Raw genomic sequence first — 71518 nt, 5'->3', positions numbered from 1 at the left:
TGCATTTCTCTAATGATTAGTGATGTTGAGCATCCTTTCATGTGTGTGTTGGCAATCTGTATATCTTCTTTGGAGAAATGTCTATTTAGGTCTTCTGCTCATTTTTGGATTGGGTTTTTTGTTTTTTTAATATTGAGCTGCCTGACCTGCTTGTAAATTTTGGAGATTAATCCTTTGTCAGTTGATCCATTTGCAAATATTTTCTCCCATTCTGAGGGTTGTCTTTTCGTCTTGTTTATGTTTTCCTTTGCTGTGCAAAAGCTTTTAAGTTTCATTAGGTCCCATTTGTTTATTTTTGCTTTTATTTCCATTTCTCTAGGAGGTGGATCACAAAGGATCTTGCTGTGATTTATGTCATAGAGTGTTCTGCCTATGTTCTCCTCTAAGAGTTTTATAGTGTCTCGCCTTACATTTAGGTCTTTAATCCATTTTGAGTTTATTTTTGTGTATGGTGTTAGGGAGTGTTCTAATTTCATTCTTTTACACATAGCTCTCCAGTTCTCCCAGCACCGCTTATTGAAGAAGCTGTCTTTTCTCCATTGTATATTCTTGTCTCCTTCGTCAAAGATAAGGTGACCATAGGTGCATGGGTTTATCTCTGGGTTTTCTATCCTGTTCCATTGATCTATATTTCTGTTTTTGTACCAGTACCATACTGTCTTGATTACTGCAGCTTTGTTGTATAGTCTGAAGTCATGGAGCCTGATTCCTCCAGCTCCGTTTTTCTTTCTCAAGATTGCTTTGGCTATTCGGGGTCTTTTGTGTTTCCATACAAATTGTGAAATTTTTTGTTCTAGTTCTGTGAAAAATGCCAGTGGTAGTTTGATAGGGATTGCCTTGAATCTGTAGATTGCTTTGGGTAGTATAGTCATTTTCACAATGTTGATTCTTCCAATTCAAGAACATGGTATATCTCTCCATCTGTTTGTATCATCTTTAATTTCTTTCATCAGTGTCTTATAGTTTTCTGCATACAGGTCTTTTGTCTCCTTAGGTAGGTTTATTCCTAGGCATTTTATTCTTTTTGTTGCAGTGGTAAATGGGAGTGTTTCCTTAATTTCTCTTTCAGATTTTTCATCATCAGTGCATAGGAATGCAAGAGATTTCTGTGCATTAATTTTGTATCCTGCAACTTTACCAAATTCATTGATTAGCTCTAGTAGTTTTCTGGTAGCATCTTTAGGATTATTTATGTATGGTATCATGTCATCTGCAAACAGTGACAGCTTTACTTCTTTTCCGATATTGATTCCTTTTCTTTTTCTTCTCCTACTGCTGTGATTAAAACTTCCAAAACGTGTTGAATAATAGTGGTGAGAGTGGGCAACCTTGTCTTATTCCTGATCTTAGAGGAACTGGTTTCAGTTTTTCACCATTGAGAATGATGTTTGCTGTGGGTTTGTCATATATGGCCTTTATTATGTTGAGGTAAGTTCCTTCTATGCCTACTTTCTGGAGGGTTTTTATCATAAATGCGTGTTGAATTTTGTCAAAAGCTTTTTCTGCATCTATTGAGATGATCATATGGTTTTCCTCCTTCAGTTTGTTAATATGGTTTATCACGTTGATTGATTTGCATACATTGAAGAATCCTTGCATTCCTGGGATAAATCCCACTTGATCATGGTGTATAATCCTTTTAATGTGCTGCTGGTTTCTATTTGCTAGTATTTTGTTGAGGATTTTTGCATCTATGTTCATCAGTGATATTGGCCTGTAGTTTTCTTTCTTTGTGACATCTTTGTCTGGTTTTGGTATCAGGGTGATAGCAGCCTCGTAGAATGAGTTTGGGAGTGTTCCTACCTCTGCTATATTTTGGAAGCGTTTGAGAAGGATATGTGTTAGCTCTTCTCTAAATGTTTGATAGAATTCACCTGTGAAGCCATCTGGTCCTGGGCTTTTGTCTGCTGGAATATTCTTAATCACAGTCTCAATTTCAGTGCTTGTGAATGGTCTGTTTATATTTTCTATTTCTTCCTGGTTCAATCTTGGAAGGTTGTGCTTTTCTAAGAATTTGTCCATTTCTTCCAGGTTGTCCATTTCATTGGCATATAGTTGCTTGTAGTAATCTCTCATGATCCTTTGTATTTCTGCAGTGTCAGTTGTTACCTCTTTTTCATTTCCAATTCTATTGATTCGAGTCTTCTCCCTTTTTTTCTTGATGAGTCTGGCTAATGGTTTATCAATTTTTTTTATCTTCCCAAAGAACCAGATTTTAGTTTTATTGATCTTTGCTATTGTTTCTGTCATTTCATTTTCATTTATTTCTGGTCTGATCTTCATGATTTCTTTCCTTCTACTAACTGGGTTTTTTTTGTTCTTCTTTCTCTAATTGCTTTAGGTGTAAGGTTAGGTTGTTTATTTGAGATTTTTTTTGTTTCTTGAGGTAGGATTGTATTGCTATAAACTTGCCTCTTAGAACTGCTTTTGTTGCATCCCATAGGTTTTGGGTCATCGTGTTTTCATTGTCATTTGTTTCTAGGTATTGTTTGATTTCCTCTTTGATCTCTTCAGTCATCTCTTGGTAATTAAGTAGTGTATTGTTTAGACTCCATTTGTTTGTATTTTTTAAAGATTTTTTTCCTGTAATTGATATCTAGTCTCATAGCATTGTGGTCAGAAAAGATACTTGATACAATTTCAATTTTCTTAAATTTACCAGGACTTGATTTGTGACCCAAGATATGATCTATCCTGAAGAATGTTCCATGAGCACTTGAGAAGAAAATGTATTCTGTTGTTTTTGGACGGAATGTCCTATAAATATCAATTAAGTCCATCTTGATTAATGTATCATGTAAAGCTTGTGTTTCCTTATTTATTTTCATTTTGGATGATCTGTCCATGGGTGAAAGTGGGGTGTTAAAGTCCCCTACTCTGAATGTGTTACTGTTGATTTCCCCTTTTATGGCTGTTAGCATTTGCCTTATGTATTGTGGTGCTCCTATGTTGGGTGCATAAATATTTACAATTGTTATATCTTCTTCTTGGATTGATCCCTTGATCATTGTGTAGTGTCCTTCTTTGTCTCTTGTAATAGTCTTTATTTTAAAATCTGTTTTGTCTGATATGAGAATTGCTACTCTAGCGTTCTTTTGATTTCCATTTGCATGGAATATCTTTTCCCATCCCCTCACTTTCAGTCTGTATGTGTCCCTGGGTCTGAAGTGGGTCTCTTGTAGACAGCATATGTACGGGTCTTGTTTTTGTATCCATTCAGCCAGTCTATGTCATTTGGTTGGAGCATTTCATCCTTTTACCTGTAAGGTAATTATCGATATGTATGTTCCTATTACCATTTTCTTAGTTGTTTTGGGTTTGTTATTGTAGGTCTTTTCCTTCTCTTGTGTTTCCTGCCTAGAGAAGTGCCTTTTGCATTTGTTGTAAAGCTGGTTTGGTGGTGCTGAATTCTCTAGCTTTTGCTTGTCTGTAAAGGTTTTAATTTCTGCATCAAATCTGAATGAGATCCTTGCTGGGTAAAGTAATCTTGGCTGCGGTTTTTTCCCTTTCATCACTTTAAATATGTCCTGCCGTCCCTTCTGGCTTGCAGAGTTTCTGCTGAGAGATCAGCTTTAACCTTATGGGGATTCCCTTTTATGTTATTTGTTGTTTTTCCCTTGCTGCTTTTAATATTTTTTCTTTGTATTTAATTTTTGATAGTTTGAATAATATGTGTCTTGGCAGGTTTCTCCTTGGATATACCTTGTATGGGACTCTCTGTGCTTCCTGGACTTGATTGACTATTTCCTTTCCCATATTAGGGAAGTTTTCAACTATAATCTCTTCAAATATTTTCTCAGTCCCTTTCTTTTTCTCTTCTTCTGGGACCCCTATACTTCAAAAGTTGGTGGGTTTAATGTTGTCCCAGAGGTCTCTGAGACTGTCCTCAATTCTTTTCATTCTGTTTTATTTTGCTCTGTGGTAGTTATTTTCACTATTTTATCTTCCAGGTCACTTATATGTTCTTCTGCCTCAGTTATTCTGCTGTGGATTCCTTCTAGATAATTTTTAATTTCATTTATTGTGTTGTTCATCATTGCTTGTTTGCTCTTTAGTTCTTCTAGGTGCTTGTTAAACGTTTCTTCTATTTTCTCCATTCTATTTCCAAGATTTTGGATCATCTTTATTATCATTACTCTGAATTCTTTTTCAGGTAGACTGCCTATTTCCTCTTCATTTGTTTGGCCTGGTGTTTTTTTTCTTTCTTTCTTTCTTTTTTTTGCAGTACGTGGGCCTCTCACTGTTGTGGCCTCTCTCGTTGCGGAGCACAGGCTCCGGACGCGCAGGCTTAGCGGCCATGGCTCACGGGCCCAGCTGCTCCGCGGCATGTGGGATCCTCCCGGACTGGGGCACGAACCCGTGTCCCCTGCATCAGCAGGTGGATCCTCAACCACTGCGCCACCAGGGAAGCCCTTGTCTGGTGGGTTTTTACCTTGCTCCTTCATCTGCTGTGTGTTTCTCTGTCTTCTCATTTTCCTTAACTTACTGTTTGGGGTCTCCTTTTTGAAGGCTGCAGTTCATAATTCCCGTTGTTTTTGGTGTCTGTCCCCAGTGGCTAAGGTTGGGTCAGTGGGTTGTGTAGGCTTCCTGGTGGAGGGGGCTGGTGCTTGTGTACTGGTGGATGAGGCTGGATCTTGTCTTTCTGGTGCGCAGGACCCTGTCTGGTGGTGTGTTTTGGGGTGTCTGTGACCTTATTATGATTTTAGGCAGCCTCTCTGCTAATGGGTGGGTTTATGTTCCTGTCTTGGTAGTTGTTTGGCATGGGGTGTCCAGCACTGTAGCTTGCTGGTTGTTGAGTGGAGCCGGGTCTTAGAGTTGAGTTGGAGATCTCTGGGAGAGCTTTTGCCATTTGATATTACTTGGAGCCGGGAAGTCTCTGGTGGACCAATGTCCTGGTCTCAGCTCTCCCACCTCAGGGGCACAGGCCTGACACCCAGCTGGAGCACCAAGACACTGTCAGCCACACGACTCAGAAGAAAAGGGAGAAAAAAAGAAAGAAAAAAAAAAGAAAAATAAAGTTATTAAAAAATTAAAAATTATTAAGAATAAAATTTTTTTAAGTAATTAAAAAAAGGAGAGACAGAACCCTAGGACAGATGGTAAAAGCAAAGCTATACAGACAAAATCACACAAAGAAGCATACACATACCCACTCACAAAAAGAGAAAAAGGAAAAAAATATCTGTATCTCCCTATATATATAAAAGAGAGGAAGAGAGCAACCAAATCAATTATCAAATCTACCAGTGATAATAAACTCTAAATACTAAACTAAGATAAACATAAAACCAGAAACAAATTAGATGCAGAAAGCAAACCCCAAGTCTACAGTTGCTCACAAAGTCCACCTCCTCAATTTGGGATGATTCGTTGTCTATTCATGTATTCCTCAGATGCAGGGTACATGAAGTTAGTTGTGGAGGTTTAATCCGCTGCTCCTTAGGCTGCTGGGAGAGATTTCCCTTTCTCTTCTTTGTTCTCACAGCTCCCAGGCGTTCAGCTTTGGATTTGGCCCCGCCTCTGCGTGTAGGTCGCCTGAGGGCGTCTGTTCCCGCTCAGACAGGACGGGGTTAAAGGAGCAGCTGATTTGGGGGCTGCGGCTCACTCAGGCTGGGCGGGGGGGAGGGGCACGAAGTGCAGGGCGGGCCTGCGGCGTGACGTTGCACCAGCCTGAGGCGCACCGTGCGTTCTTCCTGGTAAGTTGTCCCTGGATCCCGGGACCCTGGCAGTGGTGGGCTGCTCAGGCTCCCAGGAGGGGAGGTGTGGAGAGTGACCTGTGCTCGCACACAGGCTTCTTGGTGGCGGCAGCAGCAGCCTTAGCGTCTCATGCCCGTCTCTGGGGTCTGTGCTGATAGCCGCGGCTCGCGCCCGTCTCTGGAGCTCCTTTAAGCAGCGCTCTTAATCCCCTCTCCTCACGCACCAGGAAACAAAGAGGGAAGAAAAAGTCTCTTGCCTCTTCGGCAGCTCCAGACTTTCCCCCGGACTCCCTCCCGGCCAGCCGTGGCGCACTAACCCCCTGCAGACTGTATTCACGCCGCCAACCCCAGTCCTCGCCCTGCGCTCCGACTGAAGCCCGAGCCTCAGCTCCCAGCCCCCGCCTGCCCCAGCGGGGGAGCAGACAAGCCTCTCGGGCGGTGAGTGCCGGTCGGCCCTGATCCTCTGTGCGGGAATCTCTCCGCTTTGCCCCCCGCACCCCTGTTGCTGTGCTCTCCTCCGCGGCTCCGAAGCTCCCCCCCTCCGCCACCCGCAGTCTCCGCCCGGAAGGGGCTTCTACTGTATGGAAACCTTTCTTCCTTCACAGCTCCCTGCCACTGGTGCCGGTCCCGTACCTGTTCATTGTCTCTGTTTTTTCTTTTTTCTCTTGCCCTACCCAGGTACGTGGGGAGTTTCTTGTCTTTTGGGAAGTCTGAGGTCTTCTGCCAGCGTTCAGTAGGTGTTCTGTAGGAGTTGTTCCACGAGTAGATGTATTTCTTATGTATTTGTGGGGAGGAAGGTGATCTCCACGTTTTACTCCTCCGCCATCTTGAGGGTCTCCCCTAAAGAATTTTTCATTCCCTGTAGATTGTGCCAGCGAGGTGACAGTCTGGACAGATGATGACTGTAGATCAGCCCCCTCAACCCAGTGCTTTGACACTATGTAAGCTGGGTCACTTGGAACAGTCTGAGGTGGTCTGCCTCTTTCTTCAGTCTCTCCTTTCCCTCTGTGTACAGGGGCCGTTTTGGGAACCAACAATTATGATTACAAACTAAGTAGAATTATACATATGTTTGGATGAGAAATCTGGGTTTCTAGAAGGGAAGTCTTCGTTTCAATCTCATGCCATTGTTACTGACCCTTTGGAGTCAGGCCGAACAAGGGTCCTCCTGACCAATGTTTTGCTCACCAATATAATGAGACCAAGTTTGGTTCAGAAGCAAAGGAAAGCGTTATTCTAGGATCCAAGAATGGAGAGTTTCAAGCTCCAGCTATATAGAGTATACCGTTCTCCCTGACAGGCCAGCAGCGGGGCTGCTTTAGAGGATTACATCCCATGTTCTTATTCATTCATTCTCTCAACAAATGTTGACCATAACCGTAAACTAGTAGGGACAGATCAGACCTGATTCCAATCTTACCTGATTTAATGTTTAGTGGGGAGAAAGACACACTAAACAAACAATGATCCTAATGAGTATATAGCCACAAACCATGATGAACGTTCTGAAGGAAAGGAATGCCATGTTTTATGCATGTCTACAATGCCAACTAGATGGGTGGTCAGGCAGAGAAGGTTTCCCCAGGGAAATGATGCTTGAGCAGAATCTCTCCCGAGAGAGAGAGATAAAATATAAGAATATGAACAGAATGAAGCTAAACTTATTTATTAGCTGGCGTTTGCTCTCCAGGCTCTATGTTGAACACACCTGCAGTCTGCACACCCCCTCAGCAGGGCAGGCTCTTTCGGCTTCTACTGCGTCCACTGAAACACCGCATTCTAAGATCAGAGGCCACAGCTGCAGGATGTGTAGGGTGCATGCCTGAACATGACCTCAGCATCTTTCAAAGTTTCAGGAGGGCACCTAGTTGGGGAGTGTTGGAAGAAGGAATGCCAGCTCTCAGGAAAGCTCTTTGACCTCTGGTTCTCAATTACCACCTCTAGCTACTTCTGGCTGAAACTTCCTCTCCAAACATGTGCAGTCTATTACTATAACTATATTGAATCTAGAAAAATCAAGCTCAACATATACTGTTGGGGCCTTATCAGTTATTGTAATTGTCAGAATACTGTGTTTACTATTATCATTAAGTCCCATAGGACTCTAGAATTTATTGAAATAGTATTTTTTTAAAAAACTTGAAATGGCTTGAGAGGCATATAAAAGCAGTTTTTGGGTGAATTCTTTCTTTAAAAACAATGTAATAATAAGTAAAGGGTTTCATTGGATTATGTTAACGGATTTTCCTTAGACAATTTTAACTTCTAGGTTGGTTGGCTTTTATTGGTTGGTTTTTATCACCCACCTGGCTCTTGCCCATAATCTTGTCATTCCTGCTCAAGGAATATTGAAACCGGGCGCCATAGAGTGAACAGAAGCTGGTGGCTAACAGGAATTCTTGAGATTGTCTTGCAGAGCAACAGATAGGGAAACAGCTTGTTAAAACCCTTCTGCTCTTAAACTGCCTTTGCTGATTAAGCTGGCTTTTGTTTTCTTCCTTCCTTCCTTCCTTCTTTCCTTCCTTCCTTCTTTCCTTCCTTCCTTTTTTTTCTCTCTTTAATTGCATGCCTTCCCAGCTTCACATAGCCCCACTGTTTTACAGGAAATTGGAGGGAGCTCTTGTCCAGTGCCAGCTGGCTAAGGCTGGTTGGGACCACTGACCCTAAAACTGGGCTTGTGCAGGTGTCCAGTGGATGGTCTTTTGACATCAGAGGACGGGAGAACTCTACCCTAAGATCATGTTAAGTGCCTCCATTTTTAAAAAAAAATTTTATTTATCAATCAATTAATACACAGTATATTCATTGCTTGTAACATTATATATTGCTATTTATTATATAGTTTTATTTATTTATTTATTTTGGCTGCACCAGTCTTAGTTGTGGCATGTAGGATCTTTCAACTGCGGCATGCAGACTTATTTGTGGCATGCAGACTCTTAGTTGTGGCATGCAGACTCTTAGTTGCGGCATGCATGTGGGATCTAGTTCCCCAACCAGGGATCAAACCCGGGTCCCCTGCATTGGGAGCGCGGAGTCTAACCCACTGGACCACCAGGGAAGTCCCAAGTGCCTCCTTTTTGAATATGAGAAGCATGTAACCCAGATATGCCTGTGCAGAACACATTATCTTACCTTTTCCCCTGCCCCCAGTCACCTTTTTCCACGCCTAAGACCTCCCTGCTTATCCCTTAAATATCCCATATACCCATCGACTTCAGGGAGGTGGATATGAGACTTGTTCTTCCATCCCTGTACTTGGCTGCCTTGTGAGTAAATTCTTTCTTGGTTGTGAACCTTGGCATCTCAGCACTTGGCTTGCTGTGAGTTGGCCAACGGACCTGCTTTGGTAACAATATCAACTCGTCTTATTCAAGTCACTGTGCTCAACTATTTTGGCTCATAGAAGTTTGAAATAGAAAGATCTTAGGTCTCTCTCTGTAAAATGGGAATTAATACACTATACTCTGCTGTATTAATTTCCAATTGCTGCTGTAACAAATTACCACAAATTCAGTGGCTTAAAACAATGCAAATTTATTATCTTACAGTTTGGAAGTCAGAAATTTGAAGTCAGTTTCAACGGGCTAAACTCAAGGTGTCAGAAAGCCTGCATTCCTTCTGGAGGCTCTAGGGGAAAATCTATTTCCTTGCATTTTCTAGCTCCAAGAGGCTGCCTGCGTTCCTTGGCACTTAGCCCCTTCCTCCATCTTCAAAGTTAGGAGTGGTTGGTGGAACCTTCCTCATGCTACATCCCTCTGACATTCCTCTTTCTAGTCAAACCTCCCTCTGTCTCCTTTGTGATTACACTGGGTCCACCTGGGTAATCTAGGCTACTCTTCCCCATGTCAAGACCCTTAACTTAATTACATCTGCCAAGTCATTTTTTTACCATGTAAGGTAACATGTTTACAGGTTCTAGGGATTTGCACATCGACATCTTGGGGGGTCATTATTCAGCCTGTCATATTAGGCTACTCTAACAGTGTGAATTGTTGCATTTGTGGTAGATATGTAGTCCATGGGCAAATTTTTAATAATGGAGTAAATATAACACAAATGACATAATGCTCAGGAATTGTAGTCAATGAAAAGAAGCTATCCAGATAGCCCCTTGTAAGATGAATTTTATCTTTAAAGAATTTAAAAAATTTGTTTGGTCTTTATCTTAAATGCTCTTTTTTCTATTACGGTATTTTAGTTCCATTCTTAACTTTTTTTTTTTTTACAAAGTTGGATACACTCTCCTTATTAGGAATTCATCATGTTACATTGATGTAACCGGAAAGAAAAATCAGGTCAGCCTAACGTTTGAAGAATATGAAAGCCAAAATTCAAGATGTGGAGAAGAAACCTGGGTTGAAGCTTTCGGAAAATTTAATTTAAAATTTGAGGTCAATTCTCTAACAGAAGGCACCGTTATTAGATATTTACTTTCAGTATTTAAGGAAATTCACTTATAAGTATTCAATTATCTCCAAATATTAAAAAAATATACTTTTTAAATTATGAAAGCGAAAACTGTAGTCTCAGGAAAATCCTGGGAAGTGATAGTTATGCCTTACCACCCACTCTTTAAAATTAGTTAATTGGTTTCTTGTCTCCTCTCTCCAGCACGCAGAGGTGGTATCTGGCCCGTCCTCCTGTCCCTTAGTCTGATCTGCTTGGAAGGTGGCACCCAGCCTCCCTGTTACGTTCATCCGTTCATCCGTTCATCTCTCCTGCCCACCGTGTGGTCCTTGGGCTCCATTCCTTCCTCCTTTGTTATGTAGGTAAGGTAACTTGAGCTGAGGCTGGAGTAGTTGTAATTGCAGAAGCTTTTTTTTCATAAAGGCAGGACTAAAACCGAGGTAAATTGTTTAAAATGAGACACTTGGCATCTCTTGCCTGTTGAGGTATTAACACCATTCCCAGATTGTGTATTATTTTACAGGTACCTAATTAATCCCTGTTTGTCAGAGCCAGTAGGATATCAGGTAAAATGCAGCCTCATGAAAATGATCGTTGGAGGGCTCTATGTTGTAAAACCTGGAAGAGATCACTTAGGGACAACTTTCAGAGGTCACCTTCAGATTTTAGCATTTTGGAAAAGTTGCCCCAGAAGAGGGTGCCTTTCTTGGTGAGGCTGCAGTAACAGGAAATAGTTCATTGAAACTTTTGTGGGTTACTTATAAGATAAAAAGGACTGTGGCGAAGTCCCAGTGGTATAAAGGAAAGCGTTTATGTGTTGTCTAAACTGGATTTCCCTGCAGTGATTTGTAAAAGCCAAATTGCTGAGGGCAGCGAGTCCCTCTGTTGAATACAGGCCACCAGAGAGGCCAGCCCTGGCAGTGTGCACCTCCAATGGGGCGTGAAACAGACACAGCTCCAGGCTTTTGTTCCATAAGCAGACCAGCTTGGGTAGGAAATTCATCTGAGACTGCTCTGAATTAGAAACTACAAAGTTATGAATGGCCCGTCTGCTCACAGGCCAGAGCCGTTGAATCTCTTGAGTCCTTTAACATTTTTCTAATTGCTTCAATGCATCCCCGCCCCCCCAGAAAAAGATTTTTTTTCAGGCATTGTTTTCAGAAGAAATAATTAAGGGGATGACCCAGATAAATTGTTGCTTTACCTACTTCTTCCTTTAACTGCAAATTGCTAGAGAAGACTCTATAAAAACTCACAAAGTCTGTTGGTCTAAGAATCCATTAAAAGTGACATAAGGAAGGCAGGCATAGATTGTTGAAAAATGACAATAATCTATTGTAACTGGAAGAAAACTGGTCTCTATGAGGAACAGTGCAGGGTGTCCCATACATAGCCTCCACCTCCCAGTCATTGGCATTAGAGGAATAATAACCAGACTCTGTGGTCCCCACGGGTTCTAGCACTGATTTCTGCGTTATCTTCTTTGGTCCTCACAGCAACCTTCACAGGTAGCTATTATGATTCCATTTTGTAGATGAGCAAACTGAGGAACAGAGAAGTTCTGTGACCTGCCCAAGATCACACAGAGCGGGTGGACATACTATAAAGCAAATGAAGCTTAAACTTCAGGGTCCCCACTTGCATGGGTCCCTGTGAGCAGGGAAGTCACATGGGGAGGTGGGATGTGGTAGCTGGGACGGGGGCGGGGGGAACAGATTGTAATCAGAGAGCATTTCTGTATTAGCATTTCTGGTAAATTGTCTAAAGAGATCTCAGAAGAAAAGACTGAAATCTCGAGAAATGTGTTGTGATTTCCTTTTTCATTCCAAAGAAATATTCAATTCTGCTCTCAGTTTTGTATTCCTAAAGAGTGGCCCCCAAGCCTTGGGCCCCATAAGACCTACATCTGCCTTTGCAGGTAGGTGGTAAGTGGTAGAGCTGCATTTGAACTTGGGTCTTCTGATTCCAAGGGCTATTCTATTTTCAGACTATGTAGATACAAACACAGAAAAGTATAAAGAGAACATCAGGTGAAAAAAAAGCTGGATATGAGAACTATAATCGTAATAATGTAAAACTTGTGCCCCCAGTGGCGCCTCCACCCTTTGGCTCAGAAGCCCTGTGCTCTGTGTCCACAGCTCATCTTCCTTCTCAGAGACGGCATCGAATTCACGTCTGTTCCCTCACAGGACACAGGAAGGGCAGTGCACCAGCAGGTGGTTGATAAACATCAGGTAACCAATGTAAAGGAGTAAATGTGATTTATACTTTCATATTTGGTTTACTGTTCACTTTCTAAAGGAGAAAGTGTATGATGTCACCAGGGTGTCATAAATGAATCTGGGGGATAGATGTGATGATAAAATCTATACTTCCTGCAATGGCTGAGCTCTGTAGGTCTAGTGGGAACTTATTTGTGTGGTTTTGAGTCTTTTAATCAGTTTCTTTTGCAGTAACTTCACGATGTGGTGATAAAGATGAATGTTTTCCCAGGTTTGCTGATGGAGAAAGAGTGGCAAAGGGAATTATTTCCCTAGGCCATCATGCAAATTAAGGAGGTGGGGATGGATAGGATAAGAACATAGGATCTCTGGCATTCACTAGAATTGCAGCACCATATTTTATTGCCTGAATTCTAGCATTCAGTTTGGGATCGTTTTTATCAATTTTTGATCTAGGTAGAGAATTAGAAACAAATGTTTTTCTAATTCCATTGTCTACATGAAAGACAATATTGGTCTATTTGGGGTGAGGATATGCTCTTATTTGAGGAAAGTGGGTGGGCATAAGTTTTTAAGTAAAACAAAAAAGATTTTTTTAATTGAAGTACAGTTGATTGACAGTGTTGTGTTAATTTCTGCTGTACAGCAAAGTGATTCATTTATACATATATATATTCTCATTTATAAAACAAAATTTATTCACTTATCAAATAGTCATTTATTCTGAGAACATGTTCTTCTCATTTTGGGGGTGTTTAAATAGTAATCCTTCTTTTTAAAACAATGAGGATGTCTTTATTTGACAAAATATGCCAGACTTCAAATCTATGTCACTCCCCCAAATCCTCAATATTTTTGAAATCTTACAGGTCCATGAAATTTGAAAGTTTGAGAACCACTCCTGGGGCTCTTGGGTAAGAAATATCATCTCCATAGCTTTTTGCTGGAGGGTTCTAGAAAGACTTTTACCCTCTTCTAGGCAATTCCTTGTATTTTTTAAAAATTAATTAACATTTATTTTTGGCTGTTTTGGGTCTTCGTTGCCGTGCGCGGGCTTCTCACTGTGGTGGCTTCTCTTGCTGCAGAGCACGGGCTCTAGGCGCGCGGGCTTCAGTAGTGGTTGCATGTGGGCTCAGTAGTTGTGGCTCACGGGCTCTAGAGCACAGGCTCAGTAGTTGTGGCTTAGTTGTTCCACAGCATGTGGGATCTTCCTGGACCAGGGCTTGAACCTGTGTCCCCTGCATTGGCAGGCGGATTCTTCACCACTGCACCACCAGGGAAGTCCTTCCTTGTATTGTTGATATTCTTGAATGTGTTTGGTGGCCAGTGAACTAGGACATCAAGCTTGGTGAGAGGTTAGGATTTAGCCCTTGTTGCCATTAAGATTTCTTGGCACATGGATATCAGACACTGCACTCAGCAGAGTAGCTGATTTCATAATATTAATGTAAAAGAACACGGTGGTGGTAGAAATCAGTGCAGCCACGATGATGTCTTTTTAGGTCCTGTGATGAAAGAGAAGTTAATCGGCAAATTTCAACCTTAATCCTCATATAGAATGTTGACTGTGACAAATATCAAAGAGGCTCACGGGAAATAAGGCTCATTGCATTCCCCACAGCTGCATGCATTTTCCTCTCTTATAACGCAGAGAAAATGGCTCTGAGTGACAAGGCAGTGTGTCTGGTTACTAATAACCATAAAGGGTGAGTGGGTGGCTGAGGAGGTACAGCGCTTGAGGAGAGGGATGAGAGGGACCTGGGAGGCAGAACTTCTCTGAGGCACGTAATTAAATCATCAGTTGTCAGCCATTGCCTGTCTCCTACATTGTAAGGGGAGAGCTGTCTTCTCAGTTATGATATTTTCCGCCCTTTGCATGAAAACATAAGATGGGGTGTGTCCTGGAAAAAATACAGACTATTATGCTTGAGAATATGATCATTATTTTATAATTCCCATTTATTAAGCACTGAGATGAAGTCATTTCCTGAGACAGATATAAATTAGTGCAAAATTCAAGGGGAGAGAGAGAGAGAGAGGTATATGGAGTATATATTTGGGGATGGAGTTGTGTGCATAAAGTAATTCATGTTAATAGGAAACTCAAGATATGAATGATTTCCATTATGTAAATAAAATTAATCCAATTATTGTAGTGTTGGTTACACAGTTCTGTGAATTTACTAAAAATCGTTGAACTGAACACTTAAAGTGAGCGAATTTTATGGTATATTAATTATACCTCAAAAAAGGTGTTAAAAATTCATCTAGTTTTGTTTGGAATGTATAATCAGTAAAACAGTAACAAAATAAGACAGTAGGAGCAAAACATTTAAAAAACAATACAGCAGGACTTCCCTGGCCGTCCACTGGTTAAGACTCCACGCTTCTACTGCAGGGGGTGCGGTTTCCATCCCTGGTCGGGGATCTAAGATCCCACATGCCCCGAGGCTTGGCCAAAAAAAAAGTGATGATAATAATAAAATAATGTAGCCCAGTTCACACTCATATTTAATACTGAGGGCTATGCAGGGATGGTTAAAAGGGAGAATCTGATACTGAACCACATGAGAGTATGATAAAGGTTGAATTTTCAGTTTGCAGGTGGTTCTGAATGCTTTGACTCAAGTACCCACCCCCAGTCGGAACTCAGTGCTCACTGATGACTCCATTCGGTTGGCAAGGTGCCAACGGGAGTGTTTTCAAGGGACAGTGACTCAGGGGGCCTTTGTTGACTTGCTATCGTAGCTCTGTATAGTATAACTGGGAGACCAAATAATTGATCACCTAACCCAGGGACAGTGTGGAGCTTGAAATGTGGTGCTATTAATAATTACATGGGGACAATAATCATATGCAAGGTCCCTGTAGCTCTAATTGTGTCTGATAATACAATACATATTTCTATGCAACTCTTGGTTGATTTTATATGCAGGGTTTGGAATCAGAAGACCTATGTTTACCTTTCTGAGCTTTGATTTCCTCAATTCTAAAACACAGACGCTTCCTCCTCCTTCCCTCCCCCACCTTTCTTCCCTTCCTCCCTTCCTTCCTTCAACACCTGTTTATTGAGCTCCTGCTATTTTGTTTTTTAAGTTCTGTACTAAGAATTCAGGAGATAAAGGACCTCCTAGTTTAATTTTAGAAACAGGCTTAGTGACAGCACCTCCCTCACCTTCCTGGAGGGTGCAGCCCTTAAGTCTTAAGTCAGAATAGGCTTTAGGCAGGGGTGGGAGAAGCTCCTTCCAGTAATGGGCTGAAGCACTTTGCAGAGCAGCTAGAGGCAAACACACAACAGTACCAGCTGATCTTTTGTAAAATGTACATCGATGTCCAAGCTCAGGCAGCTGCCACACATCCTAGAAATACCTCATCTCACCCTGGCCACACCTCCCAAACTGTCTGCACCTAAGCTCTGCTTTCTTTCTCCTTGTGGAGGGTGAGCTGTCCCAGGAGCTGGACCGCTGGCCTCTCACCCGCCCTAGCTGGTTGCCCTTGCAAATCCTCCTTCTCTGCCCAGCATCCCTAGCTACTGGATCACTGACTCCCTCTTTACCTAACGGTTCTCATCATCCTACAGCAATGTTGAAATGTTTCCCACTCTGAGAAAACAACTCTCCCTTGGTGGACACTGCCCTCCACATATCGCATTTCTCTGCAGAACTCCACTTCCTTGCCTTCCCTCTTATCTGATAAAATTCCATCTTGCCAACCCATGCCCAATTTGCTGTCCTAATCTCATTCTCTGACCTCTCAGGGACAAGTGATAGTGACTGAGCCACTTCTTTCTCTTGGCCTCTGGGAAACTTCTGGTTTTTCTCTCTTCTTACTGGCTGCCCCTTCTTGGATTCCTTTCCTGTCTTCTCCTCCTTTGTCCAATTTCTAAACCCTGGAGTCCCCAGGCCTCTGTCCTGGACCTCCTTCTCTTTTCTATATTTCCCCTCATCTGGTCCATGGCTTTAAATAATATCTATAAGTAAATGAGAAAGCTGTCTCCAGCATTCATTTTTTAAATTTCTTTTTTTAATTACACAATTAAGGACATGTGTAAAAAACAGAAAATATGATCAAATATAGGAAGATAAAATCAATCATAAACTCAATAGCCAGAAATAATCATTTAACCTCTTGGCATAGATACTTTTTCTACATACATATATATATATGTGTGTGTGTGTATATATATATATTTTTTTATATAACAAAACAGAATCACATTATACATATTACTTTGAAACTTGCTATTGATATTTAAGCGTGTTTTTGTGCATGTCCTTTGATGCCAACAGACACACAGGTCTCCAGCATCATCTGTAATCGCTATTTCCACGATCGATGAAACCCAACCCATTCTTAACTGTCAGAGTTGTTTCCAGATTTTTGCTGTTGTGCAGAAAGGTAGTGCTGCGGCTCCGTGGCAGCTGGGTCTTTGCGCCCTCGTAAATTGCAGTCCAGGCCGCGTTCGTTCCCGGGAGCTGGGAACTGCTGAGTCAGAGGCGCGCGCGTGTTAATCCTTCGTGCCAGCGCCTGATGGGTCCCAGGGTTCGGACACCCGCTGACATCGCCTGTCGGTCCTCGGGCCGCGGGGCGCGCGGGAACCAGCCCCTCGCATGGGGAGGGCCTGAGGGACGGGACGACCGGTGGCCGCTGGCGGGGTGCGGCCGCCCCAAAGCACCCCAGGCTGCAGAAAGGGTGGGGCGGGGCGGCCGGGGGCCTTTGTGTGCGCCAGACACCAGATGGGACGCGAAGAGGAACGTGCGAGCAGGTCAGATGGCAGGCTTTCCACGGACCTGCTGCCGCTGCTGCTGCTGCATCGGGTACAAGATATTTTGGCGGGAAGAGAAAATGCTTAAAACAAAACAAAAGTTTTCCCTGTGACAGGCCCTTTGGACAAATGTCTTTTTGACTCCATGTGTGCTTGGGGGCGGGGTTGCCGCTCAGAACCGGTCTCTTTCCTTCTGAGATAAAAGCCTTTTGCTCTGTCAGATGTGGACCCACAAATGAGGGGTGGGGGGCTGTCCATCTGGCATTTCAGGGAGCAGAGCGCGGAGCGGTGTTTGCACTCCGGTGAGCACGGCTGGCCCTTGTTAGGAGGACAGAATGCAAAGGATGTCAACGAGGGGTGGATTTGTACCGGCTCCAGGGGGCCTGCACGTGCAGAGAGAAAGGATGGTGGTGAGGAGGGAACCCCCAGAGAGAATCCCCCAATTTACATCTTAGCCCAGTGTTCATGGGCAGAGCAAGACCTGGCAGGTAGGAGATGTGGCAGCTCCTTGACCAAGTGTTGATTTGCAGAGTGTGTGTGTGTGTGTGTGTGTGTGTGTGTGTGTGTGTATGAGATGAGGGGAGGGTGGTGGGAGATGCAGAGGAAAGCAGAGCCTTCCTCTATCTGTTGCCATATGCCCCAGGGTCTCCACCATCTGGGGTGACCCTTTCTAACTATAGTAAACGTGACTTATCCAGGACTGCAGCTTGGGCATCGTTTAGATGAAGTGCTGAAGGCCCTGTTGTTTAGATCTGAATGGAGCGTTGAGTTCTAGAGCATCACTGTCCTGGACCAGTAGACACGAGGGAGGCTGTGTGAAAACCCCTCTCTCTCTTCTGAATATCTGCTCCACTGCCTTGCCCTCTTCAGGTCTAGGTGTTCCCTCCGGAGGCCCCTGTTGTGCCGGCAGTGGTGTCCCCAAGTCTAGCACATTAGCACATCCCAGCACTTAAGCGGAGAGCTGTGCTCCCAGTGCAAATGCACTACGGGGACTCGAGGAGCTGGGAGAGGCCTGGGGTGAGTGTGAGAGAGGGCAGGCAGAGCAGGTGAGGGCCCAGCAGTTCCTACTGGGGGGTGGGGCAAAGAGAGAGGGTGCACCAGGGGACTCCCAAAGGCCCTGCCCACACGTGTGCCCAGGGAGAGCCTGCTTGGGTCCCAGCTTCCCACCTAACCCTGCATTTCTAAGAAGTAACCCTGGGTGATAGGCATAGGTGTCCATCTGCATTGGGGTGGTGTGTCACGGGTCATCTAAAAAGAGAGTGAATTCTGTGTGGGATAGGACAGAACAAAGCCAGGAGAGTCCCTTGGAGTTTCAGGAATTGTCGCCTGGAAGCAGGCTCTTCCAGAGCACTGTATGGCCAGCACGAGGAGTCAGGAGTCCTGGGTTTGAATCCCACATCCACTTGTTCATGGTGTGACCTTGGACCAACCCTCAGACTACTGACCCTGTTTCCTTATTGTTAATCAGGAGCGAATAATCCCCAGTTCACAGGGTCAGGGTGAAGGTGGAACAAGCTCTCTGAAGACCATGCAGATGACAGTGATATTTCCATCAATACTTATGATGGCCTCTTCCCCTACTGCAGTAGGCAGGCAAGATGAATACTGGTGTCCTTAGATTATTTTTTCCCTTTATTTTTAATTCCCTGACTCTGAGAGGTTCAGTACAATAGCCATTAACTGCATGTGTCTGTTCATTACTTGAAATGTGGCTGGTTTGATTGATTTACAATGTTGTGTTAGTTTCAGGTGTACAGCAAAGCGATTCAGTTATATATATTATATATTCTTATATTATTCAGTTATATGTATTTGTTATATGTACATATTCTTTTCCATTATAGGTTATTATAAGATACTGAATATAGTTCCCTGTGCTAATAGTAAGTCCTTGTTGTTTATCTATTTTATCTATATCTATATATTTTAATATATATAGCAGTTTATATCTGTTAATCCCAAACTTCTAATTTATCCCTGCCCCCCTTTTCCCCTTTGGTAACCATAAATTTGTTTTCTATGTCTGTGAGTCTATTTCTCTTTCATAAATAAGTTCATTTGTATCATTTTTTTAGATTCCACATGTAAGTGATATATGATATTTATCTCACGTAGTATGATAATCTCTAGTTGCATCCATGTTGCTGCAAATGGCATTATTTCATTCTTTTTAATGACTGAGTAATATTCCACTGTATATATGTACCACATGTTCCTCATTCATCTGTTGATGGATGTTTAGGTTGCTTCCATGTCTTGGCTATTATAAGTAGTGCTGCTCTAAACATTGGGGTACATGTAGCTTTTTGAATTAGAGTTTTCATCTTTTCTGGAGTGGGATTGCTGGATCATATGGTGTGTGCTCTAAGTATAAAATGCATGCCAGATTTCAAAGACTTAGTACAAAAGAGAATGTGAAAGATTTCACTAATAATTTTTAAGTTGACTACATGATGAAATGATAATATTTTGGATACATTGGGCTAAATAAAAATATGAAAATTAATTTTCTATTTATTTTTGCTTTTTTATGTATGGCTTCTAGAAAAATTAAAATTATACATATGGAATGCATTATATTAAATTGGACACTAACATAAATATCAGGAAGACTACAGTTGGCCCTCTGTATCTGCAGGTTCCGCATCTGTAGATTCAACCAACTATGGATTGAAAATATTAAGAAAAAAAAATTCCAGAAAGTTCCAGAAAGCAAAACTTGAATTTGTCTTACTCCAGCAACTATTCATATGGTGTTTACATTGTATTTCCAACTATTTACACAGAATTTACAGTGTATTTACACAGTATTTACAGTGTATTTACAACTATTTACATAGCATTTACATTGTATTAGGTATTGTAAGTAATGCAGAGATGATTTAAAGTATACAAGAGGATGTGTGTAGAGAATATATGTAAATTTATGCCATTTTATATAAGGGTCTTGAGCATCCGCTGATTCTGGTATTCGTGGAGGGTTCCGGCACCAGCCTCCAGTGGACACTGAGGACAGCTTACCTTTCTTACTGTCCAGCCCTATCCTCCCTCATGAGCCTGGCTGGTTGGGTGACAGAATTCTCTGATCTGCCTTTTTGTTACTCTTTAGGAAACTCAGTCTTTCTGGCCTCAGTGTTTTCTTCTCTTTTTCTTTGTTCTGTTTTGTTTTATATTTTTTTTTCTGGCTTCAGTGTTTTCTGACATGAGGTTGTTTTGAGGCTGTGAGTCTTGCCTTGTTTCTATAAATCAAGACCAAAGCAAAGCTCTGCCCTCAGGTTGACCCATGCTGTTTCAGAAATGGGGCTTTGGCTCCTGCACCTTACGTGTTAGCACAGGTGATTAGAGAAAGCCCAGGACAAAAGGAAAATCTGCCAAGACCTTCCTGTATTTCATGCCTTATTTAACTGGCCATTGCTTTTCTCCTTTATAAGTTTAAATCAAAGCAGAAGATGGTTAGGGCCCAAGGGAATGTTTTGATGTAGTGAGACTTGTGGCCACATGTTGGAGAAGGTGTCTCTCTTTCCCTCTCTGAGCACTTCATCAGGAGTGACTGTCCCCCGCATGTACAGTGATTCTCCACAAGAATGCCTAGGGAGAATAACTCTTTCTCACCCCCTCTGGGAAGCAACCAAGGATGTCTCACTTAGTTCTCACCAAGGAAGTGATTTCACACCAACCTCTTTGTACTTTGGTCTAGGCCAGGCAGAATAAGTTCCGTTTTCTTAGCTTAAAATTTTCGTCTAGACAGTTTAAAATTCCATTACATTTCTGTTTTTCAGAGTGAAAGCAGGGTCTCAGAACATTGGATGGGAGTCAGTCCAGGGGTTGGGATGTCCAGGCTGGGTCCCGCGGGTGGGACACCTTCTTCTGCTGTCAGAGGTACTGCCGCCCTGGCACCTGGTGGGAGGACCCTCCCACTGGCCTGCGGCCCAGAGTAAGGCTGGAGCTGGCCCTTCCTGGACACAAAACAGCCTTGTGGACATGGTTGACAGAGAAGCCCTCACTTCCAAGGGTGGGAGGATGTGAGGGCCCCCTCTAGCTTTTATAATTTATATATTTTTAAAAGGCTCTCCTCTGGCTTGGCCAACTGCAACTGGACAAGTCATTCAGCCTCCCCATTAAAGAAGGGAATTGGCAAGATGGACTCGCCAGTTCCATCCAGTCCCCAAGTTTTGTGATGCTATTAGGAGAAAGAAGAAACAGCCGGCTCAGGGGAACCAGGTTCACGGGAAAAAGGACTGAACGTTTCTTCTTAGAACAGCACGTACCCAGAAACAAGTATAGGTGAAAGGAGATTACTGTCAAATGGGGCTTCTTATTTGATAGCCCTCCTTTCTGATGATAAACACGCCCAATGACAATCATCACAGCCCTTGACTTTGATAAATCTCTTGCTTTCATACTTGCCAACAGAGCACACCCGTGTTCCATGGCTGTCTTGCTGGACACAGGGCTGGTACCGCTTCCCAAGCCTCAGGGCAGGCCTCAGTGGGGGCTGGAGTCTCATCCAGCCCCAGTTAACTTTGAGATGCTGAGCATCTGTTAACTACATGGTTGGCAGGAAGGCGAGGGTGGTACTGGTGTGGGGAGATAGAAGGACACGAAAGAAGAGGATAATAACTGTGTCTTCAGCTGGGAATCTAGGAAGCAATAGAAGAGTCTCACAAATTCTTCCTCCCTCCTTCCCCAGAAAAGAGTGCCTGGTGTATAACTCCAAAGCACAGATACGGCGATGTCATTGCCCTACTCAAAAATCCTTGGTGGCTTCCTGCTGCCCACATTTGGGCATTTGGGGCCATCTATAACTACCCCCAAATCTTCTTTCCATCTTTCTCTCTCACACTCCTCCTCAGAGAAATCCTTCATCTTCCCACCTCCTTACTTTTTCTGGACTAGATACTCTTTCTCAAAAACTCTAATCCCAGAATTACCTCTTGAAATCCTCATCATCATTCAAGGCCCAGATGGTTTTGGTGCCTCCTTCATGAAGCCTTCCTGGATTTCCTGAGCCAGGAATTTTCCCTCCCTTATCTGAGCATTCATAGCCTTTGGTTTGTATCTCTCTTTTGGTACAACTTGCTTTCTATCTATTCTTATAATTATTTCTACACACCTTTGACTATGCCTATGTGGACCTTACGGCATTTAGCCCATGCTGTGCCCTTAGTAGGTGCTCAACAAATGTTTCTAGATCCACATATGAAATAAAAGTGGCAAAGAAGCCCATGCATTGGTGCTGATGTAGCAGTGCAGGACAGCTGCCAGGCCAGGTGAAACAAAGATCTAAGAGCAAATGGCCTCAGACCACCTTAAAGCACAGAGACTTTATTTTCCAGAACAGAATTTGCTGGTAGCTTGCCAGCCCTGTCTGCCTCCCAGAGGGGACCTATTTTTTTCCCCTTCTCTTTTCTTCTTTGAGCCCCACACACCTGCCTCCTTCTCCTATTGAATAAAGGAAGAATTGGAAATACAAGAGGCACTTAAGGAAAAGAAGTACTAATTTTGAAGATTATGTTGTGTTTAGGTTAATCTCACAATATGAGGAGTTTAGTTTTGATCACTTTCTGCTTATCATTTACTTAAAAAAGACAACCATCATATTTAAAACAAACTTTAGGACCTTGGACGTTCTAAGCCAGTGCCTTCCACACTTGGATGAGCATACACACCTCTGGAGGATCTCACTAAAATGCAGAATCGGACTTGGTAGGTCTGGGTAGAGTCTATCATTTCACATTTCTAACAAGCTCCCAGGTGATGCCTGTGCTCTGGTTCTGTGGACTACACCTTGAAAAATACATGATTTTCAAATTATGTGCAGTAACTAAGTTTCTCAAATCACCTTTCTCACTTTGAGCCCCCATAATGGTGCTGTTCTTTTTTTTAAATTTTATTTTATATTATAGTTGACTTACAATGTTGTGTTACTTTCAGGTGTACAGCAAAGTGATTCAGTTATACATATATCCATTCTTTTTCAGAGTCTTTTCCCATATAGGTTATTAGAGAAGATTGAGTAGAGTTCCCTGTGATATACAGTAGGTCCTTGTTGATGACCTATTTTATATATAGTAGTGTGTGTTTGTTAATCCCGAACTCCTAATTTATCCCTCCTCCTCCCACGTTTTCCCTTTGATAACCATAAGTTTGTTTTTGATGTCTGTGAGTCTGTTGCTGTTTTGTAAATAAGTTCATTTGTATCATTATTTTTTAGATTCCACATATAAATGCTACCATATGATATTTGGCTTTCTCTGTCTGATTTACTTCATTTAGTATGATAATCTCTAGGTCCATCCATGTTGCTGCAAATGGCATTATTTCATTCTTTTTAATGGCTGAGTAATATTCCATTGTATATATATACCACATCTTCTTTGTCCATTCCTCTCTCAATGGACATTTAGGTTGCTTCAGTGTCTTGGCTGTGGTAAATTTTTTGGCGCTCTTCTTAAGGCCCATTTAGCAGACTTCATTTTGTTATAGCTATGTATACGTTAGGAGCAATTGCTTTGAAGGTAGAAGCCATCTCTTCCTGTTATCTTCACATTTTCTTTTATAACCCTCATACTAGCAGCACACAGTAAGTCTTCACAAATGTTTGTTATATGAATAAGGGAGTGAACGAATGGGCAAAGCAAAACTATAAAACTGTATTCCAGGGCACAGTTGTGCCCCTCAGAGAAAGCTGAGTCCAAGAAAACAAATCAAGGTGTTCGATGGAAACTGACCTCTGTCAGGAGCTGACCTCATTGCTTAGGGAGAGGGACCATTTTGAACTGACTGGACCATATGCCCTTTTGAATACCATAGGCTCCCAGTTATACTTTGGAATGTGCCACTAGGAAGGACACACCACATAACATATGGCAGTCACCATACACTGGGGTTTAGTGTTATGAACCTCTGGCAACTTCTCACTACAATCCTGTGTAATTATTCAAATGCTAATTATAGAACCCATGGAGTATCCAGGCTCTTAGCCTTTTGTGCTCATTTCTCCCTCCTTGTTTATTTTTGGTCACTTTTCAACATTTTGGCACTATTCATCATGTCATGTGCAGAGCTGCTAGTGAGAGCTTTACTGTAACAGAGATCTCTTCAGAGCCCTTGTCTTCCTGGGCTTCACATGCCTGCTCACTGCCAACCAGAGTCAAGACCTCTGCTGAGCAGGGCCTCCTAGGCCCTTAGGTGTCCACCCTGTGGCCTTTCTCCACTTTATCTTTCAGCCTTTGCCACCATACTCTCCACTCTCTCCAAAAAGACTGTTTTCCAATCCCTGAGCACATGCTTGGTCTCCGTGTGTTTGCTTTTCCTGTTTGCTTTGCCTAAAATGCCTTCTCTCCACCTGGCAACCTCCCTTTCCCCGCCCTGTCCAGTCGTCCAATCCCACCTTCCCCTGGGGTCCTCCTGAAACTCCAGAAAGAACAAGTCAGTCTTCTGGGGGCCCTGCCTCTTTGCTGCTCCTCTGTTTCTTCATTCATCCCATTGTGTTATCGATGGAGCCCTACTCTGGCCCACCTACCTTCCCCGTTTGTCTCCAGCCCCACCGTGGGCACCCAACTCATGCTCGTTGAAGAAATGGAGTCCACGGGAAAGCACTTTAGCCACCGCTATTCACGATAATCCCTCTTCCTTTCTCTTGGCCGTCCAGAAGGAATTCCCATCAATCCAGGACCTGCTTTGTGCCAGCCTCATTACCTCCTGTCTTATTTCTTCTTCACAACTTCTCTGCGTGGTAGGTGTTATTAACCTTATTGTGTTCGCGGGAATGCTGTGGTTCAGGGAAGCTAAGTCACTTGCCCCAGAGCTTTCTTAAGGTTTTGTCTGCAGATGTGGGACCCATATGCTAAAAATTGGGGCTCTGGAAGCCTAAGTCCCATAAAGTATGTGCTGAAAGCCGGTGCCTCCTTAATAAGGCTGTTGGTTGGGTAGGAATTCTGTCAGAGGCATCTGAGTCACTCATTCCTGAAACAAGACCTCAGTGTCGAATGGAATTCCCCCTCTTTCCTGTCCCTGTTTCCTTTATATGACTCAAGAGGAGGGCACGGTACGTAGGGAGCTCACGGACTTGGTAGGTATGACTTTGAGGGTGGGGCAGCATTTTTCGAACCACAAGTAGCCAGATTATTTCCCCTTTCCAGAGGGGTTATTGTTGGTCATGCTCATGGAGCCATCATTTCAAAATATTTTCAAGAGGTTTTTTTCTTTTGCCCTTAATTTAAAGACAGGTGATTTCACACTTGCATGTTTCCTTCTTTAGATAGATTGCACTTGTGGGTAATTGACGGCTCTAGGATTGATACAACACAAACACACCCAGTATCTGTGTGACCTTGGACAAATGATCGAACCTCTCTGAGCCTTCACTTCCTCATTTAGAAAACGAGGTTGCTGGGGGGACTACCTGAGAGCACGCATTTGTGAAAACAGGTGCTGAGCCTACAGTAGCCGCTCACAAATATTTGCCGAACCTGAGGTCCCAGCACCTAGTTTTCCCCAATGCTTCTTTCTCATCAAAATCCTTCTCAGGCACTGAAGTGCTTAAGCAATTCTAGAAAGAGTTTGGATATAAATTACAAGCAAATAGTCAATGATATAACTGAATATTTAAATAAGGGTGTCCTTTGGGTTTCTGTTTCTTCTCCAGAAGAATGTGGGCCACAGTGAAGTGAAGGTAAAATAAAAATGAATGAAACTCATTCACTCACTGAGGATTGAGAGCCAACTGGACCACTAGCGTCAGAATCCCCTTTAATGCCCCATCCTAACCTAGGATGATCTCTAGCTGAGGAGTCCTAGAGTTTGGGTGAGTATCAAGAAAGGAGATGTAACTTAGTGAGCAACAAACTCATCAGGTGATTCTTATAAGGATTAAGAGTTGAGGATGACTCAGCTGCTTTTCTTAATTCAGTCAAACTAACAAAAGGTGCTGTGGAGAATCAGTCTCCCTGCTGTGGTCACGGTTTTTCCTTCAGGAGACCTCAGACCCATGTTTGGCATTTGTCACACCCCTTGTTGGTTTCTGTATACAAACCTTTTAAGCCTGAAGGTGGTGAACTGACATGTGTTTTGGAAGGAAGACCGTGGAGACGGTAGAATTGCAGCACTGGGGTTTTAAATCACAACCTGTGATTAGAAACAAGCAAGAAGATTCATTCTGATATTGCTATTTGGCATTGATTTAGAAAACTCAGACATTCTGAGAGTCTCTACAGGGAATGCAAAATGAATGAATCAACTCTGTTTGGGTGGAGCGCATTTAATCCAGGGAAATCGGTTTGTGTAAGTTACGGCGTGCACTTTGGGGGCCGAACGGTCCTTCCACCTGTGTCTGCTTCCACTTCCTTGTCCTTGGAGCAACAGGCGACTAGCATCCCATTAAGTCGGGGAGGGCACATGGCATTTTGACACCGTTGTTTTTATACAAGTACATTTGATACAGCCTTAAAAATGAAGCCTAAAAAAGCCTTAAAAAAATCTCTTATGTTTTAGTTTTATTACCAAATGAAGTAAGACAAAGAGCTTCACCCATCCCCGCCCATTCAGTCCCAGAACATCACCTCCGTGCTAATTCTCCGGAGCTCCTCTGATGTAAAGATGGGACTAAGCTGGGCACCAGGGGTGTGTCAGGTCGTCAGGGTGGGCAGTAGCTGGTGGAAAATCACTAGTAACGACACAGCAGTTATGTGCCCTCAGGAAGGGCATTGTCATCCTGAGTGTCGTTTCTTGTCTGAGAATCTGGGAGTTCTCTGTCTCGTGTCCTCTAATTTTGCTCTTTGAGTTGCAACACCCATAATTATTACTTTCGATTAATAATAGATTGGCAAATACCTCTGCTTTGTGTAAGTTTCTTGATTATGTCAACTTAATTATTCTTTAGACACTAGAGGGGATGGAGGGAAGGGAAGTTATTTGGGACACAATGTAGTCCTTTTTCCTTAGGCTGTCCGGAAAATGTTCATTTTTGTTTTTAATAATTTCCTCAATACACATTTTATAGAGGTTTGTTCAATATTGTTAAATTCCCTTATGATGACAGTTTGTAGAGGACCCTCCTGTGAGACTCAGTTTGAATAGACTTTTCCAAAATATTTTTGCTGCCTTAAAAGTGGTTTTTGAAAAATGAGTAAAAGATACACACGGCAAAAGAAAAATCAAACGCACAACTATAGCAACGGTAGAATGATCAGTCTTTGCTGGGGCTTAGAGGGAAGGAGGGAGGAATGGGTGGGCAGAGGGGATGTTGAGGGCAATGAAACTGTTCTGTGTGTTACGATAAGGGCAAACACACGCGATATACATTTGTCAAAACCCACAGAATGTTCAACATCAAGGGAACCCTAATGTGCACTGTGGACTTTCGTAATCACTTATCAGTATTGGCTCATCAGTTGTAAGATGGGAACCCCACACCAGTGCACGATGTTAGTGATGGGGTGCGGTAGCTGAGGGAGTACATCCTGTACTTCCTGCCCATTTGTTCTATAAACCTGAAACTGCTCAAAAATAAATTTTAAAAAAAGACTTTAGAAAATAAGTAAAAGATGCATATGGTAAAAAATGTATAATGTATAAAATAGATGACTAATGAGAACCTACTATATAGCACAGGGAACTCTACTCAGTGCTCTGTGGTGATCTAGATGGGAAGGAAATCTAGAAAAGAGGGGATATATGTATACGTATAACTGATTCACTTTGCTGTACAGCAGAAACTAACACAACATTGTAAAGCAACTATGCTCCAATAAAAATTATTTTAAAAAAAATACAGTTTGTGGGGAGGGAGTTGTCCCCATTTCTGATCCTCAGTCCTCAGCATCCCGCCCCGGAGGCAGTGATGTTTGTCAGTTTAAAAAATATCCTTCCAGAGATATTCTCCTCGAGCACACGCACATGTAAATATGATCTCCTGTCTTTTTAAATACAAATATTGCATGTTATATATAATTTTCATTAAAAGGAAATAAAATATAAGACTAACACAGAACAGAAAACAATAGAGTAGGCAAAAATCCCCCATAAATGGTGGAGGCAGGAATGGAGCAAGGTCAGGGGTGCAAATGGGGTTTGGTGATACCCGAGAGAGGTGTTTGACAGGGTGGTTCTGAGGCAGTTCTGGCAAAATCGCTGCCCCCCAAAGCTGTATCGAAACAGCCTGCTCCTGTCTCTGATTAGACAGTACTGTGAAAGCTGTATAATCTAAGGGTTGTTCTCTTCAAGACCTTGGCAAGCAGTCCATTCATTCCGGTGACATCATCTCTCAAATGTTTTTGGAACCTCTCCTCTGTAATTGACCTTCAGAGTCGGCCAGACAGTTTGTTTTGTTGCATTTTTTAAAACTGAGAAAGGGGATCATCTGATGGCTCTGAGCCCGGGGGGTGTGAGCCCCGGGGACTGTGCACCCGAATTTGCTAATGTGGTCGTGCTGTTGTTTGCTTTTTGTTTACCAGAAAAAGCAAACAAACCAACACCCCCAGCCTGCTCCCACCACCTGCATTGCGGTAGGATAAACGTGGATGCAGGGGGCTGCTTTGCATCTGAGAAAAATGAATGCTAATACGGCAGCTTGATTTGTTTCTGACTTTTTTCCAGGTTAAGTTAAATGACATCCAAGGACTGAAGACATTAGACCTGCGCTATCCAATACGATAGCTACAAGCCACGTGAGTTGAGTACTTGCCACTCAGTAATGTACTAAACACAATTTACTTATTTATTAGCTTATTGTTCATTGGCTCTCCTTGCCCTTACCTCACCTCACCCCACTAAAGTATAAGCTCTGTAAGCCAGGGATCTTCGATTTATCTACTTATGTATCTAAGTATTTGCACACAGTAGGTTCTCAATAAATGTTTGTTGAATGAATGAATGAAAGACCTCACCTTCATGCCTGAAAACCTTTCTCTCTGGTTGGGAAGGGAGCAAAGGTACACACAGGAAATGTGTCGAGAACATAGGAGATACATACACGCATACATATATATGTTTGCATGTGTACATACAGATTGGGTGGTATGGGTTATAAATGCTATTAGAATTCACAGAAAGGAAATAGTGAGGTCTGGAGACAGACTTGAGCTGAAACGTGAACATGGGACCTGGAGTCTGTGTGAGAATCAAGAAAGGAGGAGATGTTACTCAGTGAGACAGATGGTAAGTGAAGCTCCAAGAGGGTGCTTGTGAAGAGGAGGAGCTAAGGACTGAGACCTTGGTTTTAGGGGGACACCTACAGTTAGGGTGTGGAAGCAGGAAGAGATACCAGCCAAGGAGTGAGGAAAGAGAAAGTCAAGATAAGGGAACCCGGGAGTGCTCTGGGGCCAGAAGCCTAGGAAGCAAATTTGAAGAAAGGGAATGCAATCATGAGGATTCCGTGCAGGAGCCAGTATGGGATATAAACACACAGTGAAGGTAGGTGTTTTTTTTTTTTTTTTTTTTTGCGGTACGCGGGCCTCTCACTGTTGCGGCCTCTCCCGTTGCAGAGCACAGGCTCCGGACGCGCAGGCTCAGCGGCCATGGCCCACGGGCCCAGCCGCTCCGCGGCATGTGGGATCTTCCCGGACCGGGGCACGAACCCGTGTTCCCTGTGTCGGCAGGCGGACTCTCAACCACTGCACCACCAGGGAAGCCCTGAAGGTAGGTTTTGACCTAAGGGGAGTTACTAGATGTTGTCGTCACTTGCTAGATTTTGAATTGCCAGGTGTAGTTATTGCAGTTTGGATAGTTGCCAGTAGGTGCTGCTTTGCTTAAGTTTGATTGGTTCATGAATAACTAGGAGACCATAGATGGATCGCCCTACCATCCAGTCTCTTAGCATTTGCCTCTAAAATAGAAATCTCCTCTAAAATATGTATCTCCTTTGTAAAAATAAGCTATTATTAATTGCTGCTTATAAAGAAAGTGCTACATAATTTAGAGTAACTAAATATAGGTTAAATTCCATTGACATTAAGCTCAATTATATTATTAGTCTTTCCTTAGTTAAGTCTTGGCTTTTTTGTTTTCTCCTAATTTAAAGGAATTTTTCTAATTTAAAGGAATCATACTTATTAGAGTAAAACTATAGGTCTAGGTTTGCTTGAGACAGTCCCTGATTTTGCCTCTTATTCTGGCATCCTGTCTGGATTAGCCTTTGTCCCAGATGTTCCTTTTTTTTTTTTAATAAATTTATTTCTTTATTTTTGGCTGTGTTGGGTCTTCACTGCTGTGCGTGGGCTTTCTCTAGTTGCGGCAGGCGGAGGCTACTCTTCGTTGCGGTGTGTGGGCTTCTCATTCGGGGGCTTCTCTTGTTGCGGAGCATGGGCTCTAGGCACGCAGGCTTCAGTAATTGTGGCACGCGGGCTCAGTAGTTGTGGCTTGCGGGCTCTAGAGCGCAGGCTCAGTAGTTGTGGCGCACAGGCTTAGCTGCTCTGCGGCATGTGGGATCTTCCCGGACCAGGGCTCGAACCCATGTCCCCTGCACTGGCAGGCAGATTCTTAACCGCTGCACCACCAGGGAAGTCCCCAGATGTTCCTTTTTAAAGGAGGTACTATTTCTACTAGTACAGAGGTAAGCAGGGGTGGGTTTGGTAGCTTTTACTCCTTGACCAATCGTATGTGAGACACAGTGCAGCAGCCAGAGTTCTCCCTTCAATGCATGGTTAAGTCTGAAACACAGCTAAGCATCAGGCCTCTTTTCTTGTAGTTTTCCAGATGTAGCCTTGTAGTTTTCCAGATGTAGCCTGACTCCTCTTCAAAGACAGTATGCAGCACATTTGCTGATAAAATGAAGCGCCCTGGACAGGGGCAGCTGGGGATAACGAACGCCCTTTCTTCCCGGGTGCTGGCAGCTGATGCCGCTGGACCAGGTGCTGGGTGCCGCTGCTGACTTGGTAAACCAGCCAGTTGTGCTGTGACCCATCCTTTGGTCTGTGTGATGCTGTACCCTCAAAGTGCCAGTCTGCAGTCAATGGGGCCAAGGTGAAATATGAGAAAATACAGGCTAATATAGGTGGACTTGAGATATGTTCAGGAAAGAGGCTAAGGAGTTCTACCTCAGAGCTTATAGGGAGTATCTGAAAGCTGCTGCTACATTGGTTGTGTCGTTCACCGTATTGTGTAAATCTGCATCTAGCGTTTATATTGCTTAGTGTGGTAGGCTGGATGATGTCCTCCTCCCCCTGAAGACATTCGTGTCCCAATCCCTGGAACCTGTGAATATATTACATTTGAAAATGTAGGTCAGTTATGGGTCTTGAAATGGAGAGATTATTCTGGATGATCTAGGTGGGCCTGATGTACTCAAGGGTCCTTATATGAGGGACGCAGGAGCTCAGAGTCAGTAGTAGATGTTATCACCAAACCAAGAGTTTGGAGTGATGTGAGGAAGGGGTCATGAGCTAAGGAATACAAGTGGACTCAAGAAATTGAAAAAGGCAAGGAAATGGATTCTCCCCTCTGAGCCTCCAGCAGGAACCAGCTTAACTGACATTTTGGCTTTAGCCCAGTGAGACTGATTTTGGACTTCTGACCTCCAGAACTGTAAGACAATACATTCGTATTATTTTAAGTCACTAAGTTTGTGGTAATTTGTTATAGCAGCAATGGGACACTAGCCCATTTAGAATGCCTCTTTATTTTGCAATAAATCTTTCTGCCAACAATCAGCTAAAAAAATGAAAAGTTCGTACTTAATGAAAAATTAGATGCTCAGATGTCTGTGTCTTAATGATAGTCGATAATGAAACTATAACATGAACAAAGCATTTGTTGACATTTATTGTCCACAGTGGGGGAACCGTAATGATATCACTGACTACAGAAAAAGCGGAAGACACACATCTGTTGAGGCTGCATCAGCATCTCCTTAAAAGTTTTGCTCAGCTGCAGAAGATGTATTTACATATTGCTCAGTGAAGCGTGACTTTTTATTTAGATCAAATACCATTTCTTCTAGATTAATTTCACTCATTTTCAATTCCAAGTTTTCTTATATATATACTAAAAAGAGAAGCAATTGACATTAATCTGGCTTCATTGGTAGCAGAAGAAACTTTTTTTTTTAATAAATAAGTCTTCTGATTACTTTTAGATTAAAATCAATTTTAAATGTTTAATCGAAGTAGTCAATGAAAGAAGGGCCAAAAAAATTTAATGTTGGAAGCTTTTAACAAACTGAAGCCATCAAAAACCAAGTTGCAAATAGGGAGATATTGAAAATTATCCCTAAAAAGGCAAAGGAGAAATTGAACAATTAAACATTGAGGGCTCAGATGTTGTACAAGATTTAATTTAAAAAATCTATACTCGTGCTTGTGCTTTGGAAGATCTTGATTTGTGGCACTCTGTTGACAAAACTCCTACTTTTAATTGTACAAATTTAGATTCTGAAGTGGAATAGAATGATATCTAGAAGGCTTACAATTTTGCAGCATCTGCATTTGGCAAAATATTAAAAAGAATCATAAATAGATACAACTTAATTTGATCAGATTTATCTTACACAAGTATTTGTTAAAGAAATGTACTTTGGGGGCTTCCCTGGTGGCGCAGTGGTTGAGAGTCCGCCTGCTGATGCAGGGGACACGGGTTTGTGCCCTGGTCCGGGAAGGTTCCACATGCCGCGGAGCGGCTGGGCCCGTGAGCCATGGCCGCTGAGCCTGCGCGTCCGGAGCCTGTGCTCCGCAACGGGAGAGGCCACAACAGTGAGAGGCCCGCGTACCGCAAAAAAAAAAAAAAAAAAAAAAAAAGCAAAAGAAATGTACTTTGGGGTCGGGGTTGTGTAAAATGGGTCAAGGAGATAAAAACTTACAAATTTCCAGTTATAAAATAAATAAGTCATGGGGATATAATGTATAGCATGGTGACTTTAGTTAACAATGCTGTATTGTATATTTAAAAGTTTCTGAAAGTAGATCATCACAAGAAAAAAAATGTGTAACTATGTGTGTTGATGAATGTTTAGATTTATTGTGATCTTTTCACAATATGTATATGTCAAATCATTATGTTGTACACTTGAAACTAATATAATGTTGTATGTCAATTATATCTCAGTTTAAAAAAAGAAAAAAAATGTACTTTGACCTAAGAAAAGAGACAGTACCTATAAAAGTATTTGGTCTGAATTATTTACATATTTCAATATAGAAAAATAAATTAGAATTGTGAATTAGAATTAGAATTTATATGAATAAATTCTTCTATTTAGCATAATTTGTTCTCAGTTTACCAAGTACTTTAGCATCTGTAGAAAGAGTATTTTCCCAACTAAAAATATTGTGGTCTATAGAGAAATCAATTGAAGATATAAACAATTTAAAATTTATTAATCATATAATGCAACTTTGCAGAAAATTACAGGCAACTTCATTAAATAATTAAAATCTTCAAGACTGCAATAAAAAAATACATTCTTCAAAATATTTCAGTAAGATAGATATGACTAAGTAATGGATTAAAGTACATGAACACATACCAAGAATGTTTTTCTTTATTTTTAAACTTCAGATAATCCGTGTAAATATGTTTTTTTTCCTATTTTGCTTTAATATACATGGATATTGGCTACTTTTTTTTGAATTTAATTTTATTTATATTTTTATACAGGAGGTTCTTATTAGTCATCCATTTTATACACATCAGTGAATACATGTCAATCCCAATCACCCAATTCATCCCACCCCCCACTCCCAACCCCCACCGCTTTCCCCCCTTAGTGTCCGTACGTTTGTTCTCTATATCTGTGTCTCAACTTTTGCCCTGCAGACTGGTTCATCTGTACCATTTTTCTAGGTTCCATATATATGCATTAATATATGACATTTGTTTTTCACTTTCTGACTTACTTCACTCTGTACGACAGTCTCTAGATCCATCCACATCTCTACAAATGACCCAATTTCGTTCCTTTTTATGGCTGAGTAATATTCCATTGTATATATGTACCATAACTTCTTTATCCATTCGTCTGTCGATGGGCATTTAGGTTGCTTCCATGACCTGGCTATTGTAAATAGTGCTGCAATGAACATTGGGGTGCATGTGTCTTTTTGAATTATAGTTTTCTCTGGGTATATGCCCAGTAGTGGGATTGCTGGGTCATCTGGTAATTCTATTTTTAGTTTTTTAAGGAACCTCCATACTGTTCTCCATAGTGGCTGTATCAATTTACATTCCCACCAACAGCGCAAGAGGGTTCCCTTTTCTCCACACCCTCTCCAGCATTTGTTGCTTGTAGATTTTCTGAGGATGCCCATTCTAACTGGTGTGAGGTGATACCTCATTGTAGTTTTGATTTGCATTTCTCTAATAATTAGTGATGTTGAGCAGCTGTTCATGTGCTTCTTGGCCATCTGTATGTCTTCTTTGGAGAAATGTCTATTTAGGTCTTCTGCCCATTTTTGGATTGGGTTGTCTGTTTCCTTAATATTGAACTGCATGAGCTGTTTATATATTTTGGAGATTAATTATTTGTCCATTGATTCATTTGCAAATATTTTCTCCCATTTTGAGGGTTGTCTTTTCATCTTGTTTATGGTTTCCTTTGCTGTGCAAAAGCTTTTAAGTTTCATTAGGTCCCATTTGTTTATTTTTGTTTTTATTTCCATTACTCTAGGAGGTGGATCAAAAAATATCTTGCTGTGATTTATGTCAAAGAGTGTTCTTCCCATGTTTTCCTCTAAGAGTTTTATAGTGTTTGGTCTTACATTTAGGTCTCTAATCCATTTTGAATTTATTTTTGTTTATGGTGTTAGGGAGTGTTCTGATTTCATTCTTTTACATGTAGCTGTCCAGTTTTCCCAGCACCACTTATTGAAGAGACTGTCTTCTCTCCATCATATATCCTTGCCTCCTTTGTCATAGATTAGTTGACCATAGGTGTGTGGGTTTATCTCTGGGATTTCTATCTTGTTCCATTGATCTATATTTCTGTTTTTGTGCCAGTGCCATATTGTCTTGATTACTGTAGCTTTGTTGTATAGTCTGAAGTCAGGGAGTCTGATTCCTCCAGCTCCGTTTTTTCCCCTCAAGATTGCTTTGGCTATTTGGGGTCTTTTGTGTCTCCATACAAATTTTAAGATATTTTGTTCTACTTCTGTAAAAAATGACATTGGTAATTTGATAGGGATTGCACTGAATCAGCAGATTGCTTTGGGTAGTATAGTCATTTTGACAATATTGATTCTTCCAATCCAAGAACATGGTATATCTCTCCATCTGTTGGTACCATCTTTAATTTCTTTCATCAGTGTCTTATAGTTTTCTGCATACAGGTCTTTGTCTTCCTAGGTAGGTTTATTCCTAGGTATTTTATTCTTTTTGTTGCAATGGTAAATGGGAGTGTTTCCTTAATTTCTCTTTCAGATTTTTCATCATTAGTGTATAGGAATGCAAGAGATTTCTGTGCATTAATTTTGTATCCTGCAACTTTACCAAATTCATTGATTAGCTCTAGTAGTTTTCTGGTGGCATCTTTAGGATTCTCTATGTATAGTATCATGTCATCTGCAAACAGTGACAGTTTTACTACTTCTTTTCCAATTTGTTTTCCTTTTACTTCTTTTTCTTCTCTGATTGCTGTGGCTAAAACTTCCAAAACTACGTTGAATAATAGTGGTGAAAGTGGATATCCTTGTCTTGTTCCTGATCTTAGAGGAAATGCTTTCAGTTTTTCACCATTGAGAATGATGTTTGCTGTGGGTTTGTCATATATGGCCTTTATTATGTTGAGGTAGGTTCCCTCTAAGCCTACTTTCTGGAGAATTTTTATCATAAATGGGTGTTGAATTTTGTCAAAAGCTTTTTCTGCATCTATTGAGATGATCATATGGTTTTTATTCTTCAATTTGTAATATGGTGTACCACACTGATTGATTTGTGTATATAGAAGAATCCTTGCATCCCTGGGATAAATCACACTTTATCATGGTGTATGATCCTTTTAATGTGTTGTTGGATTCGGTTTGCTAGTATTTTGTTGAGGATTTTTGCATCTATATTCATCAGTGATATTGGCCTGTAATTTGCTTTTTTTGGTAGTATCTGTGTCTGGTTTTGGTTGTCAGGGTGATGGTGGCCTCATAGAATGGGTTTGGGAGTATTCCTTCCTCTGCTATTTTTTGGAAGAGTTTGAGAAGGATGGATGTTAGCTCTTCTCTAAATGTTTGAGAGAATTCACCTCTGAAGCCATCTGGTCCTGGACTTTTGTTTGTTGGAAGGTTTTTAATCACAGTTTCAATTTCATTACTTGTGATTGGTCTGTTCATATTTTCTATTTCTTCCTGGTTCAGTCTTGGAAGGTTATACCTTTCTAAGAATGTGTCCATTTCTTCCAGGTTGTCCATTTTATAGGCATAGTGTTGCTTGTAGTAGTCTCTTATGATGCTTTGTATTTCTGTCATGTCTGTTGTAATTTCTCCTTTTTCATTTCTAATTTTATTGATTTGAGTCCTCTCCCTCTTTTTCTTGATGAATCTGGCTAAAGGTTTATCAATTTGTTTATCTTCTCAAAGAACCAGCTTTTATTTTTATTGATCTTTGCTATTGTTTTCTTTGTTTCTATTTCATTTATTTCTGCTCTGATCTTGATAATTTCTTTCCTTCTGCCAGCTTTGGGTTTGGTTTGTTCTTCTTTCTCTAGTTCCTTGAGGTGTAAGGTTAGATGGTTTATTTGAGATTTTTCTTGTTTCTTCAGGTAGGCTTGTAATGCTATAAACTTCCCTCTTAGAACTGCTTTTCCTGCATCCCATAGGTTTTGGATCGTCGTGTTTTCATTGTCATTTGTCTCTAGGTAATTTTTCATATCCTCTTTGATTTCTTCAGTGATATTTGGTTATTTAGTAACGTATTGCTTAGCCTCCATGTGTTTGTGTTTTTTACGTTTTTTCCCCTGTAATTGATTTCTAATCTCATAGCGTTATGGTCAGAAAAGATGCTTGATATGATTTCAATTTTCTTAAATTTACTGAGGCTTGATTTGTGACCCAAGATGTGATCTATCCTGGAGAATGTTCCATGCACATTTGAGAAGAAAGTGTAATCTGCTGTTTTTGGATGGAATGTCATATAAATATCATTTAAATCTGTTTGGTCTGTTGTGTCATTTAAAGCTTGTGTTTCCTTATTAATTTTCTGTCTGGATGATCTGTCCATTGGTGTAATTGAGGTGTTAAAGTCCCTCACTGTTATTGTGTTACTGTCAATTTCCTCTTTTATAGCTGTTAGCAGTTGCCTTATGTATTAAGGTGCTCCTATGTTTGGTGCATATATATTTATAATTGTTATATCTTCTTCTTGGATTGATCCCTTGATCATTATGTAGTGTCCTTCCTTGTCCTTGTCCCATTCTTTATTTAAAGTCTATTTTATCTGATATGAGTATTGCTACTCCAGCTTTCTTTTGTTTTCAATTTGTATGAAATATCTTTTTCCATCCCCTCACTTTCAGTCTGTATGTGTCCCTAGGTCTGAAGTGGGTCTCTTGTAGACAGCATATATATGGGTCTTGTTTTTATATCCATTCAGCAAGCCTGTGTGTTTTGGTTGGAGCATTGAATCCATTCATGTTTAAGGTAATAATTGGTATGTATGTTCCTATTACCATTTTCTTAACTATTATGGGCTTGTTTTTGTAGGTCCTTTTCTTCTCTTGTGTTTCCCACTTAGAGAAGTTCCTTTAGCATTTGTTGTAGTGCTGGTTTGGTGGTGCTGAATTCTCTTAGCTTTTGCTTGTCTGTAAAGCTTTTGATTTCTCCATCAAATCTGAATGAGATCCTTCCCGGGTAGAGTAATCTTGGTTGTAGTTTCTTCCCTTTCATCACTTTAAATATACCGTGCCACTCCCTTCTGACTTGTAGAGTTTCTGCTGAGAAATCCGCTGTTAACCGTATGGTAGTTCCTTTGTATGTTATTTGTCATTTTTCCCTTGTTGCTTTCAGTAATCTTTCTTTGTCTTTAATTTTTGTCAGTTTGATTACTGTGTCTTGGAATGTTTCTCCTTGGGTTTATCCTGCATGGGACTCTCTGCACTTCCTGGACTTGGGTGGCTATTTCCCTTCCCATGTTAGGGAAGTTTTTGACTATAATACTTCAAATATTTTCTCAGGTCCTTTCTCTCTCTTTTCTCCTTGTGGGACCCCTATAATGCAAATGTTGTTTTGTTTAATGTTGTCCCAGAGGTCTCTTAGGCTGTCTTCATTTCTTTTCATTCTTTTTTCTTTATTCTGTTCTGTGGCAGTGAATTCCACCATTCTGTCTTCCAGGTCCCTTATCCATCCTTCTGCCTCAGTTATTCTGCTATTGATTTCTTCTAGTGTATTTTTCATTTCAGTTATTGTATTGTTCATCTCTGTTTGTTTGTTCTTTGATTCTTCTAGGTCTTTGTTAAACATTTTTTGCATCTTCTCGATATTTGCCTCCATTCTTTTCCTGAGGTCTTGGATCATCCTCACTATCATTATTCTGAATTCTTCTTCTGGTAGGTTGCCTATCTCCCCTTCATTTATTTGTTTTTCTGGGGCTTTATCTTGTTACTTCATCTGGTACATAGTCCTCTGCCCTTTCATCTTGTCTAACTTTCTGTGAATGTGGTTTTCCTTCCACAGGCTGTTGAATTGTAATTCTTCTTGTTTCTGCTGTCTGCCCTCTCGTGGGTGAGGCTATCTAAGAGGCTTGTGTAAGCTTCCTGGTGGGAGGGACTGGTGGTGGTAGAGCTGGGTGTTGCTCTGGTGGGCAGAGCTAAGTAAAACTTTAATCCACTTGTCTGCTGATGGGTTGGGCTGGGTTCCATCCCTGTTGGTTGTTTGGCCTGAGGAGACCCAGCACTGCAGCCTTCCCAGCTCTCTGGTGGGGCTAATGGCAGACTCTGGGAGGGCTCACTTCAAGGAGTACTTCCCAGAACTTCTGCTGTCAGTGTCCTTGTCCCCATGGTGAGCCATAGCCACCCCGTGCCTCTGCAGGAGACCCTCCAACACTAGCAGGTAGGTCTGGTTCAGTCACCTATGGGGTCACTGCTTCTTCCCCTGGGTTCTGATGCTCACACTACTTTGTGTGTGCCCTCCAGGAGTGGAGTCTCTGTTTCCCCCAGTCCTGTAGAAGTCCTGCAATCAAATCCCGCTAGCCTTCGAAGTCTGATTCTCTAGGAATTCCTCCTCCCATTGCCAGACCCCCAGGTTGGAAAGCCTGACGTGGGGCTCAGAACCTTCACTCCAGTGGGTAGACTTCTGTGGTATAAGTGTTCTCCAGTTTGTGAGTCCCCCACCCAGCAGTTATGGGATTTGATTTTATTGTGCCCCTCCTACCGTCTCATTAAGGCCTCTCCATTGTCTTTGGATGTGTATTTTTTTTGGTGAGTTTCAGTGTTTTTCTGTTGATGATTATTCAGTGGTTAATTGTGATTCCGGTGCTCTTGCAAGAGTGAGTGAACGCACGTCCTTCTAATCTGCCAGCTTGAACCAATCTATTTTTCCCCAGTTTTATTGAGATGTAATTGACATAGAACATTGTATTAGTTTAATTTGTACAACACAATGATTTGATGTATGTATATATTGTGAAATGATCATCACAAATTTAGTTATCATCCATCATCTCACATAGAATTTTTTTCCTTGTGATGAGAACTTTGAAGATCTATTCTCTTACCTATATACTTGTATTCTATGAAAATACCACCTCAATAATAGTGTTGACTTCTTAAAAATGTACTGAGGTTGAAGGGGTGGGGTGGAGAATTACATTTTTAAAGGAATAGATTTGTTACTGAGTCTAAGCTTGTACTGTTTGCCATGCGAGAAGTCAGTAAATTGAGAAACGAGTTGTTGGGGCAAGGAATAGCTAGAAACTTTATTCAGAAAGCCAGCAGACGGAGAAAATGGTGGACTCGTGTCCCAAAGAACCATCTTGCCTAAGTTAGAATTCAGACTTCTTGTATACTAAGAAGAGAGGGAGTAAAGTCAGACATTTCCTGGTTCTGCTCAGCCTCCAGAGGGGGTGTGTTAATTTCTTCCTTCCTGCAGTCCTTCACAGGTGGGCCTGGTCAGGATATTTCCTGTGAGATAAACAAAGGTATTTTATCTTAATGTTTATTAGCTGGGGGGTTTAGGCAGGGTTCCCAGAGATGGGCCATTATGTATAATTTAAGAGTATAGGCAACATCCCTTTAGTGATTAACTTGTAAAAAAAATACAAAGGTTCTTCCTTATTGCAGTTTCTGTATTGCTTGATGGTTTTTTTAGCATGAGACTATATGCATGCATTGCTGGTTTGTTTTAAAATTAAACGAAAAGGTAAAAGTAATAAAATTTTAAGAGTAAGTTGCTGGCATGATAGCCTCCATATAAAGACCTTCCCCTATATAACCCCAACAGAACCAGCCAATCAGGAAACTAACATGGACACATGACTGCCATCTATCGGCACACTCCACTCCAGTCTCTCCAATTGTTCCAGTAGCGTCCTTTATCTCAAAAGGATCCAGCCCTCCTCCCTTCTGGGTCACTGTGGCTCTGCCCTCTTACCCTGCATGGATGCCTGTCTTGCTTTGTCAGGGCAGACAACTTTAGGACTAAGTTGGTTAAGAAAGAAAAGGAAGGGAAGGAAAGAGGAAGATGTCTCTCTCTCCATCTATTTATCCATCTGTCTATCTATGTGTAAAATTTGTTGCTGTTTTGGTACAACACCTCCAAAGAGAGCCTCAAACCGTAACTGAAATATTTGAGTCAAGTTTGCCCCCTCCAGGTAGGTGCCCCGTCAGGGCCGGCCGGCAGTGTCTCTGTGTGGAGGAAGCAATGGCAATCGCCTCTAGTAGGGCTCCTGAGGGCAGTATACAAATCGGACGTCTACATTCAGTGGTCTCCAGAGTCAGGTCTCCAGGCCTGTCACCGATGGCTTTGTGACTTCAGACAAGCCTCTCTCTCTATGTAGGGGTGAATGGAGTGGGTGAAAGGAAGAGCTACCTCACAGCGTTGTTTGGAGGGCTACGTGAGCCAAGGCACTTTAAGCACTTAGCACAGTGTCTGGCGCATGGTAAACACCCGGTAATGTTCGCGCTTGTTGATATAGCTGCATTTATCTTCATGTAAAGAAGTTCACTGCACCCCAGCTGGAGGGCCCAGGAAGATGTGTGGGTTTAGCTTGTGGCTTTGCGTAGCCCCTGGCACACAGCTCTAGGCACCTAGCAGTGTGTTTATCCAGTTTCAAAGGCCAGGCTTGGCTTTCCGTCCTTGCTCTCCCCTGGCTGAAGGAGCAGGGGGTAAACAGCAAGAACAGCCAGGCATCCCTTCTCCTACTTCCTGCTTCCTTCCCCGATCTCCGCCTCTCACCACATCCTGAGGAAGAACAAAGCAGAAGATGGGGAAGTGAAACAGGACCAGGCTGAGCGGCTTCACGGGAGCGCCAGCTCGCAGGGGCTGCCGAGGCAGCACGCTGACACCCAGAGCCCCGCCAGGGTCCTAGGGAGCCCAGATGACAAAGAGCCTCGGCTTTGTTCTGGTTTCTTTATGTGTGGCAAGAGGGCAGGACCCTGAGGCTGGAACCCCTTCCCCTGGGAGGATGGTTTCTCCAGACAGCAGGGAAAAGTCTCCATCCCGCTTTCCAGCCAGCTTCTAAACTGGCCACCTGCTTGGTCTACACGGCAGTGCCTCTCTGGGGTTTTCCATGACAAACTCAGTCCCCTGGGTTATTTGGGGATACGGGGTTTGTGTGAGAGACTGGGGGGGCGTGCTTTCCTGATGAGGTCACTGTTCCTTGAGTAACTATCTTGCTTTCCTTGGCCTGAGCAAGCGGCAGGAGTGCCTTGGAGCCGTGTTTGTTTGTGAAACATCAAATCCCTGCCTAGTTACGCCCAAGCGGGCCAGCTTGCTTCCAGACCCCGAGCCCTTGTACTTCTTTGGTCTTGAGTCCTGCGGGTACCGGTGTCTGTTCCCTGCCTTGGAAAAGAAGGGCTGGGGCAGGTGGGCCGGGGGCCAGCGTGCCTCGTCGGGGCCTGTGAGCTCCTGAGCCAGTGTGCGCTGTAGGTCTCATCTGAGGGGGAGTTTCGCTGGTGGGGATCGTTGGCAAGGGGCCAGGGCGGCATCTGGCAGTGAGCGCTCAGCTCCTGGAGCCAGAGGGCCGCTTGAATGTCGGCGAAGCCGAAGGAGCGGTCGCTGCTTCCACTTCCTGCCTGGGAGCCGAGGGCCCCTGGCTTGCCCTGGCCTGGCCGGGTGGGCGGCCGCCTGAGAGGGGGTGAGGGTGGGTTGGTGGGGGCAGCAGGTAGCCTGGGGCCCCGCCGGCATGGAGCCCACCAGCTGCCGACGGGCCCAGCCCGGGAGTCAGGCTCCAGGCTCTGAGAACGGTTCTGTTCTGGACCACTGACTGGCTCCTGAGCCCTCACTCCTGTCCCGAGCTTCCTGAGTCACTTCTCCCCGCCCCCAGCTCTGCTTCTTTCTGAATGGAGCGGATTGTCACAACACCATATGCTGGGAAAGCAATTCATAACTCATAATGCCCTTCTATGCACCGGCTCTCTTCGAGCTTTCATCAGTCTGTGAGGGCCACTGGGCAGGTAACTGAATCCATGCGTCACAGAGGAGGGGCAGTGGAGGCTCAGAGAAATGTAAGCAGCTTGACCAACAGGACACACACAACACACACACACACACACACACACACACTGCAAGTCAGTGTGTGGCTGGGTCTAGAATCAGGATTCCTGCCACGAGCCTGGTGCACATCCCCAGCCCTAGGTGATCATGGAGCACAGGCTGGCAAGTGGGCCCCCTGCAGTACCACCTGTGCTGTCCACTTCCTTTCTTCTTCCTGGAGGACGTGTGTTTTCCGGGCCTATCGTACTTCGACTCCAAAGAATTTAAAACACTGGTGGTGAGAAACAGGTCTCTAGACAAAGTGGAGAAAGTCGCCTGAATTTGCTTCTCCTTTCCAGGCCCTTTCTTCCCTCCCTGCCTCAGCATTTCACCTCCTCCTTTCACCTTACCTCCTGGTCCCTAAGAAACCCTCTTCTCCTTTCCTTCGTTCACCTACTCTAAGGCACAAATGACTGATAGAGTTCAAAGGGTTCCCCCTCCATACCTTAGCCCCCCTTACGATCATGCGGTCTATGCCTCAACTTACAAGACAGGCACATTCAAACACATTGTCTCCAGGAGGCAAGCACAGATTTTTAACAACTGGTGTTGCCTGGGCAAACGAGAACCAACGCTGGCCCTAGCGCTGAGTGGGCCCTGGAGCCCCTGCACGCTAGAGCTGGGCGTTACCCCCAGCAGCTGGTCCAGGGGGCGGCGGTCTGCAAGGGTCCCGGCGAGGGCCTGGGTAACTGGGGCTGGGTGGGTGGTGCTTCAGGGAGCTCTGGGCGTTGACCTTTACCAGCTAGCGTGGCAGCACGGCCACACTTTCCCACGCGCACTGCCGTACTGCTGCGTACTGGCTGCATGTTCATGCCCACATTTCGTTGCGTTTTTTTCCAGGACATTCGGAGGAAGATACCACATTTTCTTTTTAACTACTCTGGAAACTGAGTCTCCATGAGGTTCAACAGCTCCTCAAGCTTTCATAGCCAGTGAGTGTTTCTGGCAGTTGGAGAAGTTCAGAGCATGGGGTACCCAAGATGGGAGGCCCTTCGTGGGATAAAGGAGGTCGGAGCCCTGGGTGGGCAGAGGATACCGGGAGGGCTCAGGCCCCACCAGAGGGCAAGGAGCAGGCGGAGGGAAAGGGGGGACAGGGACAGAAAGATGATGTGTGTGCTTATGCAGACTGGGAAGATGGCAGGGGTGGGGTGGGCAGACACTGAGAAACAGAACACGCTGCAGTTTTAGTGCGGCCAGAGCCAGTCCTGAGTGAAACAAAGAAACCATTTCCATCGTTTGCTTTGCTTCTTGCCCTGTATCTGAACGTGGTCGCCCAGAGAATGTGATCCCTTGGAGGACCGGCTGTGGCGTTTGATCTTAGAGGTAGCTGCGTCTTGTCCATCGGGAGCTGCTGCTGCACCCCTGATGTCCCCGCCACCTCCTCTACCCCACCCTGAGCTCCGTGGAGTCTGTGAGCAAAAGCTGAAGAATTCTGGGACCCAGGTGGTCAAAGAGTAGGAAATTCAACTTGTTCTTCTGCGGATCGAGTCCAAAACGTGGGTCAGCACTTGCCCGGAATTCCAGGTAGCCCTCCCTACCTGGGGCTGGATCCAGATCCCCCCGTCCTTCCTGGAAAAGCACAGGCACCTCTTCGGCCAACAGGCAAAGCCCTGGCTGTTTGGCTCCAGGGGAAGGGAGTTTATCTTCATGGCAACCTGTGTTCCTAGGGGCCAGCCCAGGGCTTGGGACTTACGAGGTTTCCAGGAACACAGGGGGCGGAAGGAGGGCCTATGGGTGAGGTGGTATGAGCCTCCGTACTTGTCTCTCCACAGGCCCAACGAGGGGCATAGACCCAGCTGCCCTGTCAATGATGGAGTCACACATCAGGTCTTTCTGTAGGTCAGTTCCACTCCCTGGGCAGCACATGCCTCTCCCAACAAAGGACATTCATAGGTATGAGTCTTGTCCCACATCCAAAGTGACACCCCCTGAGATCTCTGTCCCTCTGCACCGTGGCAATGCCTTCCACAAACCTCTCAACAGAGGCTGACATTCTTATAAGAAATTGAAAACTAAATGGAACTGTAATCCTTAGGGGAGTTGTCTTTTCGTCTGTGCTTTTCCTTGCATGTCCCTAGGTCTCTGCCAACTTAGAGACAACGTGTCACGTGATACCTTTTCAAATCGGGCTCCGGCTGTCGCTGCTCTCCCTACCCACTGCCCATCTGCCTGATCTAGGGGCAGGGTGGAGGCCTGCCACAGAGAGCATCCAGTAAGAACTGAAATATGTGACTGGACTTGGTCCTAACAGAGGTGACTTTAGTACCCCAAATGTCTTGGAATTCCTGTTGCCTCTGGCTCAAGAGGACTCCAGGCTCCTTCATTCCCGGACAGCCATCTGCAGCCAGCCTTGGCATCCTTTGGCAAGTGGCTGTGATGTGAGTCACGGGGGCAGTCTCCAGACAGGCTGACCGTGAGGTGGGCACAGAGGGATGGTCACTGAGCCCCCTGGGGTTTGTGGTGGGGACTGAGGGCAGCATCCCAGGGAGGAGGGTGAACCCTGAGAGCACAGGTCAGGCCAGGCCAGACCTCAACAGAAGTGGCTCCGGTGCTGACTGCTGGGCAGGGCCCGTAATATCAAAACCAGACATTGCCTTAGGATGGAAAGAACATGCTGGGTTCTTTCTCACAATCCTTTTCATTTAGGTAAAGGAGCAATGAGGTACAGATGCATAATTCTTTCCCTTTGTGAAAGCCTTCTCTCATTCAATGAAGGAGCCCCAGGCATACTCTTGTGCTGATTTATTAATGTCACAAACAAAGCAGACTTTATTTTTATTTGAACTGGCCAATGAAAATGTTCTATACAAGGCAAACACTTCATCATGAAAGTTTTAAATTAAAAATAAATAAGTTCCAGTCTACATAGATCTCCAGCTGCCACATACAAATAGAGGACATCAGTTATAAAGTAAATAAGTTAAAATAAATAGTCATAGGATACTCCGATAGGTCCAGTGTAAATTACCTGTTTTCTCCCTACCTTTGTTCCGGGCCCCTTCACCCATACACTGTAAGACGATTACACAGTCCATTGGGACCTTCATTGAAAGAGCACTTGATGCCCAAATCTCCAAGTCATGTTCTGATGGGAGGACTGGGTGTTCGGAGTCTAAAACAATGGTTGAAGAGCAGAGGTCAGCAAGGTGAAAGCCCGGAAGCCCAGGCCCCTTATCCCCCATGCCTTCTTACATTTCACCTGGAGATGTGGAAGCAGGTAATTTAGAGATCAAAAAGCAACATGTGGTCACGGAGCAGCAGCATGTGAATAACAGTTGAGTCTGAGACCAGTGATGTGGCCCAGGTCTTCCTTGTAACCAAAAAAATGGCAATTTCCAACCTGGTCTTAGACTAAAATTCACCATGGAGTCACTGGTTTTGTTAAGTGGGTTGGATTAATTTAAGCTTCTGAATTAGAAAACAAGCCTTCTGGGGGCAGAGTTGAGGCCACAGATGACAAATATGTGAGGCACATCCCACTAATCTGCTCCACAGGCAGGCATTACCAATTGATCGCTGCACTCCTTTATCTCAGATCCTAGCTCCATACAGCACTCTAGGCAGCCTGTGCCAATCAATTATGCTTAGCATTTGATACGAAAATTATTTACTAGCCTTGGTTCTTCTCTATGTTCTGAATATTCTTGTATGAAGGAGTAGATATAACACAGGCATTGGAGCCTGACACCCATATGGGTTAGGTGCCTTCAGAATAATCATTTAACTACTTTAAAGCCGTGTCTATTAAATGGGGAAGGCCACCTAACTCAGAGTTGACAGAAAGATCGGGATAATGTATGTAAAGTGCTCACTAACCCACCTGGCACATAGTAAGCATTTAATAAATGGTAACTATCATTATGTTATCATTTTAAGGCTACTGATGTTGATATAGAATTGATGATGACATTTCCATTAAAAGAAGGAAAGCATAATATGATATATTATGAAACCATATGAATGGTTTACATCATTTATATCATGTACTGGTTCTAACTTTGTCAAATCGTTTCCTTCAAATGTTGCCCCCAGAGACATATTCCTACCCCTCAAAACCATCCTCAAATCAGTTACTAGAGTAGGCAAAGCAAGGAGTCTGGTGCAGAAGCTGAGGACCTGGTATCTAGTTCCACTACCTGGTATCTAGTCGCATAACCTCTTAAGGCCCTTAGCTTCCCCATCTGTAGACTGGGAATAATTGTGCTTTCTTTAACAGGAATTTTGTGAATGTAAGAGGTAATGGATGGGAGAGCATTTTCAAAAGTTAAAATAATTATACCCAAGCAAGGTATTATTAATTCCACTAGACTGTGTCACTTCAGAAAATGTTAGCATTCAAAGATTTAAATCATGTTTTCCTATAGAAAAATCACATGTAAAAGAATACAGAGTTCATGCAATCATGCCAAGTGTCATCAGAACTGATCTTGACGATACACTCAAATGAATATTAGAACTACTAAGTAAATATATATAGCGCTTTGTCACTAAAAATCGTACCTCATCAAGATGAAATAAATATGGTGGCAGGAACAGTGAGAACCATTGTGCTTCCAAGTGCCTGAAACATCAAATTCTTACATTTATACTGGAAATTAGAACGACTCACAAGGAAGACTGAGGAATTGCCTGCTTGCTTCCTTGGAGGTCTTTAAAATGGGTTGGGAAAGTTTGATTTTGGTGCCATTTTGCTTAAATATAGGGATATAAACTTGATGACCTCCCGAAGTCACTTTCAGACCAATGGCTTTATCGATTCTAAGAAGGAACAGTTTTCTTTTGCCTTCGAGGGAGGTTCCTTTCCCGTTTCCTGAGCCGGGGCGATTAGTTAGTACTGGAGGGTGATGTGCGTGGACCAGCTAGTAGCAGAGGTGAATGTCGCTCAGTTCCCATCTGGAAGTTTCCTCCCCTTGTGCAGTGAACTCGGGCCAGCACAGGGCACCTGGGGAGGGTCACCTTTAGTCAGCCTCAAAGGCGCTGTTGGTAGCTCCCACGTATTCAGACTTCTTCTTGTGCCTGGTCCACATTTTCCGGAGGATGCTGGGGACGCCGCAGGAAGCACTTCCTGTCAGCGGTAGGGAGGCTTCTGCTCCCTGAGGGAGGGTAGGATACTCTTCAGTCATCTTCTTGAGGTGCCTGGATCTACAGAAAATGCACAGGTGGGTGAGGAGGGCGGTCACTGCGCTGAGCCTGTCCTTCTTTAATTGCTGCCCTCGATAAGAGGAGCCAGAGCCCTCGCTCCTCCTCTGCTCATACATCCTGTGACCACGGTGGAGGGTCGCTGTTGGGGCCCACGCAGGAATGACACCCCATCCCCCTGCCCCAGGGAGGTCCTTGCATGGGGAGAGGGAAGCAGGTGGCCCTGAGCACACTGGCTCATGGATCCCAAGTTCTGCTCTTGTTCCAAACTCTACCCTTCCTCACCCCAACCCGCCATCCCTCCACCTCTACACAAACGATCTTGCTGGAAAGGGCAGATGTCACAAAGCGTCAGCTATTGAAAGCCCATGAGCCCTGGGGCTGAATCCTGCTCCCCACTTACTGTGTGACCTCAGGCAAGTGATTTGACCTCAGCCAGCCTCAGCTTCCTCATGTGCGAAATGGGGATAATTTCATCTAACTCAAGGGGCTTTTGTGAGGAGGAAAATAAGGTCACAAAGCATCTGGCACATGGTCCACATCAATAAATGTTCATTTTTCTCACTTGCTCTCCTTCAGTGAAAGAATGGCCTTCGTTTTCTTTTCAATAGCCAGGGTCCAGGAACAAATGGAAATGAGAACGTCTAAGCTTAGAGAGAAACGGGCCATTTAGAAGAACCCTTTGCGATGCAGCTGCGCGGATGGAAAGGGCGCCTCTCTTGAGGCACACGGTTCGCGTTTGCTGGTTACTGCAGCAGGCAGTAACAGCCATTGCTGCTCACAACAATTTGCTACTATAAACTTAATACAATCGAAAAGATACTTTTCTCTAACTAGGTCCCAATACGTTGAGTGGCTTGGCTTTTATCATTCATTCTAGATGGCTTTCTTTCACCTAAAAGGGCTTCACACTGGTCTGTTCCTCCTCTAACTCCCTCAGCTTTCAAGGTGTGCATACCTTGGGTTGATATTGTAGTGCATGGTCCCTCATATGTGAGCATCTATCACTTTGCCAAGCACGTGTCTTTCCGATTCCCAGACTGTAAGCTTCTTGAAAAATGATGCAACCGTTGGTGCTAAGCTCTTCACACATTATCTCATCCTATTCTCACAGTAATCTCTCAAGAGGTTATGATCGTCCCCATGTTTTGGGTTTTGTTTTGTTTTTAAAGAAACGAGGACACGGAGGTCTGAACAACTTGCCTGAAGTCATAGCAAGTCAGCAGCGGTGCCAGGCACGCAGGCAGATCTGAGTCAAGAACCCACACCCTTCATCATCCCCGAAGCCACTTTTCTGCTCTCTCCAGTCTGGAAGATGATGAAGGGGGCGTAAATGTACACGCTGAGTTGAGTTTAAGACTCTTATTGCCATCTTCTTTGTGCCATGTTGAAGGCAGTGAGGGCCTTCCTGGGGGGCTTATCACTCCTGCCACTCTAGCTGCTGGTTCTGGGTCAGAGTTAATAGTAACGTGCTGGTTATAAGTTTGGTTTGAAACATTTGTATCTTGTGTACTTTCTACCTGGGCAGGGGCCCTTAATCTAATTCGTGAGGCGTTTCTGACACCAGCATGCCTTCAGGAGGCTCTGCATATGGCCTGTGATTACATTTGTCTAATTAACCAAAACCCCTCCCTCTTTAGACTTCTCCTAGTCTAAAGAGTGGGGTTAATGAAGTGGAAACCATCAAAAACACTTCGGCTTAATCCTAGGGGAAAAGTTGATGTGGCCACAGAAACCCGGGATTAGTGCCCTCATTAAAAGGTAATTTACAGCTGGCAGGGATTCTGTTTTAGCTTCTTGAGGGTCTGACAGACGGCCACCTGTTACTCTTTGGCCCAGGAGCAGGACAGGAGCGGGTGGGGAGCCCCGAGGCAGCCAGGCTGGAGGCACAGCACTTACCCTCTGGTCAGAACAGCTCCGTTCTCCGAGCCCAGAGCTGCCGCCTCCAGGACGGCGGGAGCTTTCACCGAGATCCGGGCCACCGGAGGCATCTAGGTTGTGAGAAGGGAGTGTGAGGATGGTGCCATGTCCCCAGCTCCAACAGTGGCTGGAGCCATTGGAAAGGGCATCAGCTAAACTGAACTACCATCAACCCAGGGCAATGGTCCTCATACTGCCGCGGGCACCAGGTGCCCCCGGGAGGGCTTGTTAATGCAATGCTGGGCCCACCCCAGCTTCTGATTCAGTAGGTCTCGTGTAGGCCCGAGAATCTGCATTTCTAACAAGTTCCCAAGTGCTCTAGTCCCAGGATCCCACTTTGAGAACCACCTACGTAGAGAAACTTGAAAGCAAGCAACTCAGTCTTGCGAGGCCTCTGTCCCCCCTTGCACCCCTATGGTCTGTGTCCACTTTGTTGTCAAATCCTGCAGGTTCTGCAAGATCAGTGTCACCCTCTCCCTTTTCTCTACTGCAGCCTCAGGACCAGTCGCTTGGGACAGGACCTCCTTTTTTCCCACAAGACCTGCCACACACCCTGGGCCCCTCCTGGATTCACTCACCCAGCTTTTCCTTCATTCTCTGGATCAAGCCTCATCTCTGCCTACCCTTCAAAGACCACTTCCTCCAGGAAGCCTCCCCTCAGGCTGGTGCCCCAGCTGATTTCTCTCTGTCTCCTGCATCCCCACAGCACTGAGTCCTTATGTGATATGTTTTGGCATCCCACCAATTCTCTCTTTACGGTTGTCTACTTGTTCCTTATGCCGGTGCAGTCTCCCCAGGAATGGCATGCGAACGACAGGGTCTGGGGCTTACCCTTTGGCGGCCCTCCTGAGCTCTCCTTAAAGGAGGTGGTGAGTGCTCAAGAAACATGCACCGAATTGAAAAATCGCTGGTAGCTCAAGCAGGGCTAGGTCCCGAGTTTGGAGTTTGTTCAGTCAGTGGACCTCCGCTTTGCACCTCCACCCCATGCCCCAGGGAAGGCTTAAGATCACCACATTCCTAAAATTGCTGGAAAATTCCAGGTTGAGGACACCAGGAGTCACTGCCCCTTCTCTCCCGCACGGGCCAAAGGTTGTGGGGGAGTCACCGTGCCACCTTGTGGCCTCTCGGGAGCTGTCCCTCCCCATGGTGCCAGCAGCCCAGAAACATGCTTCTTCCCGGGCCGTCCGCCATCCTGTTTGCCCCGGCGCATGTCAGCGTCAAAGTCAGATTTAGCTGTTCGAGCTCTGAATTGCTCTCTGCCCTGGGATGGGGGCTCCAATGAGCTGCAGGACCCCAGCCCTACCGTCTCAGACCCAGAGGAAAGGGTCAGTCATGCTGCCGCTCTGTCCTCTGCACTACTGTCGCCCCCTCCTTTGTGACCACCTCCCCATCACCACCCTGTCCCATCCCACCTCGCTCTGGCCTCCCAGCTGCAGCTTCCTCTCTGCCAAGAACACTGAGTCCAGCCCGGGGGCTGGGGGCAAGTAATCCAAGGCAGTGAGCTGCCCTCTCCCCTTAGCCTCGGGCTGAGCTGAGGGCAGCAGTTCGAGCTGTCGCAGCCTGACCACCTTCACTCTGTGGTAACGGCCCAGCCATCCTCAGTTTCCCCTGCGTCCCAGGTTGGGACAGGGGGCCCCTGACTGTCCCATCCCTGCCCTTTGTGTGGTTTTCCTAGTACAGGGATGACCTAAATGAAATAATTGGCTTCGATTTCCTGCCCAGACCAGGAGCAAAGCGCTCGCGTCTCTGTCCAGTTTGTTCCATAAGGACGAGCGGGTGACTCAGACAATCTCTCCAGTCTGTTCTAGTTCCATGAATCTCGAGAGCTGATGCCCGCAGAGCCCAGGATGCCCGAGCTGACCTCACCTCCAGCCACCACCCCACCCCTTCTGTGCTAACCCAGGGGACACCCACATTCATTCCCAGAGGATGATGAAGGAGATGTATTTTTTCAGGGTGACGCTGAGCTAGACCCAGACATGCACTACCGGATCCCCCTTCAGGGAAGGACAAGCTGCCTTGCCCTCCCCCTTGGGGAGGGCGGGGAGCAGGTGGCCCTCAGCTCCTTCCGGTGTCCTTGGCTACAGAGGGCCACCTCGCCCAAGGTCATGCCGTCCTGGGCAGCCTGCATGCCATGAAAGAGCGGGAAGAAAATATAAAGGATCGGTCAGCTGGGTCCAACTCGGGCAGCCCAGATGGACAGTCCTTGCCCCAGAGCTCCCAGTGGGAGGTGGCTCAGCAGTTCCTCTGAGGTGATGGTGTTTTGTGTTTTCACAGTGCTCGAGACCCTTGCATCTCTTTACCCCCGTAGCTGCCCCTGGGAATTGGTCAGACACCTCCACCTGGCAGGGGCCTGCCACAGACACTGCTTCTTTCCCCCCTGTTTGAGATGTCCGCTAGGTAATACCTTCTGTCCACCTAAGAGCTGAATTTCTGGCAAGAAAGAGAGAGGCGGCCAGTGGCGTGCCACCAGCTGGTAGGCTTTAGGAGCAAAGAACCCTCAGCTACACTTTTCTAATAATCCTCAGGCCTGGAACAAAGGACACTTTGTCTTCATGGCACAGACAGGACAAGAAGGTTAAAGCACAGCAGATACACTAACCAGGTTGATTTTACTTACCAAAGCTTTGCTATATGCTCGATTCCCGCACAGATTTGCTGATTTGGGTTCAGAAATCCCCACTGCAAAGTTGAACGGAGGGGACGTTACTCAGTGGTACTCTGGGTTCCAGCTCCCCCGGGTTCTGCATCAGTTATCCCTTAGCTAATCAATCACAAGCCAGGAATATTCTAACGGCCTTTGTACTGAGCAGCAAAATCACGCACTAGGGTTGGGCAATGGGATAACTGTCCAGTGGGTCACCTGCACCCCTGGCGCTCTTGGGGAGGTTAGAACTAAGGTCTAATAAGATCACGTGTGTGGAGGTGTTCGGTACGGGGTCTGCCTGCAGTAGCGGACTCAGAGAATGTGCCCTCAGCTCCTCCTTTCTTCCTAAAGCGCCAGATCACAAGAGGTTATCAGGAGTTAAGTCGTTATAGCTGGGATCAGTCCTTTAACCTGCCGCTCCTGGACACACCTCTGTGAAAATGAGCTCAAAGTCCTGTCTGCTGTGGGAAGTAAGCCTCATAATGTGGGAGGATTGGAGGTTATCGGAGTCCTGAGGCACTGGCATGAGATGTATGTGAGAACCTTCTTTCTATGCCTTTATTTGAGGCTCGACCCGCTGCTGGGAATCCAGATGTTGAGCTGAGGTAGCTGGTGATGGGCGGGGGTGGGGTGGAGTGGGGCTCCACTGAAGGCCGGCCTTCAGTCGAGTCCCTCCTGGGGCAGATGTTCCTGGAGGAGCCCCATGCTTTCAGACTACAGCGTAGAGAAATAACAGCCCCCCACCCCGAGGAAAACATCTCAAGGCCAATAAAATGAAGTTACAGGCTACCAAGATCAGACCACAGTGTGCCGTGCTCTGGCGTCAGTGACGACAGTAGCTTATATTTTTGAGCATTTACTGTGTCAGTTGCTGTGCTGAGTGTAAGACTCATAAACATTGTCTCATTTAATCCTCACTACAACCCTCACAGGTAGACGTCATAAGAGATGAGGAAACAGAGGCTTTAGAGATGCACGGCAATTACGATGAAGCTGGGTGAGGAAGATCTAGGGAATGGCAAGCTGACCTCTTTGGTGGTCTTGCAAGGCTGGGAAAACTTGACCGAGGGACCCCCTAACCCATTCTGGGAGGAGTTTGCTAGGTGGGGAGACCCAGGGAGGGCAATCCGCAGAGAGAACGTATCAGGGAAGGTCCGGAATATAATGAGTGGTCACAATTACACCACAGCTCAGGGCTGTTCTGTGCATGGATTGGCAGGGATAGGAGTGTCAAGGAGGTGGCCCTGGAGAGGTGAGCAGAGGACTGGGTCCTGGAGAACCTTGGGCGTGGTCTGGAGGGCATCTGGGGGTGGAGAGGACACAGTGTATAAAGCAGAGGGATGCTGCTTTAGGCTACCCTCTGGTAGCCTGTGGAGCAAGAAGGACTGGTAGCTGATGACCAGGCTTGGCGGCTACACACAAGGGATGAAGGGAGTCTGACCCAGTAGCCTGAGGTTGGTACCAAGGAGAGATGAGACATACGGAGGAACTGACACTGGCAGTGGTTAGTGTGTGGAGCGGGGGTGGGGAGGACAAGGGGGTATTGGGATAAACATCCCAGCGGCTTGCTGGAAAGATGGATAGTGGCACCAGCTGAGAAAGCAAGAGAGGTTTGAAGGTGGAAGACGAATTCCATTTGAACAAGTTGATTTTGAGATGTCCCAAGGACATCCTAGTGGAGACATTCCACCGGCCCAGGAGGTGGGTGTCCCCTTTTCCGGGCCCTTGAGGTTCACCTGCTCAAGGGTTCAGAGTCCCCACTGTTTCCAAGGTTCCTCAGAGCATATTTCTCCCACGTGAGAAGGCTACAGCACCCAGGAGCCTTCTCCTTTAGCTCAGAAAAGAAACACGTCTCCAGATTTGAGATCCCTGGAGACACATATCCTTCTGACTAGAGGATGGAAAACTCGTGCCCAAGGCCGGTGCCCAGCCTTTCCTGTGCGTCTGGCTTTGACTCAGAAACCCTCCCTCCCTCTCATCCCCTCTGGAATCTGTCAGATTGTGGGAGCTGAAGGAACTGAATCGATGCCCAGCTCAATCTTTTTCTTTCTTTTTTTTAAAAACCTGACTAGCACATTCCCTGCATGAGCTGACTGTCATATGTCGGGCAGAGTCTCTCCATTTCATAACTTGCTGTTCTCCCCTTCAGTCCAAGCTTCCACAAGCTACTTAGGGAGGAAAGTAGCCCCTAAAACCAGACAGCTGGAAAGACATTATTTTCTGGGGGAAAGACGCAATTAGCTGGCAAATCAGGAGACATGAGATTTAATCTCAGTTCTGCTGCTGATGAGCAGTGCACTTTGGGTAAGTCAGTTTCCATGGTTTCGGTTTCCTCTTCTGTAGATCAGCAGGGGGTGCTTGCAGAGATCAGTGGGCCTCCACCTTCAGGGAGGTGGAAAGTCACCCTGGGAGCGGGCTTGTTAAAACAGATTGCTGGGCCCTACCCCAGAATTTGATTAAATAGGTCTTGGGTGGGACCCCAAATTTGCATTTCCAGCAAGTTCCCAGGTGGTTCTGCTGCTCCAGGGATGCCACCTGGAGAACCACCCATTAGATCTTCCCTAAATCCTTGCTAATCAGTATGTTGTCCTTGGACCAACATCATCAGCATCATCTGGAAGATTATTAGAAACAAAATCTGGGGCCCTACTTGGTCCTACTGAATTAGACTCTGCATAAAAACGAGATTCCCAGGTGATTCTTCTGCACATTAAAATTTGAGAAACATGGCTCTAAATTCATTTTGTGATTTTGTAGAGAAGATATTCTTTTTCTTTCTACGCACAGGCAACCACCACCCACCCACCCACTTATATATAGACAGAGGGAAAAAAATGATCTTCTCAATTTGCAAGGCACATTGTGGTTTCCCTAAGGCTTTCACTCTCCATAAAAATGTATATATGTAATCCCTTAACTAGAGAATATAGCTTGACTTATGGGTTCTTACACGTAGGATCTTAAAAACAGGATCAGGGTGTTAGTGACCAAAGAAACCTTAGAGATCCAATCTAACATCTATGAGGGAGGAAAGAGAGGAGATGGATGGATAAAGAGAGACACTCAATGGAGTCTACTTTCAGTTCTTCTAACATACAAAACTGTTGACACCCAACAGTTTGAAAGGGATGTCCAAGACTTTTTGTGTATTTCTGGAGTTAAAAATAGGAATAACTTGAGGCTGTGGGCATAACAGAAATAACCTAAACCAGGAATTAAAGGCTAAATACGATCACAGACTTAAGCAGGCTAGACACAGATTCCTGTTTAACTGCTTGGGGTGGGAGCCATTTTTCAAAATAGTGTGGAAGGTAAGACTCTAATGCTTCCAGCTTTCAAAACAAATTTGTCTCAATTCTTTTTATAAATTGTTGAAATAGTTTAAGGCGTTCAAATTTAAAATGGTGGGATTTTAAGATGGCAGCTGATGAAGAGCCTGTATAATCGCGCGCACACACACACACACACACACCCTGTAAAATAACGTAAGCTTCCTTCGCTTCATGAGTCATGTGTACACTGGTTTCCTCTCCCCCCAGCGTCTAATGATGTTTACCTCCTCCTGAATTCCGCAGGACTGCCTGTGGAGCTAGGCGGTAGATGAGAGCATCTTTGCTCATCACTCAGACCCAGCAGCGAGTGTTTTAAGGTAGAAGGAGTTTTGTGGTGCTGCAGTGGGGGCGGAGGGGGGGGGCGCCCGAGCAGGTGCATTCAGAGCAGGACCGGCATGCACTGGGGAAGGCGGCGGCCCCACGTGCAGGTGCTCCGCCCACCGGGTGTGATGGAGGACGCCAGGGAGGATCACGACGTGGCTAGAGCCCACACAAGCCAGTTCGCGGACACCGCGGCAGCTGCTCTAAGTGGACCACTGCCCCCCAGGGAGGTTCCGGGGACCTGGGCCGTGACGCACGTACCGGGCCTGGCGGGGGTCTTGGCGGGGTGGGCGCCCTGCGGCCGTGCGTTCTGGAAGCAGCTCGACCTGCGGGCCTCGCCGTCGCGGTGGTCGCTGCGGTGCTGCAGCAGCTCCAGGGGCCGGGACGTGTAGAGGTCAGACTCGATCACCACCTGCGGGGGGGAGGAAGGACCGTCAGCTTGTTCCTCCCCTAGAATCTCAGCCACCACAGCTGAGGCCAGGACTGCAGCTTTGCGGACAGACCTCGTGCTGACACGGAGCCTTCCTGACTCCAGCCATTGCTGGGAGCGGCGAGGAAACCTGGGGAGACTGGCCTGAAACGGCGAAGTGTTGTGTTTAACTTCAGCATGTCCAGTGGCACCATGGTGCAGGAAAATGAGGTTTCTGGGGACTCCTCACCAGCTGTCCCTTCACAGAGTCAGAAGCCTGGGCCCTCAGGCCCCAGACTGGGGCCAGTTAACTGCCCAGGGCTGGACATAGTTTGACAATAGAACAGGCTATTTGAAATGAGGACAAGCCCTGGAAATCGGGCCCTTAGAGTCTTTGCAGCTCAGTGGGTGCCCTTGTTCACGTAGAGGACAGCTTTCTGGATGCTCCAGCGGAGGGAAGACCTAGGCAGAGGGCTCGGGGCCCAGCTGATTCCCAGGTTGTAAAAAGGAAGAACCTGCTGGCCAGAGAAAGCAGGCACGGCTCCCGGATGCTCACGTTTCCTCTACTTTGTAGAGTGCCTGTCAGCTGGAGCTGAGAGATGAGTTTCCACGACCTGTGGCTCGGTAAGTGGAAATTGTGGCAAGCCAGAACGGAGCGCTACACGCTAAGGTGTTTTCAATAATGATCCCCTGCTGAACAGTGGTTTTGGGAAAGTACATGAAGAGGAATACCCCTTTTGTCAGGGCCCACTGAAATGGGCCTTTAAAATTATAACAAAAATACTTAGATCATTGAAATAATTTAAATGTACAAATTTGAGACAAATAGTACCATATTTTATCTTAATATCGGGGGTGACAAAGGGAATCTTAGCAATTTGGGGCGCATATCGTGCATGTTTGAATGCATAGCCATGACACTGGGGTCGCGCATTCTGAATGTCTTCACTCCTTTGAAGCAGGTTAGAACTGCAGCTTCTCTGAGGTTTGTATTTACTCATTCTCTTGCTCACTCGTTCCTTCCTTCTACAGACATCCTGCGAGGGCACCTCTGTGCCAGGTCCTGGTACTCAGTCTGTGAGTGAGGTGGACCCATTTCAGCCTTTACAGTGGAGCCTTTGATGATTTCCCCTCCATTGTCCAATGTCACAATTGTGGAGGAAGCTGAAGCAAATAAGACTGAATTTTTAAGTATTATAATAGGGTTATATTTCAGTTCAGTGGAGAAAAATTGGACCTTTAATAAATATTGTTGGAATAAATGTCAGGCCACTGGGGGAAATGGATCCATGTCCACACTTCTCATACAAAAATGAATACCAGACAGACCAAAGATGCATGTTAAAAAACAAACAAACAAACAAACAACAGCAGACACTAGAATAGAATATGGCTCAATATAACATTTGTTACATATAATAGGGAATTATTGCTATGTACATAAAACTCTTACAAATCAATAAAGAGGAAAAAAATAGAAAAATGGGGCCAAAACCCAGCTAATTGACAATAGACACGCAAATGGCCGGTTAACATGAAAGATGCTGAACAACAGTAATTAAATGCAAATGAAAACAAAGTTGTTTTTTCTCCTATCAGATTGTCAATGAGGAAGAAGATAAATTTCCATTTGGGGTCATGCGAACCTGAGTTCAAACCCCAGTTTTGGTACTTCGAGGCTATGTGGAAAGGGGTCACCCTCTTGACCACCCTTGCTGTACTGGGGCGGAGTCACTGCTGGTCATTCGCAGAGATTTCAGGAACACAGCAGGTTCTCTTTCCCTGTGCCACCTGTTTACCTACAGCATCAGGAAGCGGTCACGTCCGTCCCCAGCAGAGGAAGGGGAGCTGTCACTCTTCGCTTCAGTTTATCACAAATAGTCCTTTGCTTAAAAAAGTAATATATCCCACATTTGGTCTTATCTGGCTTAGGAAATTAACTCTTCTCAGGCCCGTTTTAGGACCCAGACTCATTCATTCTTTGCCTTTGGAGAAAGATGATGATAATTAAGGATCATTTAGGATTAGTGCCCTTTCTCTTCTGGGCACTGCAGCATGTGGGATTTTTTCCGCAATAATTAAAAATATTTTTCCTCCAGCTTTACTGAGATATAAATTTCCACATATGATTGTATACGTTTAAGGAGTACAATGTGTTGATTTGATATGTTTGTAAATTGCAAAATGATTAGAAGGTGGTGTTTCTGTTGGTTTTCTAGCAAGCCTTCAGTGCAGGCTTGGGGCAGCACCCGTCTGCCCTACGCCAGCTCACTGGGGGCTGTAAGGTGCAGTAGTGGGTGGTCTGGACTCACCACCCTGCACAGACAGTCCCCTCAGCTTTTCCATTTCCTTCCCTCCTCTTAGCACTGCACTCTGCCTTGGTGTCACCCAGAATACTGGAATTTCCTAGGTTAATGGCATTTTGGACACGTGTACCGTTTGGTCTCAGGGTTCCCCCTGGAATGTGGACCTCCAGGTCCAAAGGGAGAGACCTGAGCCTCATTACTGACATTCAAGCCTTTGGCTGTCTACCTCTCATCACAGCTATTTCGAATTTTGTTTTCATTTTTTCAGCATTCCTCTAATGAGTAAGGACTGGTGTGTTTTCCGACCCATTTTGTAGAAGGAGGAAGTAAGGCAGGATGTGAAAGCCTGAGGAGTCCAGTGGGGAGGCCCAGCATTTCCTCCCCTGAAAAGAAAGCAAATATTTCCTTTTAGGAACAAGAAACTTCAGCCAGCCCTTCTCTGCACTGTGGGTGGGAGAAGGGAATGGGGAGGGAGACAGTGGAGAGGCATTAGCCGCTCCGCCCCCTGTTGGATGTAGGTTTCCTGGGGTGGGAGTGAGGCTGGTTACTTCCCAGGTCCTGACTGAGGGCCCAGTGCCTCAGCAGGGTATCTTCTCGGCCCTGAAGGATGCCAGAGGAGAGGGCTCAGCTCGGAAGATTTCCCTTTCTTAGCTGGCCTCGTGCTTGCTTCTCATGCCCCACAATTGCGGAGGCTCTGAGAGGGCTCAGGGCAGTGCATCAGGCCCACGCCAGGGAACGCACAGCTTGATGCATGGCTGTGGCCTCCCGAAAGCCTCCCGACAGCCTGGTTTTTTTCTGGTCTGTAGGATACGGTCCGGGCTGGATACTGCAGCTGGTCTTAGAACAAACTGGTCTGAGCACAGGCTCTTTAGCGCCCTGAGTACAAGGGTGAGATTGGGGAATGGGGAAGGGGTGAAGGGGAGACGTGTTTAATGTTGGATTTCCCTTTCCAAGTTCAACGAATTGCCTGCTGAAAGTAGGGGCTGTACTTGTGTAACAGATTCACTGTGATAAATTGATGCTTCCCTGCTGGGTTCAGATCAGAGACCTAGGGGGCTGGTAGGGAGTTAGAAAGACGGGGGAGACCTAGGTGATGAAGGATCATCATGATTTTGGTTGACGGCATCCAGAGTAAAGTTCTAGCCCAACTCCCTAATTTTACACACAGGGAAACTGAGGCCAGAGGAAGCCGGGTGTCTTCAAGGTCACAGAGCTGTAAGGGGCGGAGCCTGAACAAGGATCATGGTTTCATACCTTCTAAGGAAGTGCTCTTTGTCAGACCCATGGAAGTGCTGCCATCCAGGTAAGAACTTTCAAGTGCAAACTGATTGCTCAGTGCATTTTGAAAAATCAGATCACCAGATGGAAACATCAGATCACCGCTCCTCCACAAGGCTGAAATCTGGGAAGAATGTGACATTTGCACTCCTGTTCCTTCATCTTTCCTGATGATGGCGCTGCTGCTTATTTTGAAGGGGCCGTGGAAGCCCTAACTAACCCACGCTTTGGTGTAAACTTATTCCTTTAAGCTGCTCTTACGATGTCTGCGGCATCAGGATGATCAGGACGTCAGTAAAATTGCTTAAGAATCAGAGGGGATGGGGAGAAAAAGACTAGTGAAGCCGCCTAGAGAAGGAACACTGGGTGGCTATAGAAGAAGAACATGTAACTTACGAGGGGTCCAGAGAGAGAGGAAAGTGCCGCGCTAAGGACGATTCGGAGAGGAAAGAGATACTTGTAAAGGAAGGAACCTGACATCCGTATGGTAGCCCGAGGGGTGAGAATAGAGACAAATAAGAATTTCGGGACAAAGTCCTAAATATTGGTACATTAGAGCAGCTGCAAAATATGAACGATTTTCTCGGGAACTCAAAGGGGAGCCAAGAGCCAGTTGGATGAAAAAAAGAAAAGATCAGAGATAGCTCTTTCTTCTTTGGGACTCAGTTCCCCCGTCTTAGGTAGACTAAGACCTTTCCTGTCTTTTCTAATTTGAATGTTCTGTGCAGCTGGGTCTGAGTTTTATGAGCAAAGGATGAGTCATGCCGTTAGGGGAAATTAGAAATTCAGAGGAGAGCTCAAAGGCCAGAGAGCATTATTAAGCTTTCTTACCTGGAGGAAGAATGCGTATTTGAAGACAAGACCCTACCTTCTATTTTTTCTTTTTTTTTCCATCAAAAGCAATTTTTATTTGTATTCATATACTTGAGTCATTTTTATTCCCCTTGGAGTAAAAATGTTTTAGGGAGGGAAAGTCATAAGCCATTCCCAGGAAAGCTGGGAGCTTGGTTCTGCAGAGCCTGGCTGAAGTCAGTGGATACTCCAGGAGGCGGTACCCCATGTTTTGGGGGCTTTGTGAAGCTCATGCCCCTGTGGCTTCACTTCCACCATAGAGAGTTGTCTCCTTTGTTTGGGTTCTAAATCCCTTGAGAAATTTCTTCCCTAGCACCTTATTTATCTCCTAGAGAGTATGATTTAGTTTCCATTTTTAAGCTTTTGTAATCACAGTTCTGTCCTTATAAAGCCAGGAGGTATTGGTATAAGTGGTGATTCAGACAGAAACACTGTTTAAGGTTAGAAATTCAAGGCAAGAACTTGGTTGAAAACTAAATATTGCTAATTCCCAAAGGATCTTCCCAGAGTCATGAATGACTTGTGGCTCCTTCAGATCCAGAGTACAGATCTTCCTTGACTTACAGTGGGGTTACATCCTGATAAATACCCCTAAAATATCATAAGTTGAAAATGCATTTTATACAGCTAACCTACCAAACATCATAGCTTAGCTGAGCCTACCTTAAACGTGCTCAGAACACTTACATCAACCTGTGGTTGGGCAAAATCTTCTCACACAAAGCCTATTTTATAATAAAGTGTTGAATATCTCATGTAATTGACTGAATACTGTACTGAAAGTGAGAAACAGAATGCTTGTCTGGGTCCAGGATGGTTCTAAGTGTATCCTTGTTTACCCTCGTGATCATGTGGCTGGTGGGAGGCTGTGGCTTGCTGTGCTGCCCAGCATTACAAGAGAGTATGTTGTACCCCATAGCACTAGCCTGGGGAAAGATCAAAATTCAAAATTCCAAGTATGGTCTCTGAATGCATTTCGCTTTGGCATCATCGTAAAGACAAAAATCATGAAAGTCAGGCTGTAATAAGTCAGGGACCAACTGTAATGCCAAACTCAAGTCTGTGCTCAAACTCTAAATTACCTACAAACAACCCCTCCCCTTTCCATTTTTGGTGACACCCACTGTTCCTTGAAAGTCAGCAGTATTTTCCTTCTAGACTGTGTGCTGAAGTTTTTAGGGATCATGAGAAATACAAGAATTTCTTGCACTACAGCAAAGAACCCATTAAAAGCCCTTTCTTTCTTAGTATATAAATAGTCTCAAAGTCATTTTAAAAAAAGGATAAACCACTGACAGAAAAATGAGCAAAAGACATGTCTTTTAACCCATAGGGAGAAAATATCAAAATCTATGAAAAGATGAAGAATGATATTAATTACTAAAGAAATGCAAATTAAAACAATGAGATGTTTTCACCTATCAGATTGTCGAAGATTAACAACATTTGATACCATATAGTGTTGGCTCAGGTGTTCTGGTAAAGGTAGTTTAAAACAGTTGCTAAGAATTTGGCAATAGCTATAAAATTTTTTCAATGCTCGTATCCTTTGAGCATTTTCTTTCTTTTTTAAAATTGACATATAACATTGTGTACGTTTAAGTATAAGGTGTTGATTTGATGACCCAGCATTTTCATATCTATGAATTTATCCTCAAAAACATTTGCATAAGAACATAAAAAATACGTACAAGAATATTTCTTGTGGCATTGTTTAACTGGAGAAAATGGGGAAACCCCATTTATTGATGATTTGGTTAAATAATTAATCTAGAAAACATCAGATTTGGTTTGGGTAAAAAATTATAGTACATTCATTCATACAGTGGCATACTATGCAGCCTCTAAAAAGAATGGGGAAGATCTGTATGTATTAATTGGCATGTAAAGATGCTCAAAATTTATATAGTGAAAAAAGCAAATTGCAAAACAGCATGTTATTGGGCAATAAAGCGTGATAATTATACATTGTTATATGAGAAATTTTCATTAAAAAAAACTCCAGTGCTTATTGAATGTTCAGTATGTATCAGGCTCTGGACTAAGCAGTTTACATGTATTAAATCATTTGCTCCTTCCAGTGGTTATTGGGATGTGCTCTCTCACTCTCCCCATTTTTTTTTTTTTTTTTTTTTTTTTTTTTGCAGTACGCGGGCCTCTCACTGTCGCGGCCTCTCCCGTTGGGGAGCACAGGCTCCGGACGCGCAGGCTCAGCGGCCATGGCTCACGGGCCCAGCCACTCCGCGGCATGTGGGATCTTCCCGGACTGGGGCACGAACCCGCGTCCCCTGCATCGGCAGGGGGACTCTCAACCACTGTGCCACCAGGGAAGCCCTCACTCTCCCCATTTTAATGCTAAGCAAGTCAAGTCCTGGAATGGTTAGGCAACGTGCCCAAGGTCATATAGCTAGAAATGGATAGAACTGGGATTTAAAAGTGGGAAATGGAAGAAACCAGGCAGTTTGACTCTAGTCTGCATACCTAACCACTATGTTCTATAGCTTCTCAGGATTTTCTGCTATCATAGTTTACATCTTTTTAGTATTTGAAATTTTGTAATGGGCCCATCCTGGTTTGGGAATTTAAAAAGTAATAAATGTATATAAAACAACACAGACTAAAACCAATCTCATTCCCAGGACACTTAAAAAATTTTTTTTTAAATGGCGAATAGGATTTTAAAAATTGAGATACTTAGAAAATCAAAATAGTGTTCTACAAAAACAATGGTGATAGAAACTCCAGTATAACCAGGAGGGAACAATTAGCAATTAAAATAAAACTTTTAAAGTGCAAAGATGTATTGACAGCTTATGTATAAAGAAATCTGTAAGTAAAATGAGAAATTCACAGGCTCTAAAGACATGTAAACTAATTTTAAGGTAATGCATGTGCTTATTAAAGAAGCAAAAAATAATACAAAGAAATGAAAGCCAGTGCTGGTGAGGCTGGAGGGAATGGAAAAGCATTGTTGGAAGCCTAGCAGTTGTCCAGAATTCCGGGTAGTATGTGACGAAACTAGAAGCAGAAGCCATCTTTTACAAATCACTGTTTTGGGCTTCCCTGGTGGCGCAGTGGTTGAGAGTCCGCCTGCTGATGCAGGGGACACGGGTTCCTGCCCCGGTCCGGGAAGATCCCATATGCCGCGGAGCGGCTGGGCCCGTGAGCCATGGCCGCTGAGCCTGCGCTTCTGGAGCCTGTGCTCCACAACGGGAGAGGCCACAACAGTGAGAGGACCGTGTGCCACAAAAAAAAAAAAAAAAAAAAAAAAAAAAAATCACTGTTCTATTCTCCACTCTAGCACAGGTGTAGGAATGCAAATGATGGATGGATGGATGGATGAAACTGTTCTTATCCTTTTACTTGTTAATTCCACTTTGAGGCCTATGCACCATAGGATTAATCCAAAAAACAGTATTTTGTACAAATTCATTGCACTGCTATTTATAATAGTGAAAAAGTGGAACATTGCAAATGCCAACAATAGAACACCCAAGTCAGGGATGCTCTACCTACACTGTGGATTCTGTTTAAGGAAAAAAATGTGTATATAAAATGAAAATTATTCTCTGTGGGGAAAATGACAGAAGGGGGTCCAATTCAGGACTGTTTGTTGTCTGGTTGACATTTGTCAGTTGTTTTGGTTAAGTGGAGGATGGAGAATGCAACAGCAACATGGGCTACGGAAAACTTTTCCAGGCCGTGGAGAGTGTGGATGTAGGGGGGAGGTGGGGAGTGAAGAAGCTAGACACTGGTTTTTTAATGAAAGTCAACAAAAGGGATCAAAACTGAAGTTTTCTTACATTCTTGGTTAAGAGATGTTGAGAGCTCTTGACTCTTCTTCTGGCTGGACTGGGCACTGCAAAGAGCGAGAAAGGAATGGTTTTAGAGAACACCTGTGAGACTGATGTAGCTGCAGTAGCAATACGGAGAGGGTTTGCACCTGGAGTGGGACAGGGCCCAGAGGAGGGGGGTTGGGAAGAAGAGGTGGGTGCAATTGCAATTTTATTTTTTTATTTTATTTTTTTAATAGATCTTTATTGGAGTATAATTGCTTCACAATACTGTGTTAGTTGTGTTAGTTGATGTTGCACAACAAAGCAAATGAGCCACATGCATACGCAGGTCCCCATATCCCCTCCCTTTTGAGCCTCCCTCACACCCTCCCTATCCCACCCCCCTAGGTGGTCGCAAAGCACTGAGCTGATCTCCCTGTGCTATGCGGCTGCTTCCCACTACCTATCTATTTTACATTTGGTAGTGTATATATGTCCATGCCACTCTCACTTCGCCCCAGCTTCCTCTCCCACCCATGTCCTCAAGTCCATTTTCTATGTCTACCTCTTTATTCCTGCCCTGCAACTAGGTTCATCAGTACCTTTTTTTTTTAGATTCCATATATATGTGTTAGCATATGGTATTTGTTTTTCTCTTTCTGACTGACTTTACTCTGTATGACAGACTCTAGGTCCATCCACCTCACTACAAATAACTCAATTTTGTTTCTTTTTATGCTGAGTAATAGTCCATTGTATATATGTGCCACATCTTCTTTATCCATTCATCTGTCGATGGACACTTAGGTTGATTCCATGTCCTGGCTATTGTAAATAGTGCTGCAATGAACATTGTGGTACATGACTCTTTTTGAATTATGGTTTTCTCAGGGTATATGCCCAGTAGTGGGATTGCTGGGTCATATGGTAGTTCTATTTTTAGTTTTTTAAGGAACCTCCATACTGGAGGTTTCCATAGTGGCTGTATCAATTTACATTCCCACCAACAGTGCAGGAGGGTTCCCTTTTCTCCACACCCTCTCCAGCATTTATTGTTTGTAGATTTTCTGATGATGCCCATTCTGTCTGGCATGAGGTGATACCTCATTGTAGTTTTGATTTACATTTCTCTAATAATTAGTGATGTTGAGCATCTTTTCATGTGCCTCTTGGCCATCTGTATATCTTCCTTGGTGAAAGTCTATTTAAGTCTTCTGCCCATTTTTTAACTGGTTTGTTTTTCTTTTTGGATATTGAGCTCCATGAGCTGTTTGTATATTTTGGAGATTAATCCTTTGTTGTTTCATTTGCAAATATTTTCTCCCATTCTGAGGGTTGTCTTTTTGTCTTGTTTATGGTTTCCTTTGCTGTGCAAAAGCTTTTAAGTTTGATTAAGTCCCATTTGTTTATTTTTGTTTTTGTTTCCATTACTCTAGGAGGTGGGCAATTGCAATTTTAGATGTTACTTGGTCCAGTGAACCAAAGCTCATAGCAGCACTATTCATAATAGCTGAAAGGCGGAAACAACCCAAATGTCCATTAACAAATTAATGGACAAACTAAATGTAGTATAGACATACAATGGAATATCATTCAGCCTTAAAAAAGAATGACATTCTGAAACATGCTCTGACATGGATGAACCTTGAAAACATTAAGCTAAGTGAAATAAGCCCGATACAAAGGGACAAATATAGTATGAGTCTGCTTATATGAGATACCTCAACTAGTCAAATTCATAGAGACACAAAGTAGAACAGAGGTTACCAGGGGCTGGAAGAAGGAGGGAATGGGGAGTTGTTATTTAATGGGTACAGAGTGTCAGTTTGGGAAGATGAAGAAATTCAGGAAATGTATAGTGGTGATGGTTGCACAACCATATGAATGTACTTAATGCCACAGAACTGAACACTTAAATAGTTAAATGGTAAATTTTATTTACCACAGTAAATAAAAATAAAAAAAACTTGAAGACTCAATTAGCCATAAAAAAGTTACTTGGTTGGGAAAAAGGTGTGCATTTTGTTGAAAGTGGAGACACCCGGACATCTCTTTTGCACATTGATGCTAAAGTGATTTACTTGGAAATGAAATCCCACCCTGCCACTGCCCTGCCTAGAACGGAAACAACTTCTTGTCACATCTCAGATTAGTGCTCAGGTGAGAGCCGTGTGATTTTCTGCAGAGCGCCTGCTGCCATGAAGCCAGGCGAGCAGAGGGCTGGTTAAGAGCCAGGGCTCCAGACTCCTTTCACTTGGGTGTAAATCCCAACTTGACCACTTGCCAGTTGTGTGACTTGGGCGAATGACTCATCCTTGCTAAGCTTCACTTTCCTCTCTGGTAAAACTCGCACCTACCTCAGAGGGCTGCGGTGAGAATTAAATGGTCTAATCGTTATCAAGCCCTTGGCCCGGCGCCTGGCAAAGAGTGAGTTCCCAGGAATTAGTGGTGGTTATTATTGATACAATTCTCCTCTTTCTCTGCAAGGTGAGGGCAGGTGGAAGGAAGAGGTGATAACTTCTAGAGACTGTAGCCTCCGTCAGGAGTTATGTTTCTGGAGTTTTCTCCATTTCCTCCTGCTGTTCCCCGGCTCCCCTTGCCAACCCCGCCGCATTGTTGTTTATCCCCAAGAGAATTATTTTGAATGCTGTTCGCCCTAGAATTAAACCCACTGGTGAGCTTCAGGAAATGACTTCTGGTATAACTTCTTGGTAAAACCACAGATTTTATCTTTTATATTTACTGTGAATTGTGCCTATGAAATCTTTCCCTTAAAGGGCTCTCCTTCTCTCTAGGAAGTAAAAATACACACTTGTCCTCAGTTACAGACTTGATCTATGTCTTGTTTCTTAAAATACTTAAGAAACACCATAACACTTGCTGTTGCCATATTTTTGTGAGCTTTAAGATGGCTCAGCTAAAAAAAGTACGTAGATTTAGGTTGAACCCATTCTATATGTATGTGTGTATGTTGGAAAACAGGGATATAATACAACGACGATAAATGTAATAATGGCTCACATTGAGCTTTACTAGGTGACGACTTATTTCCTTCTCGCATTCACTCCTCACAGCAACTCTTTGGGGCCGGGTGTCTTCATTGACTCTATTTCTTAGGTAGATACTGAGGGTTAGGGTCACACAGTTGGTGGTGGAACAAGGCCTGCGCTCTTAAACACTAGGTTGCTGAACTTGTGCACAGGAGCGTGTGGGAAAGGGCATACCTGGGAGGACTCTAACCCTTGTTAGAGAAAATCAAACCAGCCTATATTTCTGCAGGCAGGGAACATGGGGATGGAATGAAGAGTTACCAGTCTCTCTCATAAGCAGTGACTTAGGAAGACCTGGCCCCGTCTTCGCCCACTGAGAGCCTTATGCCTGATGCTCTGGAGGAGGCGAGATGAGGCACAACAAGGCGTAGGAAGAGGCGGACTTCTTCCACTTACAGTCTAAGATAAAACTGCGGATATTCCTTTTCTAGAGAACAGCTTCCTGAGCAGTGACATGTCCATGAATACTGATGACTGATTTAATACCAGGAGGTGGCCATGAATAAAAATGGCAGAAAAGAAATACAGGATTGAATATTTATCTTTGACTAAACATATTCATTGCTCAGAATATGGAATAAAAATAGAAATCACTTTGTAAGTGATGTATTTAATGGTGCTTACTGCCATGCCAGGTACTGTTCTAGATGCTTTATGTATTTTGTCTATATCTCATTTTTCCCCCCATAATAACCTTGGGAGGTAAGTTCTAGTTCTTCCTTTTTTATAAGAGTGGAAACTCAGGCCCAGAGAGGTTAAGTGCCTGTCCAAGGTCACACAGCGTATAAGTGGTGGTGGGTCTCTTGACTACTCTGCTAAGCAAATGGATTCAAAGGCCCTGTTTTGAATGATTTTCTTCAGGTGAAGTATGACGTTGCTCCTGAATCGTATAATAAGTTTTAATTGAATAGGACCATTCAGCTTTGATGTTTTTCTCCCTTAAATGTTTTTAAATGTAAAAAAATTATAGAACATAGACATTTTAAGATTTTCATGTTTGCTTTCAATTTGTTTTCTTCTCATACAAGAGAAATGACAAATGAGAGGACAAGTTTTGGTCCCTTTTCTACTCTTCCCCAATTCTACTTTCCTCCCTCTCCAGGGCTGCTATTATCACTAACTTTATCTGTGTCTCTCCAGCCTATGTTTTTTATGCTTTTCTCTAGATATGTATCCATAAACAATATATAGTACTGTACAAATTTAATAATTTCTAGCCTGCTTTTTTTTTCTCTCAACATGATGCTCTTGGGAGCTGTGTCCACACACATAGATCCAGTTCTTTTCCCTGTTGACTACTGTGGAGTATTCCAGAGTCTGATGACACCACATTTTACCCCTTCCCCTCTTCAAGGACATTCAAGTTGTTTTCAGTTTTGCCCTTGGAGACCCAGTGGCCCTGTAAGCATCCACGTATAAGAGCATTTACAGGAGTGGAACTGTTGGGTCAGAGGGTCGGCTTTGACTTTTCAGGTACATTCCCGAGTCTCCAGAGGGTGTCCCAACTTCAGCACGTGGGCAGACTCCCAGCTTTTTCTTCTCTCCCTCTGACTGGCAATAGATGTCTAAAGCTTAATTTATGTTCTGCTGGCTTTCTCTTTGTGGCCAGGCTGAGTCTCTCCCTTCCCCCCAGGAGTGGCCATGTCGATGGCTGACATGGGAAGAAGAAAGGGGCTGTCTGAACAGGGGGTCACAGCACCAGCAGACATCCGGCCCTCTTCATTCAGTCTGACAATGAGACCAGGGGCTAAGCCGGGGTCCCAGGCTCTCCCAGCAATACAGGGGCTGCAGGGAGAGCTCAGGGGCGGCAGGAGAGAGGGCCCAGCTCTGCAGGGGGCAAGGGAACTATCCAGGGACACAGAGCCCTTCCCGGGCCTTGACACCGTTCACCTCAGAGCAGCAGGGCTTTTACAAAGTCACACTCTTTGGCGGTGCCAGTGCCAGGTTAAGTTTGGGAGCGTGGCCCTGGGGTCTGTGCAGAGGCCAGCCTGGGTCAGGGCATTCTTGGACCGCTTCATTGGACTTTAGGCCACTGCCAGAAATATGATCCCTCCTCATATTTCCCGGCACAGTTAGAAATCATACTTTTGAGCCAGCTGCTTCTCATTTCAGAACCCACTTGCTCACTGGAGAAGAGGAAAGAATCTGTCTGCCCTGGGAATTTTGTTTTCATGTCTGTTTCCTAAAACAGTGGCTTGCTGTCACTTTCGTTTGGCATACTGGGTTGCCAGTATCGAATTAAGTAAAACGAGGCGTAGTTAGCTGCCCTCATTTCCCCTTTGATGGACTGTTTCTCAGTGATTGATGTTCATCCATATGCCTCCTTTTCAGAAACAACCACAAACACGGTCAAAACAGAGAGACCATCCGACCTCAGAAACCTGGGGGTAAAAACCGTAATAAGGCAGCACATGACTGTCTTTACTCTCCTGCTTAGCCTGCCACGTTAAGGAAACAGTCGAGGGCAATTTTACTCACCCTTGGAAGGAATCACGGTGGTGAAAACTTCTATATTTTCATCACTGCAGCTGTAAATCTGATGCATCGTTTCAGCCTTCTCTCCCCAAAAGTGCCTGGGAACCGGAGGCCTCTCTGAACCCCTAGTCGCGAGGTTTCCTAATCCAGTCTGGCTCGGGGATCATTGTGCCGGTCCACAAAAGACAGGCTGGTGCTGTGATCTCATCTCATTCCAGAGTCTTCACTGCAACATTTTCTAATCCCATCTGTCTTTTTTTTTTTTTTTTATGAATCCTATTATTGCGAACCTTTGATGGAGCCTGGAGGTTTCAGTCCCCTCGCGGCCAGGATGTATTTAACATTTTTATTTTGCCGTGTCTGCCGCAGTGAATTTGGAAGTCTTTTGTGAAGTGGTGATGAAGTGAAATCGCCTACTCGGGTAGCGCCAAGTGTGGCTGGAGGATTTTACCGAAAAGGAAACGTGAATTTTGGTACCAGCAACTCCCCTTTTCATTTCAGAGATGAAGAGGCTTTTTTTTTTTCCCCCTCCCTCCAGAACTGGCTATTCAGTAATCTGTCATGTGTTAATTTGGCTTCCTTGAAAGTTTCTATTTTAAACAAAAGGACTGTTCTTCCAGAGCGTTCTCGCCTCATGCCAGTACATGACAAGGCTGACATTTCTAGAGAGCTGTGTGTTTAGCATCTCCTTGTACAAGCCTGCAGGTGCTTGCAGGAATGGGGGTAACAAGCAGTGCCTGACGCTTGAGGTGCCCAGCTACAGGGAGATTGTATTTTTATTATCCTAAATGTCCTAATATATTGTATACTATCCTAAATATCTTACTGTCCTATATATAGCCTATATTTTATCCTATATATTCTGTATACATACACAAAAATAAGGTATGGTTGAAGCATAGGTGTATTATGTCAAACCCATGGCCTTTCATTACACCATTACAGATTTATTTCTTCATGTTGATAATGATGTAATATTTTAAAAATTTATTTTATTGAGGTATAGTTGATTTACTATGTGTTAATTTCTGCTGTACAGAAGTGATTCAGTTATACATATATATGTTCTTTTTCATATTCTTTTCCGTATGATTTATCACAGGATATTGAATATAGTTTCCTGTGCTTTACAGTAGGACCTTGTTGTTTATCCATTCTATATGTAATAGTTTGCATCTGCTAATCCCAAATTCCCAATCCATTCCGTCCCCACTTTCTCTCCCCCTTGGCAACCACAAGTCTGTTTTCTATGTCTGCAGGTCTGTTTCTGTTTTGTAGATAAGTTCATTTGTGTCTTATTTTAGATTCCGCGTATA

At 44.2% G+C, this 71518-nt stretch overlaps 1 protein-coding gene across 2 annotated transcripts; it reads right to left on the bottom strand.

The window, feature by feature from the left end:
* Nucleotides 1–45440: 45440 nt before the first annotated feature.
* On the bottom strand, nucleotides 45441–70486 carry VXN (vexin). 2 transcript variants are annotated; one of them, XR_009536391.1, is made up of 7 exons: nucleotides 70206–70486; nucleotides 64705–64760; nucleotides 56318–56468; nucleotides 52377–52438; nucleotides 49736–49827; nucleotides 47198–47839; nucleotides 45441–45809 (listed from the first exon to the last, which is right to left on the bottom strand). XR_009536391.1 is itself a non-coding variant. In XM_060127807.1 (7 exons), the coding sequence occupies exons 1-6, from the start codon at nucleotides 70270–70272 to the stop codon at nucleotides 47656–47658; spliced, it is 612 nt and encodes a 203-aa protein (XP_059983790.1). In that variant the 5' UTR covers nucleotides 70273–70486; the 3' UTR covers nucleotides 45441–45809; nucleotides 47654–47655. The 2 variants fall into 2 exon arrangements, 1 of the variants encoding a protein (XP_059983790.1); XM_060127807.1 differs by having other exon boundaries at nucleotides 47654–47839.
* Nucleotides 70487–71518: the final 1032 nt, after the last annotated feature.

This window comes from Lagenorhynchus albirostris, chromosome 17 (genome assembly GCF_949774975.1).
Source record: "Lagenorhynchus albirostris chromosome 17, mLagAlb1.1, whole genome shotgun sequence".
Lineage (NCBI taxonomy): Eukaryota > Metazoa > Chordata > Mammalia > Artiodactyla > Delphinidae > Lagenorhynchus > Lagenorhynchus albirostris.
This window is presented reverse-complemented; position numbering and strand designations above follow the sequence as displayed.

Bases quoted from the DNA above. Each gene is read 5' to 3' on its own strand.
- VXN (XM_060127807.1), bottom strand. From the start codon at position 70,272: ATGCATCAGATTTACAGCTGCAGTGATGAAAATATAGAAGTTTTCACC. The intron at 64,761-70,205 runs GTGAGTAAAATT...CGCTCTTTGCAG, and splicing joins CACCGTGATTCCTTCCAAGG to TGCCCAGTCCAGCCAGAAGA. The intron at 49,828-52,376 runs GTAAGTAAAATC...CTCACAACCTAG, and splicing joins GAGCATATAGCAAAGCTTTG to ATGCCTCCGGTGGCCCGGAT.